Consider the following 70804-nt stretch of genomic DNA (forward strand, 5'->3'; position numbering starts at 1 on the left):
AATCAAATACTTCTCCTTTGTGAGACTTGGATGAGATGCTATATGTAAATTAAAAAAAAAAAACATAGTTCACTTTCTATATCTCTTAACACATGTGGTTCTCAAATTTTATTTGGGGGGGCATCAGAATTCCCTGGGGATTGCTCCCCATCACTCCTCCTTTGATGCCACCGTATCTTTGCTTCTGGAGCAGTGGTGGAGGCTGGCAGTCTGCATTTCGATGGCCTCCTGGGTGGTTGTCCCTGCTAAGAGCACTGCCCTGATCTTTGTGCATCTCCTACCACATCAAACACAGAGCCTTGCACTTTGGAAGTCTTCAAAAGAAAACAGAGGGACTGGACAGGTAATGGCAAGGAAAACAAACAACCTGTGCTTCTGCAGGTCAAGCCATCCCCTGGGAGGCTGCACGCTGAGCAGCCTGCCTGTGTGTCCCGCTAGTCCCTCCCCAGCCCAGCCCATCCCAGCCCAGCCCTGCTGGAAAGCACTGCGTGGTCAGACCGTGTTTGTCAGTTCCCTGCTCGCCTCTCCTGCGGCTCTGTTTTGACAGGTGTGTCCAAGGCTGGCAAGCACACATAGCCAGCTCAGCCCTGGCCAGGGAAGAGGAGCCAGGGGAAGTTCTGGAGGCTCTGCTCAGGGCCATGTCCTACCCCAGCTGGAGAGGCCATGAGGCAGCCCTTGCTGAGGAATGGTAGGCAGGCCTGGGAGGGTTTAGACATAGCCCAGTCCTGTGGCCTCCAGAAAGCCCCTTTGCTCTCCTTAGAAGGAAGCCCAGAAGTTCCTTCAAGGCTTTGCAAATCTGGTGGGGATTAAAACAACCTGACGGCAAAGGCCATGATTCTAATCCAGTGACTGAGATCTCGCAGGCTGTCACCTCTCCGTCTGGGTTCAGACTTTAATGCCTTAGCCCTGGCAAGTTCCAGGAAGGCAACTAAGCAGGGCAGGAGGAAGAACACTTGGTTAGAATTGCAGGATAGAGGAATCCGGCACATTCCAGGTGACTCCCTGAAGGAATGTCAAGACTGGACCACTGTTTCCTAGCAGAGAAACCAAAGTCAGAGAGGGGCTTTGTCAGCCTGCAGTCTCACCATGAATGGAGGGCCCAGCGGGGCAGAAGCATGACCTGCTCCAGTTCCATGTCCGTGAAGGAACTCCACCATGGAGTCCACCCAATCATCCCACTATGAAGTGGGTGGATCCATCTCCCACAGTGTTTGCACAGAACAGTGTACCGGTTCAGAGTGTTTGCTACACGCTTGATGGTTCCAGCTCCCCCCCGCCCCACCCCACTCCACTGACACCTGGGCCCAGCTCTTGGGCTTCCCAGCGGCACCTAAAATGGTCTGGATACTATGAAGGGTCACATTAGTAGTAGGGGCCATTTGATGAGAGAAAGGGACTAGGAGGTACTTTCTGGGGAATGTGCATCAGGAGGTGCTCAATGGTTGTGACCAACAGCAAAGGGGCCCAAGAAGTAGAGTTGCAGCACAACCAGAGATGTGAGAAGTTGCGGGGACCAGGACCCGAGAGGCCTGAGTTCTAGTCCTAGATGGTGACAAACTCTTCACCTCTAGCAGTCTTTGCTTTCTGTCTTGGCAAGTAGAGAGGCTGAGCCTGGTGATGCACCAGCTCACTCTTGGATCTAAGAATGCAGAGAATGTGGGAGTGGGAGTTGCAGGGGCTGGAGTTCTGGCTGGTCATCTGCAGAGGACAGTGGTGGGTGCCACGGCCATTCGGGAAGCTCTGGATCTGTATAATGACCCTCGTGACAATGGCTGCTAGTAGCATAATCACCACCGCCACGTATTCTACGGACTGGATTGTGTCTACACAAAGTCCACATGCTGAAGTCCTAACCCCCCATGTGACTGTATCTGGAGATAGGATACTAGGAGGTAACTGGGGTTAAATGAGATCATAAGAGTGGGGTCCTAATCTGTTAGGACCGTGGCCTTATAAGAAAAGGAAAAGCGTGCTCTCTCTCACTCCTTTTCTCTCCTCCCAGACACTTCTCTCCCCACCCCCGACCCTGGAACCAGATGACACAGCAAGCCAGGAAGATCTGGCATCTTGCCCTTGGACTTCCTAGCCTCCAGAACCCTGAGAAAATTCATTTGTATTGGTTGAGCCACCCAGCCTGTGGTACTTTGTTATGGCAGCCTGAGCTGACTAATGTACCAGGCAATTGGCCAAGTGCATTGTTAAAAAGAAAATCACGGGCCCCAAATGGCGGTACTTGGGCCAGGCCAGGTCATCAAACCTGGGCTTCATACCTAACCTAACTGCAGTTTCAATCTCCCCTGCAAATGTAGGTCTCAACCTGTCAATCAGGAATTTTCTGATAAGCGCCAATGAGATCATCTGTGGACATGGGTCTTCTCCCTTCCCCAAAGGAAGATGAGGTAATCTGCATCATAAAACCCCCTGCTATTCCCACCATGGGAAGGTGATTGTGCCTGCAATGATCCTTTCTTTTCTTTTGCTTATAATTTTTTGCCCCCCCATAAAAACTCTCCATTTTGTACAATTCCTCCAAGTGCCCCTCTATTTGCCAGACGGGGTGCTGCCTGATTCATGAATCATTTAATGAAGCCCATTGGATCTTCCGATTTAGTCAGCTGGATGTTGTTGTTGTTGTTGTTGTTTTACAGTATCCTCTTACTTAATCCCCTCAATGACTTCAAGAGGTAGGTACAATTATAACAGCCATTTTACAGGAAGGGAACAGAAGCTCGGAGAGGGTAACTCGCCTAAGGCTGAGTTTCAATAGAGGTACATCTAAAAACTCATTATCTGTGTGACTTTGGGAAGTTAATCTCTCCAAACCTCAGTTTTCCCATGTGTAAAGTGGGAATAATAATAGTACATATAGACAGAAGAGCTACACTATAAATTGTAGTGAGGATTAGATGTGTAAAGTCTTTAAAGATTTTTTTTTTTAATTTATTTGAGAGAGAGAGAATGAGAGATAGAGAGCACGAGAGGGAAGAGGGTCAGAGGGAGAAGCAGAGTCCCCGCCGAGCAGGGAGCCCGATGTGGGACTCGATCCCGGGACTCCAGGATCATGACCCGAGCCGAAGGCAGTCGCTTAACCAACTGAGCCACCCAGGAGCCCTGTAAAGTCTTTAGAATGGTCTTCTGTTGCATAGTAAATCCTCCACTGGTGTGTGTTATTATTAATGTCGTTATGATTCTCTTATTCCTTTATTGCCAACCACAGAGTTCATGGCCAGCTTTGCTCAGCGTCAGTCTTGCTCTCGTGTCTCTAATTTTACCATGTGACCCCCTCTCTGTGTACCCCCCTCCAAACCACACGGCCAGGGAGGCTGGGGACAGTTGTCCAGGACACATGAGTTTTTCTTACCTGTTTGCGGCTATGCTCTCAAATCGCTCGGTTTTTGATCCTTGGAGCCTTGTCTCTCATTCTGTGGGTCCCAACTCATCCCTTGGAATGGATCGCAGATCTACCTTGTCCAGACTTTGACTCCAGGACATTGGCTTGCCCTCAGGCTAGGGCTCCCCCAGCTCCCGGGACCCCTGGCTCATGCTGGGGAGCATGGCCCCCGCCAGCCATGCCGTCAACCCCACCCTGGACAGTGATTGTCTGGAATTTCCTGGAGGTGTTCTTGGGGACCCAGGCTGTAAAATGACACCACTGGATGGTCCCCACTGCCTCCTTCAAGGCCCACAAACTCTGCTACAACCTGGGTGACGCCTTCCCCGGCCTCCTCGGCCTCACCTGTCACTCTTGTCCCCAGGGCCCCCTTCTTCTCCCACCCCTTGGCCTGCCTCATGTGCGGCTTGAGGTGGAGACCTATCGTTCACTCTGTGCCACCCTCCCCTCCTAGAGGTGACCCCCACGGCACAAGGCCTCTGTGCTAAACATTATTTCTAGGTGTGTCTGTGAGGATGTTTCCAGAAGAGATTCGCAATTGAATGGGTAGATTGAGCAAAGAAGATCAGCTTCGCTACAGCGGGTAGGTATCAATCATCCCATCTGCAGAGGGCGAGAGAGTAAAACAAAAAGGTGAAGAAAGGGAGAATTCTCTCTCTGCCTGGCTGTGTGAGCTAGGACATGGGTCTTCTCCTGCCTTGGACTGGAATTTACACTAGGAACTCTCCTGGTTCCCTGGTCTTTGGACTCAGACTAGAACTACACCATTGGTGCTCCCGGATCGACAGCCTGCACACAGAAGATCATGGGACTTCTCAGTCTCTGTATCTCCCTCTGTCCCCCCGCTCCCGACCCCGATATACACACACACACACATATGTATACAGTAGTCTGCCCTTATCCGCAGTTTTGCTTTCCAAGTTTATAGTTACCACTGTCAACCACAGTCCGGAAGCTGATGATCCTCCTTCCGACCCATGGGCAGAAGGTCAACAGTAGCCCAACATGTAGGTCCTAATGCCTACGTCCGTCACCTCACTTCATCCTATCACATGGGCATTTTATCATCTCACATCCCTACAAGAAGGGTGAGTACAGTACAATAAGATATTTTGAGAGTGAGAAAAAGAGACCACATTCACAGAACTTTTATTACAGTGTATTGTTATAATTGTTCTATTTATTATTGTTGTTGTTAACCTCTTCACTGTGCCTAATTTATAAATTAAACTTTATCATAGGTATGTATATTTGGGGAAAAAAGTATAATATATATATAGGGTCTAGTACTATCTGTGGTTTCAGGCATCCACTGGGGGTCTTGGAACATATCCTTCACAGATAACGGGGGACTACTGTTTAGTCTATTGGTTTTGTTTCTCTGGTGAAAATACAAAAATACAAAAGTACAAAATACAAAAGCAAAACAGGGCCTAGGACTTCGTCTAGGCCATGTTTTACCAGCAAATGAATACACTATCTTACCATACTGAATATTTGTGTCTCCCCCAAATTTATATGTTGAAACCCTAACCCCCCGTGGGATGGTATTAGGACGTGGAATTTTTGGAAGGTGTTTAGGTCTTGAGGGTGGAGCCCTCACGAATGGGATTAGGGCCTTTATAAAAGGGGCCCCAGAGAGCTTCCTCCCCCTTCCTGCCATTTGAGGGCAGGGTGAGAATATGGCCAGCTGTGAGCCAGGAAGCAGGGCCTCACCAGACCCTAAAATCTGCCAGCACCTTGAGCGTGGACTTTTGGCGTCCAGAACCTCGAGAAAGAAATGTCTGCTGTTTATAAGTCAGGCTGTGGTGTTCTGTGATAGCGACCCAAATGGACTGAGATGTTAGCCTGGTCCATCAACCTGGCTGATTCACAGGGGACCCAGCTGTGGATCCTGGAGAGCCAGGCCTTCGGGGGGAAGGTCTAGCCTGGTCTCTTCCTCCTTTTCTCTTTTATCTGCCAGTCTTAGAAGCAGCAGAGGGAAGCCTCGGGAAGGTATCACTCACATGTCCAGGACCCATTTTAGCCTGCTGCAAGAATAAAAAAGCTCACCTTGTTTCTCACTGGGCTCCTGCTCGTTGTGGGTAATTCCCCCACATTGCTCTTGGTGCCTGGCCCCAACAGGACCACCGTGAATTCCTGGCAGAGCTCAGTGTTTCTAGATGGAGAGTAAGGGGGTGAGACCCATACTCCACAGTGAGTATCTAGGAGACCCCTTGTCCACTGGTTTCCCTTCAAGGGCCGGTGAGGCATTATGACCCTGGTTGGGCCGAAAGGACCAGAAGACACCTCCCTCCTGGAAAGAGCTCTTTACTGAGTCAGTAATACTACGTCGCATGATATCATATGTAGACAGGATTACACGGCAGTGGGGGCGGGCGGGAGTGCAAACCAGTTGCACACCTATTACGAGAGGGGAGGTGGCATGAAGGCTTTCGGAAGGCGGAAAGGGGCTGGTGTCTGAGTCGGGCCGGGGAGGAGACAGCTCCATGCCCCGGCCCAGGAGTGGTCGGAGTCTGTTGTACACAAAGGAGGGCAGCTCTACAACCAGTTTAGCCTGTGGGCTGCCTTCACCTTGCCAGGGGAGCTTCCCAGGGCTCCTGTGTGCCCGTGTGCGCAGGAAGCTGGAGGTGGTGAGGGGTGATGTCAAAGTGAGCCTCTTGTACACGTTCAGGCCCTTCTGTCTTCACGTCCAGTCTTGCTGCCCATGAAGAGAGGCCTCGGGCCATTCTGAGTCATGGTAGGGTGAGGTCAGCGGGCACCTGTGGGCAGGAGAGCTGGGTGCAGGAGGGGAGAGCTGTTGTTACCCGGCTTGGCCTCCATCAGCCGCCACAGAGGGGCCCCGTCCCAGGAGTGGGGCAGGCTGGCCTGGTGCAGAGCAAGGGAGCCAACTCCACAGACGGCCCGCTGACCCCGGCCTCTTCACACGTGCTTCTGCCCCCCCACCCCACCTTCCTCCAGTGTCCCAGCTGCGGGGCACCACTCTGGGAGAATGTTCCAGGGCCTAGATAGCCTTCCCATGCAGATGAGACTCCTCCTTGGATTTCTTCTGGGATGCTCCTGGGAGAAGGAGGCAAGGATGACGTGAGGAATTTTCTGGAGACATGAAAAAATTGCTGAACTCATGGGAGCATGGTGCGCAGAGCCCGGGGACAGCGGCGCAGGTGGAGTCCCTCTGGCCCAGGTGAGGCAGGGGCAGCTGCCGGGACTCCATTCCCACAGTTAGGAGGAGAATGTTTTTGGTCGCCAAATCCCCCTTGTCCCTAGAGTTTGAACCACATCCCCTGCAAAGGTTTTCCTGGGTCTTTTCAAGCGCTGGGAGCCACAGGGAACTGCTGGCCAGGTTGGTTCTGAAGACGCTGGAAAGCTGAGTTGGTCAAGAATTCAGAAATAGATTCAAGACCTTCCCCCCCAAGGTAGCCACCTCCTTGGCAGGCTCCGTCACAGGAGAGGGGCCATCTCCCCCTGCCCTCTCCTCTTGCCCAGCCAGGGAAGCCCGGTTGCCCACCCCCCCACCCACCCCCCGGCCAGCAGAGAAACGTGTGTGCGTGTCCGCGTGCGCGCGCGCGCGTGGGTGAGGGGCTGCTGTCTGTGGTACAGTCAGTACTGTGGAGCCCGGAGGTGCAGGGACAGGCCAGGGGGAGGCCCCTTTGGGATCAAAGGACCACAGCTGTCTGTAGGTGTGGCTTTCTGGGGGGCTCGCTCTGCCCTGAGGCCTTTCCCGCCATCCTGTGTAGCAGTGTCTGGGACTGGGGCCCTTAGTAGCGGCTCTGGCTTCCTGGTGGGCCTGGGGGCCCTGGGGGTCCAGGGGGCCCCTGGATCCCTGGCTCACCCTTAAGCCCCATGGGCCCCCGCTGGCCCGGGGACCCTGTCTTCCCAGCAATCCCTGGTTTTCCCTGAGGCCCTGAGGGTCCCGGAGACCCTGGGGGCCCCTCTGGCCCTGGGGGCCCCACGTCCCCCTTGGGGCCTGGCTGTCCTCTTGGGCCTCCACTTCCAAAGCTTCCCTTTGCGCCTTTGAGGCCTGGGAAACCTCGAAGGCCAACCGGCCCCCTTTCTCCCACAGGTCCTGGGTCTCCAGGCTGCCCCTGAGGCCCCTGGGGTCCCGGGGGGCCGAAGCTACCAGGGTCTCCTTTTGGTCCTCTGCTGCCAATGGGCCCCTTCGTGCCCATGTCTCCTTTGGGTCCTCTTGGTCCTGGAGGGCCGGGAGCACCTAGGGCCAGAGAAAAGGGGGGAGAAGTCAGTGCACGAGGGGCAGGTCCCCTGAGGCTTTCCCATGAAGCAGGTGTGGTGCCCAGGCCACAGGGACGAGCCCGAGGGTTAGCCAGACACCAGGGCCAGGTCTGCCAACTGACAGAGCACGGGCCGATCCCGTGACTTCTCTAGGTCAGCCAGACCACCTGTGCAGTGGGGGCGAGAAGCCTCACCTACAGGCTAGCGGGGATTCGGAGACAAGGCGTGTAAACGTGCTTGAGGCCTGGTGCACAGTGAGAATTCATTGTTCCGACTTCAGGGCTCAGTTTGGGAACTGAGAGAGCTGGGCAGCTCTGGGAAATGGCCAAGACTGTCCAGGTCTGGAGGCCGGCCTGGCCTTCTATACCTTCTCGTGGTCTTTGATAACCCCCCTTCCCCACGGACCTCACACCTTGGGCTCTGCGCATGACTCTCAGGGGACTAGACAGAGATGGAGTCAGGTAACATGGGGCAGAAAACCAAAAAAGTGAGGCACGAGAGACAGACCCTTCCCAGGATGAGTGCATGGGCACAACAGCCCAGAGAAAGGACAGCTCTTCCAGGAGGCCCACCCTGACTACCCCAGCCTATTCTCGGAGCTCCTGAGGCTACTACTTGCTGAATCGTGCAGGTGACGCGTAGAAAAAGTCACAGTATAGCGAAAGCAAACCCAAGGGTTTGCCTATCTGGTAGACCCTGATAGACTATGGAACCCCAGGAAAAGAGTGAGGGTCATGGCTCACATCCCCCACCCTGGGCATGGCGCCTGGCATGTGGCAGAGAACTCCCCCACAGCTGTGGCCCCCTGCTCCCACCCGGCTCTGGCCTAGCACCTGGGGGAGATGCCCAGATAAAGATGTGGTTTGTCCTTAAAGGGCCCAGGTTAGCTCCCAAGCCAGGGGTCAGTTGACCGTAATATCCTTCTGACTATGTGGATCTGAGAGTCACCACCTCCCAGAGTTGTACCAACCCTGAGGACACAAAGCAGAGTGTGGCCATCACTCTGTCCAAGGCATTTCTCAATGCCCAGAGCATGGAGGAAAGAGGACCCTCTGGCTTCATGAGGATCATGCAGCAAAGGCCCAGCAAAGACCTGGCTTTCTTCAGTGGTCTCTGCAAAGGATGCTGGGTAGGGTTGGTGGGAGCAGTGCGCCCCAGGGCTGGCCTGGGGAATGAATTCTCATGCCCAGACTCAGCTCTCCCTGAGAATTCTGCTGCTACATCATTCCTCTTGCAAAAGACTTCCAGCATTTTCGAGCAAGGTGGGAGCCAGTCCAGTTCCTGCATTTCACAGAGGAGGCAGCGAAAGCCCAGAGAGGTAAAGCAGTATCCTCAGGGGCCCTTGAGCAGAAACTAGAACCCAGGTGGGCCTCTTGGGGAGGAGGGATTCTGCAGCTGGGAGCTGGGAGCTGGGAGGCCTGCCAATGGCCGTGACCCAGGTCTGCGATGCCAGGGCCTCCTCCCCAGCTAATGAAAAAGCAACTGCTGTGAATCCTGGCTGATGCTACCCACTGCCCACCCTCACTACCCACCCCACCCCCCATGCTCCCCACCCCTGCTGCTCCCTGCGTGTCTGCTTCCCAGAGTGTTTCTGTGGAACACAGAGTGTCAGTGACACCATCCTCTTTAAGATCTAAATTGGGATCTAAACTGGAAACTGGAGCCCAGACAGAGTCAGCCCCACGAGGGCCAATAAAAACCTTCCAGCCATTCCCTGCCCCCGCCTGCCCATGCCCACTTCCCCCCACACAGGGGGATGTGGCCCTGTGTGGACTCAGCTCACGTGGCCGGCCAACTGCACAGGAGGGGATTCCGTCACCCGGCTGGCGGGGGCAGGGGTGGGGCTGGAGGGCTCTGGAGGGGACCTGGCCTGGGAGCAGCCAGAAGGCAGGACCTGCTTTTCAGTCTGCAGAGGGCCTCCCCCAGCCCCTCACCCCGCCCTGCCGCCTGCAGTGAGGCAGCCCAAACAACCTGGGACAAGGAGGGGCCCATGCGGGGACCTCTCCCCCCCCCCCCCCCCCCCCCCCCCCGCCGCAGCCTGGCAGGACATGCTAGGAGCTGGCAAAGTCATGGCACCGGTCGGTCTTCACCCCAGCTCTGGCCTCGGCACCTGGGCCAGCAGAGCCATCAGAGGTGGAGAGGCCCCTGGAGGCTGGGTGGGCAGATGGGACTCAGAGGGCCCTGGAGCAATGCTGGGTGCCTTCCCGCCCACTCTGGAGCTCGGCTCTCGTCTATAAAATTGAGAGTCGCACTTGACAGTTCCGAAGGGCCCCTGAGCTGCGCCACCACCCCTCCTCCTGCTTCTGTCCCTGCTCCCTGGCCTGCTTCCCTGGGCTCAGCCTCTGCCTGCTCCAGGAACACAGCTCCCTGGTTCTTCACCCTCTCTCCTTACAACCACGGCTGTGCCTTCCATCCTCGTTCCCTGGATGGAGCGGTCCACACTCCCCATTTCCAGCAGAATCTCAGGAAAAGCGCGAGAAGTCTCCTCTCAACGAGGGCGCCCTGTCTGAGCAGCCTCCTGGTCCGGCAGGAGCCCCCTCACTCTCTCCCCGGGACCCCATCCTTCCCTCGCCACTGTCTTCATCAGGTGCCCGCTCCTCTCTTGCTCAAGGGGCACAGCAGCTGGCTGCCAGGACTTCTCAGGGTCTCTACACCAGTAGTGAGGGAAAAAAGGCAGAGGGTAAAGGCCCCCTCTTCTGCCCGTCCCCCCAGCCCTCGAAGCCTCCTCTTCCTGGGGGAGCTCCTGGCGGCTTCCCTGGATGGGGAAGGCTGGGCGCCCATGTGCCCAGGGAGAAGGTGTGTGCCCACCTCGTTGCCCCAGGAGGTGGCAGCCCCCAGCCTGAGGGGGAAGGAGGACGTCAGGGAAAAGAGCCACCTCCCTTCTCCACACCCCCAGTCGTGGCTGCCCCCACGGACCCCATCTCTGAGGACACAGAAGGGCGTCCTAGACAGTTCCCTTGAAGACATCAGGTGGGGTGGCCACGTCTGGGGCTACTTACCAGGCCTCCCTCGCTGTCCACGTCCGGGACCAGTAGATGGAGCCTGGCCCGTGTCGGTGTGCCTGTGCCTGCGACACCCCCCCACCCCCCGCTCACTCTCTAACTTCTCTGTGACCTGCCTTCTCTTGGAGAAGGGAAGGACAATGAGAGCAGCGAACATGTGTCTACCGAGTCTCTCCTGTGTCGGCGCTGCACACAGAGCTTGCTGTCCCGTTCTACAGATGAGGAGTGGGGGTGCGGGGGCTGGCAGCTTGCCCAACGTCATCAACAGGAAGGGGTAGAGACAGGACTCAAAGCCAGGCCTGCAGCTCTGAAACCCATGCTCCTTCCCCCGACGCTGCTGCCTCTGGTCCTCGTCACGCTGTGGCTGGGGCTCCTGGCCCTTTCCCCAGCCCCTCCCTGCCTCCCCCTGCCAGGGCCTCCTGCCTGGTGCTGCCCAGAGGAGACAGACGGTCCACACGGAGCAGGGAAGGGGAACCTGAAGGTGAGCCGAGCCTCAACCGGTCCCTGCTGGGCCGGCCGTGAATCATGCAGTCAGAGGGGAGGGCCGGCGGGACCTGGGTCTAGCCTGGGAGGAAGTAAACAACCGTAGTTTTGTGGTTAGCTTAGGAGCCAGGAATGTGGACAGAGGCTGACCGAGGCACTCTGCAGGACAGGGTGCCCTTGATGCAGCCCATAATCAGATCCTGGTATCAGTAGGGCTAAGGGCAAAGGAGGGGAGGGCTGGATCCTGCTCTGGGCAGCGGGGGGACATTTAAGGCAAAGGAGGAAACTGAGCGGCAGAGGCGGAGGTGCAGAGTTGGGGGAGAGGCACGGAGCACCCTGGAGTTCTGGGGAGGCCCATAATTACTCAGGAAGCCAGAGACTGTAATTAGGCCATCCCGGCCCATTAGGGTAGAGCCACAACTGACTGCATGTCTGGGACAAGTAGGTGGTCTGCTCCTGGTCCGCACTGGGAACCCGGAGGGGTGTGTGTGTGTGTGTGTGTGTGTGTGTGTGTGTGTGTGTGTGTGTGCAGAAGCACCAAGTCTGTCAGCACCCAACACGGCCCACCCATGGGTGGGGTAGCACGTGGGCAGGAGGAGCTCACAGTCCTTCTCATGGTCCAAAGCAGCAGGCCAGCTTACAAGGACAGAAAGAAGTAGAAACAGAAGGGGCCCCTGTTGGAAGACTGGTGCCATGGAAGGCACACTGGCCTGGCCTTTGGGGGACCCAGGTTTGGGCCCCAGCTCTGGTATTAACAAAGCAGATAGCTGGGTAAGTGTCTGTCCCTCCTTGCACTTCAGGCTTCCCTCTATTCACTGAAAATGTTGACCTGAGTCAGGGACTGTCAGTACAGGTGGCTGTTACCCAAGGAACACAGGAAAAATGACGATGCACTTGTATTCTGTGGCACACGAGACTGCAGCTGACCAAAGTTCCCACGGAGAACAATCCGAATCATCAGATCAGATCAAGTAGCAAGACATCCTTCTGATGGCTTGGGAGAGAGACCAAAGGCCAAAATCACAGGGAGAAGGGAGAGCCCTTAAAGCCTGGCTTTCTTTGCCACGTTTCTTCTCGAGGCATTTGTCAATTAGTGATTAGTGTGGACCGAGTGGCTGAGAAGCCACACAGAAGGCTGCAGCTGTCAGACTGAGAAGCTGAGCAAGGCTTTCAGCAGCTTCCCTGGGGCTGGAGTTCAGGGCTGCCAAGATGCAGGAGGATACGAGGCTGTGAGTACATTTGCTATAAGGACCACAGGGCAGAGAAGTCGAACAGAACAGTCAGCTTCATTCAGCAGTGCTGGGGAGACAATAATTGGAGTTCAAGACCGACAAGTCTAGTAAACAGTCCTCCAGGACCATGCATTGTAAGTACGAGTGTGTCGGAAACAGGCCAAGTGTCGGGCCGCCGGGGTGGTTCAGTTGGTTAGATGTCCGACTTTTGATTTCAGCTCAGGTCGTGATCTCTGGGTGGTGACACTGAGCCCCGAGTTGGGCTCTTCGCTGGGCGTGGAGCCTGCTTAAGATTCTCTCTCTCCCTCTGCCCCTCCCCACTTGAGCACACACACTCTCCCTCTCTCTTAAAAAAAAAAAAAAAAAAAGGCCAAGTGTCACCTTCCTTGCCCACCCTCAGCTTCTAGCCTTGTTTATGCTTTCATTATGCACTCACTGAGCAAATGTTTCCTGAGTGCCTTCCAAGGCCAGGCACTCTGCTGGGTTTTTGGTGAGTGAGACAAGGAGCCCATCACCAACCGAATTAGATTTGGAATCATCCCTGAAATTAGGACACCATTTTATAGTTTACAAAAACCTGTTCATACCCATTGTTGACAATGATATTCATGGGATATATGTAAGGCAGGTATTAATGTTCTTATTTGTGGATGAGGGAAACTGAATTGAAAGTAGCCAAGAGCCTTGTCCAAGGTCACCTGGCTAATAAGCAATGATGGTTTCCTGTCTCCAGTTCCCAAGTAACAGTCCTAGCCCAGACACTGTCTATCACAGACACAGAAATCATCCTACAGAGTAGGAAGAGAGAACTATCCTATGGGAGGCACAAAGACTATGGAAGCAGCACAGCCTTTCTGTTGAGCAAATGGAGCTAGAAGAGGTCTCAAGGATCAGCTGGTCTTATCCTTTCACTTACAGATGAAGAACAAAAACAAAAAACAGAGGCTTAGGAAGATTAAGTGATTCTGTCTACAGACTCAGAGCAAATTAGAAGTCAGACTTCTCTCCCATGTCATTTAAGAGTCCAGCCCTTCAGTCAGCACTTGGCACCTTCCACACTGGCTGTGGTCCCTGCTGTCCCACCCCTGGTATTCTAGAGAGCAGCTCAGCTCCAGGCAGAGGGAGACCTCATGGCCAGCTCCAACATGTGAGGCTGGTGGCCCCTGTCTGTGCAGGGAAGAATGAGAAACAAGTGCCTGTAGGAAAGGATGTACATTTGGCACCTGAAATTTTCTCTCCGATGAGAAAGCCTTTACCCGTGCCGCTTTACCAACCAAGATGAATGTAGACAGACGTGCAGGGGTTGAGCCAAGAGTCGGGCATGGCTGAAACAAATGTCCCACCTTGCTCACCAGCTAAGATGAGGTCCTTTGATGACAACTCTGCCATCATTAGCACAAGAGCAAATATAAATTCCCATGACTCTTGTTGGGTGGTACTTAGAATGAGGTTCCTCTCCAACACTTTGAGTATCATCTTTCCCTTTTTCACTCTCTGCGCCGCACCCCTACACCTAGGCAGGACCTGAGTGGAAAGTCGTTTCTGGTGCCTGCAAGCTCATGCTCTCAGTGTCTCCTCTTCAGGCTGGACCCTGGACACGTGCATCTCAGAGCCGCGGAAAAGGGTCAGGACATAAAATCATAGTGTGACCTTGAGTTAATGCCTTGACCTTCCCCAGTCTCAGGTCACCTTTCTGTAAAATAAAGACACCAACTCCTTGGTGTTGCCTCGTCTACTATACAAAGGTGGTTGTGAGGCCAAAATGAAACAAAGCATGTGAAGGGACTTTGTCATTGGGAAAGCTTTATATTTCACTTGTTCTCGGGCTCAGTGCAACAAAAATACAAAATTACCAGAGAATGAACCATAAGAACTATCTAGTAATGCCTTTACTGGAAAAATGAATCCTAGAGATATGTATGCTAGACGAAATACTGAGGGAAGGTTTCAGTTACCCAAGAAACACTCAGTACCTAGGTTTGCTGCAAAAATGTGACAACAGGCAAACAAGACCTACCCCCACCCAACACCACCAATTTAGATTAAATAAAAAATTAACCCTAGTGACAGTAGAAATGCTCCCTGATATAAAATAAAGGCAATACAGGTTTGAGACTAGGTTAAAGCAAAATAGAGAATCAGAGAGGTTCGTTCCAAGTCTGTGCTCTGCGGAGAGAACAGAGCTGTTTGGGATCGTGGGGCCCTCCCTCCTTCCTCCTTGGAGCTCCCCAGGTTATCAGGCCCAGATGTCTGGCCCCCCAAATGTAAACCATAAATTCTGGAACTGCCAGGTCTCAGTGGCTACCTAATTCTATTATTTAGAGCCAAGACTGGTTATATTTTCAGGTCGAACATTCTTTCCACAAAGACACACGCTTTCTCGGGGAGGGTCCAGGGAATCTGGGTATAGCCATCCAGATTCCTAGGATAAAAGAATCCCAATTAGGAGTCTTTTGGACTATTTTCCAAGAGAAAAACTGTTGGGAATACTGCTGTGAAAGGGTAGAATGAAAAAGTAATAGTATTTGTTTGGGATTGAGTTGTGTCCCCTCAAAATTCGTATTCTGACGTCCTAACTCCCAGTACCTTGGAATATGACCTTCCTTGGAGACAGAGTCCTCATAGAATCAATTTTAAATGTGGCCACTAGGTAACGCCGAATCCAGTATGACTGGTGTCTTTATGAAAAGGGGAAACTGGATACAGAGACAGACCCGCACAGAGAGAAAATGACAAGACCCAGGGAGAAGCCGGCCACATACAATTCAAGGCCCGGAACAGAGTCTCACGGCCCTCAGGAGGAACCAATCCTGCCGACACCCCGGTCTCAGACTTCTGGCCTCCAGAGTTGTGAGACAATACATTTCTGTTCTTTAAGCCTCCTGGTCTGTAGTACTTTGCACCAGCAACCTGAGCAGATGAATACGGTGTTTATTTCACAATGAAGTTCTCATAAGCAGAAGCCATAGAGCATTTCAAGTGAACTGAAGGAGTGGTCCAGGGAACCCCCATTCGATATGGAATCTAGGGGTAAGCTGGGGATGGAGGTAACCCGAGGGGAAGAGGAGGCCAGCCCCTGGTTAGGGAAATTGATGGGGAGTAGACAGCAACGCCGCCGAATGGCCTGCACTGTCACCAAGGAGCACATTGCATTTGCTCAGGCGCTTTTAGAGGGACAAGGTTTTATGTGACTTTGGAGAAGGCCATTCGAGGCAGCTTGCAACTTTGGACCTGAACTGCCTTGAATTTGAATCCTGTGTCCATTCCTTGATAGCTGTGTGAGCTTGGCTAGACCTCATGTGGTACCCAGTTCTTCACTGCAGGCTTTTTGGGTTTCCAGGACCCTGGGAATGAAAGGAGGTAATGTGTATGCCATACGCTTTCTGCAGGGTCTTTGTATGTATTGCTCCCTCCACCTGGAACTCTTCTGCTCATCCATGTTGACCCTGTTATGCTTGACTTATTCCTCCTTCTTTCTCAGGTCTGATAGTTAATTTCATGAGTCAACTTGACTGGGCCATGGGGTGCCCAGATATTTGGTCAAACATTATTCCAGGTATGCCTGTGAGGGTGTTTTTGGATGAGATTAATATTTGAATCAGTAGACTGAGTCAATCCACAATGCGGGTGGGCCTCGTTCAATCAGTTGAAGGCCTTATTAGAACAAAAAGGCTAAGAAGGAACTCCTCCTGCCTGACTGCTTCAAACTGGGACATCAGCTCTTTCTTGCCTTTGGGTTTGAACTGAAACATTGGCTCTTCCTGGGTCTTGAGCCTGCCAGCCTTCAGACTGCAACTACACCATCAGCTTTCCTGGGTCTCACACTTTTGGACTCAGATTGTAATTAAACCATTGGCTCTCCCAGGTCTCCTGCTTGCTGACTCACCCTGAAGATCTTCGGCTTTCCTGGCTTCTATACCATGTGAGCCAACTCCTTCAATCCCTTATAGTAAATCAATCTCTCTTTTCGGAGATCCTAATGGACACAGGATATATATATATCCTGTTGGTTGGTTCTGTTTCTCTGGAGAACCCTGACTAATACAGACTTGGGTACCAAGAGTCATTCTAAAGGAACGGAATTTTAAAGATGAGTTTTCTAAATTGATCTGGGGTTTCTGGAATTGACTCTCTAAGATTTAAAGATGCTAATGACCTTATTTCTAGGTAGTAAAGACAGCCTAAGAGTCTGTCTATTATCACGTGATAATAGAGGTATGAAAAGTACTGGAGACTCCTCATCAACCACTTATGAGAGGCAAGGATCTGGGTGACCACGTGTATGATACTTTCAAATACTTTTTGTCAAAATAATGAATATAATGAGGATTGGTTGCTCCTAATGTTACTGGACAAAGTCGGGAAAGAAAAGGTTGAGCTTAGGATTCAAATTTCCAGTTCAAGTGTCACATAAATGACCTGCAAGCTTCTATGTCTGCCCTTATCCCCTGTAGATATGGGGATGAGATTGCTGAAAATCTAACATACCTCATCCTGGGACTGGCTGAATTGCAATGCCGATTGAATTCCCAGCTTCCCGGGGTGTCTGCTGTTAAAGTAAAGGCATTGACTGGGAAGGAATGGGATCCTGAAAGTTGGAATGGGGATATGTGGGAAGACCCTGATGGAGCTGGGGACACGGGACCCCTAAATTATGATGAGTCATCTTAGACAGCGGAAACAGTTTCTCCACCCCCAGTAAAAGTGACTTCTCAGAGCACCCGGGTGGCTCAGTCAGTTAAGCATCTGACTCTTGATTTTAGCTCAGGTCATGATCTCAGGGTTGCGGGATTGAGCCCCACAGTGGGCTGCATACTCAGCGGGAGTCTGCTTGAGATTCTCCCTCTCCCTCTGCCTCTCCCCCCTGCACTCTCTCTTTCTCTAAAATAATAAAAAAAATAAATCTTTTTTTAAAAAATGACCTCTCAACCCCTGTCTGAAGCCTGCACTGCCTGAGGAGAGGGCGGTGGCCTCCCCCACTGCCAAGCAAGACAATGCTGATGCTCCTGAGGACCCAACTCCACCGCCCCTCTTTGCTTCTAGACCTATAACTAGACTCAGTTCTCAGCAGGACCCTAAAGGTGAGGTACAGAGTATGACCCATGAGGTGGTGTGCTATACTCCAAAAGAACTACTTGAGTTTTCTAATTCATGCAGATAGAAATTGGGGAGTATTTGTGGAAATGGATACTAGAGGGGTGGGATAATGGTGGCAGAAACATAATGTTGGATCGGGCAGAATTTATTGATAGGGGCTGACTAAGCAGAGATTTTCTATGTAATGGTGCATCTTGAGGAGTTAGAAAGGGTCTAACAGTGTGTTTGGTTGGCTGGCTGAAGCATGGGCCAAAAGGTGACCCACAGTGAGTGAGAGAGAAGTGCTGGATCTGCCTTGATTTCATGTGAAGAAAGGGATTCAAAGACAGGGAAGGTGGGATGTTGGAGTGGGTTTGTCATCCGAGACCCACTCACCGGCCTGGGAAGGTCCAGAAGACATGCCTTTCACCATGACTGTGAGAAATAAATCTGTGAGGAGAGTCTTAGAATCCTTGAAGAGCTCTGTGATCACTGTAGGCCAGACCTTGCAGGGAGAGCTGCAGTCACTCAACTGGGAAACCTAACCACAATGAGAATAATTGGGTCCTGGGGTGGCAGATACCTAATGGTGGCACTCAACTGCCTAAGGCAAGGAGAGCATGGATACCATAATAGCAGAGTCAATGCAGTGACGGGGATAAGCTGACACGCACAGACCCGTGGCGTTGGCTAGTTGGTCATAGTGTGCCTAGAAGTGAAATAGATAAGAAGCCTACAAAATTCTTACTTGTTCTGAACAAGCAGAGAAGTTCTAGGTCAAGTGAACAAAAATCTAATCTGAATTATAAAAACAGTCATGGCTTCTCCTCGGACTTGAGCCTGTTTACAAACCCAGAATGACTTAAATGAAAGGGAAGCTGGGCACCCTTGAGAACGGACCCCGGTATACACCAAATATTTATACTGTTAATCTTCCCAGCCTTCCCCAAAAGGACCTACAGCTTTTTACCAGGATAACTGTACACTGGGGAAAAGTAATCATCCCTTTCGGGGACTGCTAGACACTGGCTCTGAGCGGACACTGATTCCAGGAGACCCAAACACCACTGCGGTCCTCCAGTCGAAGTAGGGGCTTATGGAGGTCAGGTGATCAATGGGGTTTTAACTGAGGTCCATCTCACAGGAGGCCCAGTGGGTCCCTGAATCCACCCTGTGGTTGTTTTCCCAGCTCTGGAATGCATAACTGGAACAGACATACTAAGAAGCTGGCAGAATCTCCTCACATTGGTTCCCTGATCTGTTGAGTAAGGGGTATTATGGTGGAAAAGGCCAAGAGGCACTGACCCTATCTAGGAAAATAGTTAACTGAATGCAATCCTGCATTCCTGGAGGGACTGCAGAGATTAGTGCCCCCACCAAGAACTTGAAATTTGCCAATTTGGCCAGTGCAGAGGACAGGTGGACCTTGGCGAATGACAGTGGATTTTCCGAAGCTGAACCAGGTTGGGATTCCAACTGTAGCTGCTGTACCAGAGGCAGCTTCATTGCGTGAGAAAATTAACACATCCCCCGGATGCAGCTATTTATTTGGGAAATGCTTTTTTGTCCATACCTGTTCATAAGGCCCACCACAAGCAGTTTGCTTCCAGCTGGCAAGACCAGCAATACACCGTCACTGTCCTGCCTCAGGGGATCTCAGTGCTCCAGCTCTATGTCATACTTCAGTTCATAGGGAACTTGTTCTCCTTTGCACTACATTGATGATATTATACTGATTGAACCTAGCGAGCGAGTAAGTAGTAGCTCGCTCTTTGTGAGACATTTATGTGTCAGAGCAGGGGACAGAAATACGACAAAAATTCAAGGGTCTTTGGGGCGCCTGGGTGGCTCAGTCGTTAAGCGTCTGCCTTCAGCTCAGGTCATGATCTCAGGTTCCTGGGATGGAGCCCTGCATTGGGCTCCCTGCAGGGAGCCCCCTTCTCCCTCTCTCCACTCAAGCTCTCTCTCTCTCTCTGTCTCTCTCAAATAAATTTAAAAAAAAAAATTCAAGGGTCTTTTACCTCAGTGAAAGTTTTAGTGGTCCAGTGATGTGGGCATGTTGAGATATCCCTTCTAAGGTGAAGAATAACCTGTTCCATTTGGGCCCCTCCTACAATTAAAAAAGAGGCACATCTAGTGGGCCTCTTTCGATTTTGGAGGCAACATACACATTCCTCACTTGGGTGTGCTACTCCAGCCCATTTACTGAGTGATCTCAAAGCATGCTGGTTTTGAGTGGGACCCAGGACAAGAGAAGGCTCTGAAACAGGTCCAGACTGCTGGTTAAGCTGCTTTGCCACTTGGGCCATATGATCCAGCAGACCCAATGGTGCTTAAAGTGGCGGTGGTAGATAGGGATGTTTAGGGCATTTGGCAGATCCCTATAAGTGAACTGCACTATAGACCCTTAGGATTTTGAAGCAAAGCCATGCCATCCTCTGTGGATCACTACCCTCCTTTTGAGAAACAGCTCTTGGGCTATTAGAGGGCTTGGGTAGAGACTAGATGCTAGCCAAGGACCATCTAGTTACCATGAGACCGGAGCTGCCCATCTTGAACTGGGTACTTTCTGACCCACCAAGTTATAAAGCTGGGCATACAGAGCCACATTCCATAATCCAATGGAAGTGGTATATATGTAATCAGGCCTGAGTAGGCCCTGAATGCACAAGTAAGTTACAGGATAAAGTGGCCCAAATACCCATGGTCCCCACTCCTACTATACTACCTCCTCTCCCAGCCTGCACCTACGGTATTATGGGGAGTTACCAATGACCAGCTGACAGAGGAAGAGAAGATTCTGACCTAGTTTACAATTGGTTCTGCATGATATGCAGGCATCACTTGAAAGTGGACAGGTGCTACATTACAACTTGAAGGGACTTCCCTGAAGGACAGTGGTGACTGAACACCTTCCCAATGGGCAGAACTTCTGGCAGTGTACCTGGCCATCGTGCTTGCTCGGAAGAAGAAATTATCAGGTGTGTGATTATAACCTGCTTCATGGGCTGTGGCCAATGGTTTGGCTGGATGGTCAGGGACTTAGAAGAAACACAATTGGAAAACTGGTCACAAGAAATTTTGGGGAAGAGGTATGTGGCGAGTCCTCTCTGTAGGGGCAAAAAAAATGTGAAGACATTTGTGTCCTCTGTGAATGTTCTCCAAAGGGTGAGCTCAGCAGAGGAGGATTCTAATAGTCAAGTAGATATAGCACGACTTATTCTGTGGGATACCAGTCAGCCTTCTGTCACCCCTGTCACAGCCCAGTGGGCTCATGAACAAAGTGGCCACGATGACAGGGATGGATTTTGTGCATGGGGTCAGCGACATGGACTTCCAGTCACCAAGGCCAACCTGGCTATGGCTACTGCCAAGTGCCTAATCTTCAACTGCAGAGACCACGAACAAATCCCCAGTATATGGCACCATTCCACAGGGTGATCAGCCAGCTACCTGGTGGCAGGTTAATTACACTGGACCACTTCCATCATGGAAGGGGCAATGTTTTGTTCCTGATGGATTAGAAACTTACTCTGGATATGCATTTGCCTTCCCTGCATGAAGTGCTTGTGCCAAAAAATACCATGCAGAATGCATTATCCACCATCGTGGTATTCCATGGTATTCCAGTGTAGCATTGCTTCTGATCAAGGAAATCACTTCACAGCAAATGAAGTTCAACAATGGGCCCATGATCATGGAATTCCCTGGTGTTACCATGGTCCCCACAATCTTGAAACAGCTGGCTTGACAGAAGATTGAAATGGCCTTTGAAGACCCAGTTCCAGGGCTATAGCTAGGTGGCCATATCTTGCAGGGCTGTATATGGTCTGAATCAGTATCCAGTATATATGGTGCTGTTCCTCTGATAGCCAGGATTCACTGGAACTGGGATCAAGGGGTGGAGATGGGAAAGACACCACCCACTATCACCCCTAGTGACCCACTAGCAAAATGTTTGCTTCTTATTCCCACAATCTCATGCTCTGCTGGCTTAGAGATCTTTGTTCCAAAGGAAGGAATGTTTCTGCCAGGAGATACAACAATGACTCCATTGAACTGGAAGTTAAGACTGCTGCCTAGTCACTTTGGGCTTCTCACGCCTCTGAATTAATAGGCAAAGAAGAAGTTATTGTGCTGACTGAGGTGACTGATCCTGACTACCAAGGAGAAACTGGACCACTACTCTAAAACGGAGGTAAGGGAGAGCATGTTTGGAATTCAGAAGATCCCAAAGAGTGTCTCTCGGTGCTACCATGCCCTGAAATAAATTCAGTGGAAAACTACAACGGCCCGGTCCAATCTAAGAAGGACCCTAGATTGGGAATGAAGGTTTGGATCACCCTACCAGGTAAAGAATAACAACCAGCTGAGGTGCTTGCCAAGGGAAAAGAAAATACAGATGGGTAGTGGAAGGAGGAAGTTATAGATACCAGCTATGACCATGTACTCCTTGTCAAGAGTATTTCTTCCTTGTTGTGTTATAAATAAATAAATATATATATATATATATATATACACATACACACATATGTATAGTATTTTTGCTTTCTTCCCTCTCTTATCCCCTTGTCATGTAACATAAAACATAAAATATATTGACTTTATATCACAGTATTGTTAACTTTATGTCATAGTATATAAATTATGAGATATCAAAGGGAAAGGTAAATATCCCTCCAGGATTTTACCTTCTCTTCTGGGGAAGGGGTTAGTGTGGTTTTGGTTGTACACAGGATACTCGCATCATGAGCATTAGGCAGAACTGTAACCTTGTTAGTATCTCCTTTTGGGGATTAAGTATTATTTAAGGAGATGTGTATGGGTGCCAAGTTGACTTGTGATGGTTAATTTTATGTGTCAACTTGACTGGACCACCGAGTCGCCAGACATTTGGCCAAACATTATTCTGGGTGTGTCTGTAGGAGTGTTTATGGATGAGACTAACATTTAAACTGGTACTGAGTAAAGCAGATTGTTCTCCTCAATGTGGCGGGCCTCATCTAATCAGTTGAAGACCTGAATAGCACCAAAGACTGACCCTCCCATAAGTAAAAGAGAATTCTCCTGCCTGATGGCCTTCAAACTCCCCATCATCTCTTCCTGTTCTACAGCAGCATCTGGCCTTCCGACTCAAACTGGAACAACAGTTGAGCAGATTTTGGACTTGCCAGCCTCCCTAATTACATGAGAAAATTTTTAAAATAATTTCTCTCTCTCTCTCTTATTGGTTCTGTTTTTCTGGAGAAGCTGACTAATGCAGGGGTGAGATGAGAGAAGAAGAGAACATCAGAGTAATGAACATCCCAAGCGGCAGGTGGCTGAGCACCCCAGTGATGGGGTGGAAGGGAGAAAATGAGAAAACAGAGTTTCCAAGATGAGGTCTCTCTATTTCTCTGTGTGGACCCAATCAAACAAATCCACGTACGAAAATCCAGTTTTGTATGGCAGGCAAAGTTATGAGTCATAGCACCTTTACAAAAGAGGTTTGTAGGTACAGTAGACCTCCCTTATCCGTGATGGATATGTTCCAAGACCCCCCTATATAGCTTGCTTTTTCCTATATATACTTACCTATGATAAAGTTTAATACATAAATTAGGCATTTCGTGAATGTTGTCTTGCTCTCTCTCAAAATATCTATGGTACTGCATTTGCCCTTCTTGTGATGACCTAAGATGATAAAAGGCCTAAGCAATGAGATGAAGTGAGGTGAAGGATGCAGCCGTTGTGACATAGCATTAGGCTACTATTGACCTTCTGCGGATACCTCATTAGGAGAAAATTGAAACCACAGATAAAGGGGAGCAACTGTGTTTTAAAGCTTCCAGTTGCCCTAGGCATCAGCTACAGGATTGCATGAGCCTACCAAGACTTTTGCCTGAAACCAGGTACTTCTGCGTCGGGCAAGATCAGCACAGCCCTCTGAGAGCTCCATAGCAGGTGTGGCCCAAGTCTGGCTCTTACCTCTTAGGATGGTGACGTTTTGAAGGATTTCTCCATGCTGCGTGTCCACAGCCTTCATCTCCTCCACGATCATGGAGAGGTTGCGGACATTGAAGTCCAGCCGCGCACTGAGCAGGCTGAAGTGCTCCCGGAGCAGGTCTGTGGTGCCCAGCATGAGGGAGACAGACTTATTCAGGTAGTAGAGCTCCTCGGCATGGGTGTGGAAGCCCAGCGTGCAGGAGAGCCGCACATCGTCCAGGTACTTGAGCATGCTGTGCACGTGGTTGTCGGTGGCATTGATGTTGGTGAAGATGGTGCTGATCTCGATCTCATGCGAAGTCATGCGTCCTTCTAGTGTCTCGAACCTCTCCACCGTGCGGTTCTGGGCATAGCGGGTGTGGTATTGCAGATCGTGCATGTTCTCTTCGTGGTCGTCCAGGAAGGACGAGATGTTATCCAGCTGCAGCTGCAGGCCCATGACCTGCAGCACCAAGTCGTGCATGCTCTCGGCATTCTGGCTGATGCGCTGGGAGGAGACCCCCAGGGTGGCCTGGATGTTCTTGACCGCTTCTCCGGTCTTGGCTGAGGTGGTGCGCAGGGTGCTGAAGAGCCGGGTGTAGTTTTGCCAGTCGGTGACAATCTTCTGGAGGGTCAGGGTCTCCTCGTCAGTCTTCCGCCGGATCCCGTGGATCCACTCCGAAGTCTGCCCCACGGTGAAGTTGATCTGGTGGACTGTAGCCTTGACATCATAGCAGTCCTGGGTGAGGTCCTTCAGAGAGAGGTCCAGGCCGGCTGTGGTGGCCTGCCAGCCTCTCACCTGGGCAAGAAAGAGCCCCAGAGACTGGTTGACTTGGTGGATGGAGAATGAACAACTGCCCATCTCCTGGGAGATCTGACTGCTGGTGGTGGAGAGCAACTCGTGGGTCTGAGAGGTCTGGTCCAGTTGCACCTCCTGGGCCAGAAGCATCTTCTGAATTCCCTCCAGCTCCTCCTGCAGTTTTCTGATCTCTTGCTCCAGCTGCCCAGCCTCGTGGCAGAAGGAACAGTTGTTTGGGGCTTTCAGATCTTCAGGGGAAAGAGACAACATTTTGAGTTGCAGAAGGATCATAGGACAAAACTTACTCCTTTACCTATTTCAGAGCATAATGGATTGTCAAGTGGCTTCCCAATCCCTCTTCCTATCCTAGGCCTGCTAGGAAATCCTTTTTGGGAAAGCCTTACCATCTCTATGAAATATTATTTTACCAAATGTCTTTACTCTGACCTGAAATGTAGAAGTGGGGACATTTTTTTCCATCTCGCCACCAAATTCTCGAGAATATATCTTCACAACTTTCTAAGGTTGCCAAGAACCACCCATTTACACTTTATCTAAGTATTTCTCCAAGTATTTTTACATTTGTTATCGATAAACTTATGGAGAAAAGATGGTGTGGGGATTATTTCTCCCTGTGACAGTCAAGAAATGAGGCACAGAGAAGAGGCTTGCCAAATATCACTCAGCTAGTAGTTTCTCTTTCTGTCAGGGCAGGCCACCTCTACACTTTCTATTGTGGCTCCTTCTGTCTCAGTCTCAGAACGAGAAGGTCCCTGGTTAAAGCAGGAGATAAAGAGGATTATGAATTGGTAGGGTAGGGTAGGGTAGGGTAGGGTAGGGTAGGGTAGGGTAGGGTAGACTTACCAAGAGGCTTTGGAAGGTCTTAAAATTAATTTCTGGGTGGCTGGGTGGCTCAGTCGGTTAAGAGTCTGACTCTTGATTTTGGCTCAGGTTATGATCTCAGGGTCCTGGGATCAAGCCCTGGGTTGGGCTCCCTGCTCAGCGGGGAGCCTGCTTGTCTCTCTCTCTCTCTGCCCCTCCCCCTGATTGCGCTTGCGCTTTCTCAAATAAATACATAAATCTTTAAAAAATAATAATAATCTCAGATACATAAGAATGACTGAGGACTGGAGTGTCTTTGGGTTCCTTCTCTACCTGTAGGCTCCGGCTAGATCCGTACCACTCACAGAAGCCCTGACCCCAGTGCTGGGTGAATCCCAGGGCAGCAGCCCTCTCTGAGTGGACAGGGAGGAAGGGAGCCATAGCTGCCTTTCCCTTGTGCCTGGAAGGTTGGTGAAGGCTGCCCTACTCCAGGGCACCATGGCCTGAGGGGGGACACTTACCCCTCCCCCATTAATACTGGTCTTCCTTCATACTCATGAGCACACCTGGATGCTGGACACTTACCCAGTCCTTGGAGATTTTCCTGCATAGACATAAGCTTCTTGTCATAAATGGCCTGGGCCAGGGAGATGTCTTCTGAGAGAGAGTCCACTTTCCTGAAAACTGTATGGGAAAACAGATGAGAAACTGGGGCAGGGTCTTAGTTCAGAGAAACGGCAATCATTTACTAAGAAGTTATTTTTACCAACCTCTCTGCCATCAAAACCGTTCACCCTTCTATGGGGCTTTTCAGTGGTGGTAAGGGAAGATGCTTCTTATGGCCAGAGTTCGTCATGCATTCCTTAAAAATATATATCTACATCTATCTATAGATCTAGGTAGATCTATATCTCTTTATATATCTCCCTTAAGTGTTTACATGTATGTATACATACACTTGTGTGTATATGTGTGTGTGTGTGTGTGTATGTGTGTGTGTGTGTGTGTGTATATGTGTGTGTGTGTGTGTGTGTGTGTGTGTGTGTGTGTACATATATATCCCCCTCCAGATTTTAAAACTAGGACCTGACCACAGGCTAGACTAGAATAGGGAAAATTAAGGGAAAAAAAAAAGCACAAAAAGAATATAAAAATTATTCTTAATCCTACCACTGAGAGATAATAGCCATCAATATCTTCGTGTATCTCTTAGACTCTTACTTATCTCCATAACCACTCTGTAGTTACATGGATATATGTATATTTTTTTAGAAAACAATAACAGAAACCTGGAATGTTTGGAATATCTCATTTATTTTCTTTCATTTTGCTTCACTGGTATCATGTCATGGATGTTTTCCTATTGAGGTTTAAATCACTTTTAAGATCATTAATTTTAATGTCTGTATCATACTCTATATAAACGACTCAGCAATTATATAAAAATCCCCTGTGGTGGGGGGGGCCCTTCTGAGCCTACAAATAAAACTTGATACGTAAATATGAGTAACACTTGTTCCTAGAAATAATCCTTATATTTGATGGGTGTGTGTATATGGTTATTCTCTTAGGATAAATTGCTTGAAGTAGAATTAATGGGTCGAAGGGTATTAATATTTTTGAAGTTGGACACAGGGTTCCAAAGTGACCCCTAGGAAAGATTTTACCAGCTTATACCAGCTTCTCAGGGGTCAGTGCCGGCCAGGGGTTAGAGCACATCTGGGCAGCAGCAGGATCCCTGGCTTTCTCTAGCAAACGCCTGGCTGGATGGGGAAGTGAGAGTAGAGGACGGGGTAGACAAGATGCTCCCCACAGAGCCTATGAAGGCAAGTCCCGGGGGATGGAAACAGCCCCAACAGGAGAGTTGGGGAATGCAACTTCTGGTCCACACTTGCCCCAGATTTGTTGGGTATCTTCAGGCAAGTCAGTTAGTCTTTCTGCAGCTTGACTGAATCATCTGTAGAAGGAAAGTATGAAGCTAGATGACTTCTAATGTTCTTCTCAGCTCCAAAATTCCATTTTTTTTTGGAATCTCTGGCCTTTAATTAACATTGTACATCTCAGAGCTGTTGAGACTTAAATACTAGCAGTGACATGTTGAGAGATCCTAGGAACAGTTCCCTAGAGTTTATAGTATTTATTATTCCATTTGAGCCTTCCCCAAGTTAAAATTGCTTATATAGATGGGGGGAACAGAGGTGTAGAGAGACTGAGTGACTTGGATTCCTATCCTAACGCTTTATAAAGTCTTACGTCCAAGCCAATAGCCAAGGGCTCATTCATGTAATTCACCCTGTTCATTTCTTCACTGTGCATTTCAAGATTTGTAATCACATATTAATTTGTTTACTGTTTTCCTTACTTTTTAGATCTTATTTTTTTCTCATCCTTTCACAATTATGTCTTTTAATGTATACTAAAAAAGTACACATATATAATTTGTAAATAAATAGGTATATTTTACAGGCGTGAGATTATCATTTTTTTCTTTCCTATTATGTAAGTATAAAAATTTTCAAACACAGTAATCAAGGCTTGGACAGTGACTATCCTACTTGTAGGTAGGTAGTAGGTAGTAGTGTATCTGCTGTCTACATTCTATAGTCCACATTTTACTGTATTTACTTTCTTGTACATCTGTCCAGTTTACCTTTTTATCCATTCATCAACCCATCTAGTTTTTTGATGTATTTTATTTTATTTTTTCTTAAAGATTTTATTTATTTATTTGACAGAGAGAGACAGTGAGAGAGGGAACACAAGCAGGGGGAGGAGCAGAAGGAGAAGCAGGCTTCCCGCTGAGCCAGGGAGCCCCATGCGGGGTCGATCCCAGCACCCCGGGAGCATGACCCGAGCCGAAGGCAGACGCTTAACAACTGAGCCACCCAGGCGCCCCTGATGCATTTTAAATCAAACTTTTTACTGATGGGGTACACGGTCAAAAAAAGTTCATAGGTTATTGCTCTAGACCTAGGGTTGGCAAAGCAGGATCTGCATGCCGAATCTAACCCAGGGTCACTTTGTTGGAACAAAGCCATCTCCATTCATTTACGTATTGGCTCTGGCTTTACGATGGCAGAGTGGTTTTGACAAAGACCATGTGTGGCCCGTAAATCCTAAAATATTTACTACCTAGCCCTTTACAGGAAGTTTGCCAAACCTTGCTCTAGATTATAAGCCCCATAAAGACAAGGCTTATGTTTTATTAAGCAGTATATGCCCAGTGCCTAACACGGTTCTTGGCTTATAGTATGCATGCAACAGATACCCAATTAAATAAGTAAGTGGATTTTCCAAGTCCCTATGAGGAAGACTGATTTTGCTCAAGACTCTGGACTTTATCCACAGTCCTGACCATAATACCTTGACTAGGACTGTCCACATATATACTCACAAATCTCTACTCATTCATTTGACGAATATTATTGAGCACCTACCAACCAGGTCAGGATGGTGTCGGCTCTGCTCTAGGGACTGGGGATACCCAGGCTGGAGGCAAAAACAAAAAGGAAGCCTAAAGTTCTCCCTGGATGCCCCGAATGCACTCCTCACTCCCAAATTATTATGATCTTCTGCTCATTCACTCTGGATCTTAGGGCAAATCATTTCACCTTCCCAGATATGTGGAATGAGGTTGGCCTCCCGTTTCGGGGCTCGTTGAGATGATTTGTGGATATCATGTATGCGATAGGACCTGGCACCTGGTGGGCACCCCATCACTGTCCACACCCTCTGAAGCGGGTCGGCGCCTGAGTTCCACTCTGGGCTCAAGCCTGTGGCTCCCGGAGCTTTATTCATGGTCCTGCAGATGTGGAGAGCTGAGGCCCTGTAAGGCCCGGCCAGCAACAGACTTGGGAAGTTCCCTGACGTCCAGTTTGCTACCTCATAATGGTGGACAGCCGCTCCCCCCTCCTCCCCTGGCAGGATCTGGGCCCCTTTCTGAGAAGCCAAACCCCGTGAAGTGATTTAGTAGAAAGAAGTAGGGCTGGATGGGGTGAGGCGCTTGGAAAGTTCTTGAATCAATGGTCCTCAAACCTGGCTGCACACTGGAATCGCCCGAGGGACTTCTATAGACTAGCAAGGCCAGGGTCCTACCCAGAGATTATGGTCTCACTCATCTGGAGGGAGGAGCTCTGGCGTCAGTATTTTCAATGCTCTTTGAAGGGTTAGAATCCCCCAGACAAAATGGAGAACCGCTCTCTCTGATGGTGAAATGGGAGGGACCTTGATGTTCCTATCACCTGGTACAAAGTAGGTGCTTGGCTTCTGTTGGAGTAGTTAAAACCTTCAGCACTGCTGGGACAGGACTAGAGTGTCTATTCTAGTGTCTAGTGTCATTAGCATGCCGGCCTCTTGTCCTCAAGCCAAGAAAGACAGTTGCTGAATATCTCTAGCCAGGCCCGGGACCAGGTGCCTCCTAGACTAAGGCACCCCCACCGCCGCCCCCATTCCTCACTTGTCTCACCCGTGTCCCGGCCTTGTCCCCAGTGTCTAGTCCATCGGAACAAACAAACTATTGGCCTCCCTTAGTAAAGACATCTGGATTTTTTCAATCTGAAGCTGACTGGCTTGGGACTGCAGCAAGAAGCCGTCAAATTCATTTCCCTCTGTTTAGCATGATCTATTAGCATTCAGAAGGCAGAGGTTGCCCGAACCTGGCTGTGTGCCATCATCTGGGTTGTCTACCATAGCCCTACAAGCTGTGTTGTGTATGACAGCCACCACACTCCAGGTCCCTAGCCTTCACCTGCAGGGCTCCGCTCTAACAAGTGAGGTCCAAGTGAGACTCAGGAATTTGCATTTTAACAAATACTCCGGGTGACCTTGATGCAAGCAGGCATCCAATCCCACTTTGAGAAACACTCACAAAGACCATTGGAAGGACCTTCGAAATTGCCCGATCCAGGGATCTCAGCCCTGGATGTACATTACCTGGGGTGGGGCCCACACACCAGTATTTTTTCAAAGCTCCCAGGTGATTCTAACGTGGAGCTGAAACGGGGAAACACGGGGCTGGTCCTGTCCTCTCATCTTACCAGTAGCAAAACAGAGGTCCCGAGAGGGGAAGGGCCTTGCTCAAAGCGAAACAACTACTTACGGACTGGAAATCAGAGGCCCGTCTTTGAAGTCTGAATCAAGTATGAAGATTCCCCAGCCAGAAAGATGCTGGCCTACCCCGAGGCTGCGGGGCACCTGCACTCACCAAGGGAGGCCAGCACGGCCACGGCCACTAGGAGCAGGGCCAGGAAGAGGTAAAGAATCCGCACCGATGTGTGCAAAGACAGGTTCTTCTGGCAGCGGCTGCAGCGGGGCCCCGGCCGGTCTGTTGGGGGACAAAGGAGACCAGTGGCTGAGGCTGCAGGTGAAGGGCCAGGTTCATGTTCCCGCTCCAACCTATCTCATCACCTCTCAAACCAGCCTCAGAAAGGGAGTTGTTCTCATTCTCATGTCTGCCCATCTCACCATGTTCTCGCTAGGTCCTCGAGCTTTTAGCAGTAGAAGAGACCAGAGTTGGGGTTTTCAAAGAGCACCCCCATCAGTGCCATCCTCTCTCTTAGGGCAACATCAGTGGGCCCAAGGTGTAGGGAAACACCTCTTCCTGACACATTGGCCTTATGATGGTCCACAACATGGGGCAACCGGCCTGTGTCACCATTGGGTGTATAATGTGTCCCACTGTGCCTAGGATATTCTGGGCTTTAGCCTCGAAAGATCTCCTCTTGTGGAATTCCTCAGTATGGGGCCAACCAGTCACACACCCTGGGAAACCCCTCAGCCCCCAAACGTCTCAGGTGACAAGGAGTTCTCCTGGAAACGGAACAAACGGTTCCAGCCCACCGGCTGGGTCCCTGGTATGGAAGAAGAAGGAAGCCCGGTGGCCAAGGTCCAGTGGGAATGCAACTGTGAAACTGTTGTGACATTTCTAAGGCAGATTTGACTTTAGCTGCACCTTATGTGTACTGGGAACATTTAAAACTCTTGATGCCCCTTTCATACTCCAGACCAAAAGGAATCAGAATTTCTGAGGGCTGGTCACAGGCTTCCTGGGGTGATTACAATATACAGCATGGGTTGAGAATAGCTATGCTAGTCTATCCTGAAACCCACCCAGAAACCCTCCTCTAAGGAACAGTTCAGGTGGCATTGGTTTCTGAGATGATCCATTATCCATCACGTGGGTCCTGAAGGTCAAGGGCATGAGCCACTTGGGTGGCATGGGGTATGGTGAAGGGGACAGTTCTGGGCCAGTTAGAGGACAGGCCCTGGGGGAGATGGCAGAGGTCCCTGACTGGTCTCAGGAGGAGCCCTGGAGACAGATGTCACTTGTGTCAAACTCTGACATCATCTACACGGCATAACCCAGGATGATGCAAATCTGCCCTTCTACCCTCCAGGGAGTAGTGAAGAAAGGACAGCCAGGATTTTGAAGCCATGTGGAGCGATAAGTCACCAGCCTGGGGATAGGGACAAGGAGATCAGAGGGCAGCCCCCAGGGCCCTTACCCTCTGGTGTGCATGGGAAGGTCGGCATGTCCTCGTCGTCACCAGCCAGCTCCTCTTCTGTAACACACAACGCATCTCCATCGCCGGTGGCCGACCTCACTGTGATGGAGCCAGTGCGGTCAGACCCGGGGTGGGAACCTGGATCCACACCCACCCCTCTCCAGCTGCCCCAATCCCCACACCCCAGGCCCACTCCTGCCCTTGAAGCCAAGTCAGCCTGCTGGAGCTCCGGGTGGCCAGACAGTAAGCAGAGGAAATGGGAAAGGAGGTAAGAATCAAGTGACTGAGGAATTGAGATATCCCAACAGGTGTGAGTAAGGAGATGTTACGATCTCCCACAAACCAGTAAAGATACACAGGCCAGCTCAACTGCCTGTTCTCTTCCACACCTTGCTCAAACCCTTGGGGTGGAATAAGAGCCGGTTGTTTGATCCAGCTCAGCATCCTTCCATTTCCCGGCAAGTGGTAACACAAGCCGAATTCCCTTGCTCCAAGGTCAAGGGTGAATCTGCAAGACTCTGCATCCAGCCCAGCTGGGGGCCTGCAGAGAGGAGGAAGTGGGAGCCAAGAGGATAGGAGATGGTCACAGACCTCTGCCTCACACACTGCCTCATCCAGGATCTGACAGGGTGTGGAAGGGACCATGGGAGGAGTAGGTCTCATGTGGGAAGGCTGATCTGGTACTGGTTCCCTGGGATCATGTGTTCCTTAAATAAGACCTAGGTGATGGATTCCCTCATTCAGAAGAGTGTTCTTGTTACCCGGACACCTCATACCTCCTTCTCTTTACAAGACCTGGTCTTTTGTAAATGAGGAGGAGAAAGATGCCCAAAATAGGCAGAGTGAGCCAAATTTCCAAGTGGCTGTTTAAGAATTAAGGTAACCAGTACTTTTGCCCTGGGAAGTGTGTGGGGGGCAGGGAGATGTGCAAACTGATCATGACAACCAAAGTCCTGGGAGATGTCTGTTGAGGGGATTTTTTACAACTATGCCTCAGGGCACCTGGGTGGCTCAGTGGGTTAACCGTCTGCCTTCGGCTCAGGTCATGATCTTGGGGTCCTGGGATTGAGCCCCACACTGGGCTCCCTGATCAGAGGGGAACCTGCTTCTCCCTTTCCCTCAGCCTCTTCCCCCACTTGTGCTCTCTCTCTCTCTTTCTCAAATAAATAAATTTTTAAAAAACAAACAAACAAAAAAACTATGCCTCAAAATCCAGAGGCAATAAAAGAAAAAAACTGATATATTTGACTATATGATAATAAAATGCTTTTGCATGACCAAAAAACTGGGAGAAAATATTAACAGTACATATTACAGATAAAGAGCTAATATACCAAGTTTATAAAGAGCTTTAAAAAATTCAGGAAGTGGAATGAATTCAGTAGTCACAGGATGCAAAATCAATGTATAGAAATCTGCATTTTTTTTAAATGTAAGTGCCACACTGGGTGTGGAGCTCAATGCAGAGCTTGAACTCACGACCCTGAGACTGAGACCTCAGCTGAGATCAAGAGCCACCCAAGCACCCCTGTTGCATTTCTATACATTAATAACGAAGCAGCAAAAAGAGAATTAAGGAATCTATCTCATTTACAATTGTGCCAAAACCAGTAAGATACCTGGGAATGAACCTAACCAAAGAGGTGAAAAACCTATACTCTGAAAACCATAAAACACTGATGAAAGAAATTGAAGATGACCCCAAAAAATGGAAAGACCTTCCATATTCATGGATTGGAAGAACAAATATTGTTAAAATGTCTATACTATCCAAAGAAATCTACACATTTAATGCAATCCCTATCAAAATACCAACAGCATTTTTTACAGAACTAGAATTAACAATCCTAAAATTTGTATGGAACCATGAAAGATCCTGAATAGTCAAAGCAATCTTGAAAAACAAAACTGGGAATATCGCAAAGCTAAAGTAATCAAAATGGTATGATACTGGCACAAAAATAGACACATAGATCAATGGAACAGAACAGAAAACCCAGAAATAAACCCATAATTATATGGCCAATTAATTTTTGACAAAGGAGGAAAGAATATGCAATGGGAAAAGGAGAGTCTCTTCAACAAATGGTGTTGGGAAAACTGGACAGCTCCTTGTAAAACAATGAAACTGGACCTCTTTCTTACACCATACACAAAAATAAACTCAAAATGGATTAAAGACCTAAATGTGAGACCCGAAACCATAAAAATCCTAGAAGAGAGCACAGGCAATAATTTCTCTGACATCAGCTATTATGATCTTTTTATAGATTTGTCTCCTGAGGTAACGGAAACAAAAACAAAAATAAACTATTAGGACTACATCAAAATAAAAAGCTTCTGCATGGTGAAGGAAACAATCAACAAAACTAAAAGGCAACTTACAGAATGGGAGAAGATATTTGTAAATGACATACAGAAAAAGGGTTAGTATCCGAAATATATAAAGAATGTATAAAACTCAACACCCAAAATATGAATAATCCAATTAAAATGGGCAGAAGACATGAACAGACATTTCTCCAGAAGAGACAACCAGATGGCTAACAGACACATGAAGATGCTCAGTATCACTCATCATCAGGGAAATGCAAATCAAAACCACAATGAAATATCACTTCATTCCTGTCAGATGGCTAAAATCAACAATACAAGAATCGTAAGTGATGGTGAGGATGTGGAGAAAAAGGAACACTCATGCACTGCTGGTGGGAATGCAAATTGGTGCAGCCACTGTGGAAAACAGTATGGAGGTTCCTCAAAAAGTTAAAAATAGAGCTACCCTATAACCTTATGATTCAGTAATCACCTTACTGGGTATTTACCCCAAAAATACAAAAACACTAACTCAAAGGGATATATGCACCCTGATGTTTATTGCAGCGTTATTTATAACGGAAGCAGCCCAAGCATCCATTGATAGATGAATGGATAAAGAAGATGTGAGATATATATATAGATATATATATATATATCTATATATATATCACATGGAATGGAAACTCATTCAGCCATAAAAAGAATGAAATCTTGCCATTTGCAAAAACATGGATGGAGGTAGACAGTATAATGCTAAGAGAAATAAGTCAGTCAGAGAAAGACAAACACCACATGATTTTATTTGTATATGGAATTTAAGAAATAAAACAAATGAGGGGTGCCTGGATGGCTCAGTTGGTTAGGCGTCTGACTTTGGCTCAGGTCATGCTATCAGGGTCCCGGGATTCAGCCCCGAGTCGGGCTCCCTGATCGGTGGGGAGTCTGCTTCTCCCTCTGCCCCTCCCCCTGCTCATGTTCTCTCTCAAATAAATAAATAAAATCTTGAAAAAAGAGAAAAACATCCCCTAAACAAATGAAAAGATGTTCAACTTTATTCATAAGATAAATGCAATTTTTAATTTTTTAAAAAAGTTTATTTATTTATTTTTTTAGAGGTGGGGGAGGGACAGAGGGCAAGGGAGAGAGAGAATCTTAAGCAGCTCCACGCTGAGTGTGGAGCATGATGTGGGGCTCAATCTCACAACCCTGAGATCATGACCTGAGTGTAAATCAAGGGTCAGATGCTTAACCAACTGAGCTACCCAGGTGCTCCAAGGTAAATGCAATTTAAAACTACAGTGTGAAAACATTTCTCACCCATCAGATCGCCAAAAATGCAGAGGCTGACGATACACTCCATTAGTCACACTATGGGGAGTTGGGGTGGGAATGCAAATGGCCCAGGTCTGGTGGAGGGGAATTTAACAATATACACTTGCCCTTTGACCCCACAATCACACTTCTATGAATTTATCCATAATATACACCTCCAACAATCTGAAAACATATATGACAAGGTTATTCACTGCAGGATTATTTGTAATTGCAAAAACTGAGAACTATCTAAATGTTCAACTATGGGAAATTGGTTAATATACTATGGTTATATACACACAGTGGGACTCTATGCAGCTATACAAACAAATAAGGAGATCTCTATTCACTGATATGGAGTCATTTCCAGGGGATATTAAGTAAAAACAGCAAAGTGCAAAAGAGTATATATAGTATGCTACCTTTTTTGTGAGAAAGAAGGGAAAATAAGAAAACATGCATATATCTGTTCATCAGTAAAAGAAGAAACACAGGAAGGAAAAAAACAAAAAACAAAAAGTTGTTTCCTACGAAGGATGGGGTAGGGGAAATGGGGTGGTAGGGGCACAGAAGGAATGGCATTTCTCTGAGTGAAACGTTTGGCATAGTTTTGACTTTTGAAAACATATTAACGTTTTACATATTCAAAAAATTAAATTTTATTGACGAAAAAAATACCCCACCTGGAACCAAATGAACTTTACTTACATTCTGAAGGAATACAGTAAGCATACTGGAGCGGGTTGGGTGGGAAGGAAAGAAGAACTAATCTAATAAATGGGCTAAGATTATTTAATCTAAGTAAACTAAATTAGTTTTGACTATGCAGTCTCTGGGATATGGCAGGATATAATTGGGGAAGAAGTGCAAACAAATCTTAAATTTCTAAGGTAATTTCATTTATTATTGTAGCATGGGTAAAGCAATTCTGAAATTATTTTAGATTAGTTCAAGACTGAGCAAATGAGGGACGCCTGGGTGGCTCAGTCGGTCAAGTGTCTGCCTTCGGTTCAGGTCATGATCCCAGGGTCCTGGGATCGAGTTCCTCGCTCAGCGGGGAGCCTGATTCTCCCTCTGCTGCCATTCCTCTGGCTTGTGCGTGCTTGCTCTCTCTGACAAATAAATAAATAAACTCTTAAAAAAAAAAAAAAGACTGAGCAAATGAGTAAATGCTTTGATGTGGTGTGGACACAGGGTTTTTCATTATGGAAAAGGGGACCCAGAATTACACTTCCAGAAATTACACTTCCAGAAATATGAAACGGGGAGACAAGAAAGAACCCTTGGGGATGGATTGAAATCGAAGGTATCAACATAAACTCATAAGTTCTAATATGTATGGGTATGTATATATTCACGCTTATGTGCATATACAACATGTATATGTATCTGTATATATAAGTTTACATATACATAAACTTCGCTGAAAGGTCTAGGAAGCAAAGACACTGAAATTGCAATGAACACTGAGCAACCCAGATCTTTTTTGTGAGAAAGATCTTGGTGGCTAATACCATTTCCCACTTGAAAAAAGCCAGAGATCCTTGGAGAAATGGCTCATTCTAGGGTTGGGGTAGAAGGTAGGTAAAAGATGAATCTGGAACATCTTATTTCAGAAATTAAAAGAATGCTAAAAAAATGATAAGGGCATGTCATAAGGAAACAGAAACCATCCTGAAGATGTCCTCACTGGCCAACTCTGGAATAATTTGAGCCCTAAAATAATTAAGTATAATAATTCCATTATAAGTCATTGAAAAAATAGGAATTCATGAATCCATACCACTGATAGATAGATGATAGAAAGAAGGGCTCTTCCTTTTTTTTTTTTAAGTTCCTAGATTATTAATCCTCTCTTGAAAAATCTGCACCATCACCACAGATAAAGTCACCGCGGAATCTTTACTCCTTCTGTTGTCCAATTCCCAGCTCACTGTTTGCCAGCACCAACCCTGGCTTTGCAGTCTCTCTGACTTTCTCCATTCTGTTCTTGGACTCCGCTCCTTCCCATTTTCTTGGGGTCTTTTTCTTCTCATACAGGCTGTATCTTGCAAGTCTATGTTTGGGTTCATTTTTCTTTGCATAATCCACGGACTCACAAGTCATGTCAAAACCAGGTGTCTTACCACCACCAAAATGTGTTCTGAATCCAAATATAAAGAGGCTATCTGGTGTGGTGTTATATATTTTGGCGAGATTTTCCCCCAATTTCTGTCTTAGGTACTGTTGCCTTTCCTAGGCGAAGAATATCAATTGCCATTTGTTTGGGCTGAAATAGTCAGTGGGTCAAAAACTTCCTAGTCTGGATAGTTAAGTGTGTCGTTCATGATGGCAGCCACGTTTTAAGCAGCCAGGGAAGAAAAGGGAAAGGCTCTTTTCTTACAGTAGTGCTGGAGCTGGGAAATCAGCACTTTGCAGCCATTATAGTAAAGACCGAATCAGGCAAGAACCATTGACAGATCCTACGTTTAGGGAAAATTCTGATGAAGAGCAGTATATATGCATGGTCTTAAAGTGTCTTCTTACAGACGATTTATTAGTTATGGGGGGGAACCCCAGTAATTATTTCATGGGGAAATCAGGCAACACTCTGACCAGGTGATCAAAATGAACATCAGCTATGAGGGACAGACAGATACTGTGTGCCTCCAGATGTGACAGCTGGAGCAACACACACCGTCGTGCATGCAGTTTATTGGCCAAAAATGCATAATCCCCAATCCAATCAGGAGCAAACATGAGAAAAACACTAAGCGAGGATCATCACATTAAAAGAAAGTATGTGGGAGGGGGGCTGTCTTTGGCAAAAAATGTCAGTCATAAAAGACAATAAAGGTGAAAGAGACAAGATGACGGAATGCAATCCTTAACATTAGACTGGATCCTGTGCTGGACAGAAAAGGAAATCTGCAGAGGAGAGTGTTGGCCAACAATAACACTGGAACGCACACTGTAGGTTAGATAAAGTATTAAAGCAAGTTCATGACATTTACAACTGTACTCTGACATATTCTTATTCTTAGGGAATCCACACTGAATGTTTAGGAGGGCCATGAGGTATGTGCTTCAGAAAAAATTACGGGTGTGTATATGTCTGCGCATACGCGGATGCGCGTGTGTGTGGACACTTCATTGAAAATCCTTGTGCATAAAATGTTACGCATGTGTAGGATTTTCTCAAGATAACTTCCTAAAAATAAATTGACTGGATCAGACTGAAAGGACATTTTAATGTTCTGGAAACAAACTGCCATCTGGAAAGGACATGTGAATTACACTCCTGCCCACACAGCATATGATAGACACTGATGTTCTGGTCCCTCCTCAGTGGTTCTTATCATAAAAATAAGTGTTTTTACAAGTTTGACTCAAAGCCTCTCTGTATTTTATTTTGCGCATTTAAAAGCGATTAAGAGGCTGACCATTATCAAGTGCTTACAAGCCATTCTTTTCCATGCATTGTCTATATGTAGCCTTTGCCCATTTTTCTGTTGAACTGTGGATTTTGTGTGTGTGTGCGTGTGTGTGTGTGTGTGAGGCTTTCATAAGAACGTAACTTTTTTATCACGTGTCTTGCAAATGTTTCAATATATTTATTTCTAAAAGTGTTAAAGCTTGTGTGTGCACAGCTCCCTGGCCACAGTGCCTTCCCGGGGCGGAGCGGTGGGGGGGGGGAGTGGGGAAGTGTGGAAGGGCATTCACATTGTACCCCCTGATTAAATGGCAGAATCCTGAGGAGTCTGTCTGGATTCAGGACTCTTTCTTCCAGCGGGAATTTCCTTGATTTTTGCCAGGTACCAGGGGAACTACCAGTCTGGGACCACTGTGGTTTGAGTGATTAAACTGGGTTGCCCAAGTATGCATACTGAATATAAACTGGACCCCCCGCCCATGTGAGGGCAAGCCTGTATTTACCTGGCACAGCCCTTTCCACCCTCTGGACTCTCTGGAGATATCCAGTTTCCTAGTCAGCTCTCTGGCAGATGCATCCCCACCTCCTCCAACCTCCTGCCCCTCCCCTCCCCTTTTTTCCAAGGAGCAGACTGGGTTGGAGGGAGCTTCAAAATCTTTAACCAGAGGTATGGGCTTTGAAATCAGAAAAGACTGGGACAAGAAAACAGAATAAAACAGGTAGAATGGCTATCCCAGGGCTTCACAGGGTGACACAGTGTGACAGGCTTTCTGGTGGGGGTCTTCGGTCCGGCTGCCCCCCTCCTTGTGCCATTTGCAACCTTGTTCCTCCTGCACCCAAGACTCTAGGTTCCTGACATACAGCTTCTGTATTTGTTGACCTGTGGGTTTCAGCTCCTAATTGGAATTTTTTTTCTTGGTTTTCAGAAACTTCCTCAGTTTTCTTTCAACTTTAGCTATGCATTTAGCAGTCCACTTGTCGTTTGCTACATAAACTTCATAATCCAAGAATATTTTAAGCTGGGAATGCTAGAAGTAGAAGCTTGAAGTTTTGTTTTTCTTTCTTCCCTTTTTTTATAAAGGGATAAAAATTTGGGTCCTGCCCTGTGGCAATCTTCACAACAACCCTATAAACTTTACAGTCTAAAGTGTCACTTCTATGGACAAAAAGATTGAGGTTCAGAAAAGTTGAGAATGTTGCTTAACAGCACACAGACTACGCGGTGCAGCTGAGGTCTGAACTCGGAAATATTTCCTGCCATACCAACTGCCTCCTCAGAGAAATGAGCAAAGGTCCCACAGGTGCCAAGAAACCTGGCTTCTGCAACAAGGTGAGCGGGTAGAATTGAAGGGGGCTGGTGCCGCCCGAGCATGTGATGGGGACTCAGGGGCTCCGGCCATGACCTGGAAGCAGCCTGAGTGGCCCTGAGACCTCATTTCCCAAATGCTGTGCAGCTGTGACCACTGATCAGGATGGGAGCCAAGAGGCAGAGGGGCAAGGACACTAGGTCAGTGAAGGCAGCCCTAAATGGGCTCAGGAGGGGAGGGATGGAGGGTGACCCCAAGTTAAAGATGCCACCATCATGCCTTCTGCTTCTCCTCCAGGTCACAGTTTATGCATCACTTCCTCAGTGGCCTTCCTTGAGCTCCCAAACTGGACCCATCCCTTGTTATAGATTCCTGGGCATGCTCTGTGTCCTCCCATTGTAGACGGCAATATACCTTTTATTATTTATCCAAGAGCTCTCTTCCCCAGTGGTTAAGATCTGAGGGCAGGGGATGTGTCTGTCTTGTTCTCTGCTTTATCCAAAGACCCGAGTGCAGTGGATGGCACTGCCAAATGCTCAACAAACACAATTTTAAAGGAATCTATGAATGATTTTACATGACATGTCTAGTCATAAGTGGGTCTAGGCTTGCATGTGGAATCAGCGGGGAGCTTGGTCAAGAGACCAAGGTTAGTGTCCCCCTCTCAAAGACTGAGCTAATTCGGCAGGGGGAGGGTGGAGAGCTGGGCTCATATCCAGTATTGCATTTGGTCCTTACGACTAGCCTGAGAGATAAACAGGGTGGGAAGTCATTCTCCCCATTTTACAGGTGAGGAAACTGAGTTGGGGGCAGGGGGTTACCTTTTAACGCCTGGCTACAGTCACAGAGCCAGTCGTTGGCAAAACCTCCTGAATCCTGGCTGTTTTCCTTTCCACAGTAACAGCCTCCAGGTAGTGTCTCTCCACTAGAGCGAGTGTGTTCTCATGAGTGTGTGCATGAGCGTGTGTGCGTGCACGTCTGGGGGGGTTCCACTTGCAGAAGGAAGGCTGACATGGCAGCTACCACTGACCCCCTCATCAATAACCTGGGAAATCAACCTTGACAGCCCTGTGTTGTCTCAGGCTGCCATCCTGTCGTCAATCTACCAACAGTTTACAAGGGTAACTATGCCTGGAGGGTGGTTACCAGGATTGCCATCCCTTTCTCATAAGTGTGTGCCTCAGACGAGGCAAGCTCGGATCCCTTGGTACCTTCTGCGCTCCGTCTGACCAAAACCTCACCCTAACTACCCTCTCAGCCCCAGATGATCTCAGCCAGAACCACGCTGCGCGCTGTCAGATTTACCACCGCCTTGGTCCCCAGGGGAGGTATTCCTTCCATCCATTGGAGCAGAAAGGCCTTCCTGCCCGTTTCTCATTTCTCCCCACCCCTTGATGGTGCTTCTCTGCCCTCCCTTGGGACTCGGCCTCCTCCCTGTTCTGGCTCCAGGGCCAATTTCACCACTTCGCTGTTTACAGCCTTTGCAAGAGAGCTGGGAGGACTTAAATCAAGCGGGGCTGACACCGACCTTCAGCAAACGCCCTCACGAAAGCATACAGTTTTGTCATCACTTTGCTCTCCCATTGAGGGCCCCCAAAATTGGCAATCGTTAGCGAGTGGGGATTAAGAAAGACCCTGTTCTGGGACTTGGCGGCCCACGGGCAGGGAAATGACAGTTGCCAGCCCGGAACTTGGCTCTCTGTAGATGAGGGGCTCACAAGTGTTTGGCGCTGTTCCCTCTGTTGACATCTCAGCTCCGTAGCTCACGCCCTCCCTGATCTCTGAAGGGGTCTCCTCCTTTTTCTAATCCTTTGGACTTCCTGTTCACCAGCCCTGTGCTGCAGGCCTTGGGGACCCCTAATTTATCTATGTCTGGAATGCTCTAGCAACTCTCCACTTCAGCCTTGTTCATGTAAATGGGAACATAATCCAAAGCATTTGCGAGGCTTTTATAAGCCAAGCCCTTTGCAAGCCCAGGCTCATTATATTCACATTACACCAAGATTGTTCCGTTCGGGGACAGAGGAAGAAACAGACGGGGAGCACTGGGGAAAGCTTGGCTTGAGGATACAGACGCTATGATTGATCAGAGGATGATTGATTAGACAGGAGTCTGTACTCCCTCCTCTCGCTGGGCCAAGGGTTGGGGGGGTGGGCTGGATAGAGACAGGAAACGAATTTGCCTTCTGCTGCGATCTGACTTAGTGTTGAGTACACCGGCTTTCCAAAGGGTTTTCAGAGACAGGGAGGTGGGAAGGAGCTGACAATCACAGAGCCCATCTGTCATGGTACAGAGGCTTGGAGAGGTGAAGTGACCCGCCAGCTAGTTTGTGGTTCCTGGATGTCCAGCGATCAGAAGAGAGATCCAAACCCATGTACAGAGTGCTCACAGGACTGCACACAGCTATAGCTCAGCCAGGCTGCAGAGCTGGGATAAGCCCTTTCCATCCAGGCCTGACGTCTCTTTACATCTCCTTGAGGTCTGAAATCTTCCTCAAGACTCAGTCAGCCCCAGGCTGATCGCAGAGTGGGTGTTTAAGAAAGATGGGTTTGCTGACCCTTCGAGAAGGCCTGCATCCCTAGTTAACTCTTAACTTCCCCTGTCTCAATTAAGAGCTCATTTTTATTAAAAAAAAAAAAAAAGAAAGATTAATGACTTCAAATATGGTTTAAATTTGGTTTAAGGTTCTCCATGACTAGGGGACGCTGGGGAGTGCTAACGCATTGAGGATGCAAAGGCTTAAAGCAGCAGACTGAGAGGCTTGGCTTAGCATTAACATCCGGGGGGCCTAGTGTTTGAATTGAAAAGGAGCAAAGCGGGAGGGCACAGGAGAATGTAGGGTCTACTTCCCCTGCCTTTCTCAGAACTAGAACAAGGGATAGGATATTCCTTTCCTAAAGCTAAAAGGCCTCTTGGGGGCAGGGTATTTTTTTCCAGTGGTGTCCCAACTAATTACCTTAGAATACCAGCAGCATCTTACAGCCCTCTAAAATAAGGCTGTGGCTCTTCCCTGTGCCATACATAAGTTATCAGTGAAATCGAGGACTTCTGGCAATGCCGAAAACTGAGGGGACCTGAGTGTCGACATCGCGGACTGCCAGGTGTCTGCAATGGCTGAAGGAGAGGCCATGTTGCAGTGATGGGTAGCTAAAGGGAAGCTATGTCTCCGGAAAGGGAACTAGTCTCCATTGCCTTCTTCTTCTTCTTCTTCTTCTTCTTCTTCTTCTTCTTCTTCTTCTTCTTCTTCTTCTTCTTCTTCTTTTTTTTTAAGATCTATTTATTTATTTGACAGAGAGAGACACAGCGAGAGAGGGAACACAGGCAGGGGGAGTGGGAGAGGGAGAAGCAGGTTTCCCGCCGAGCAGGGAGACCGATGCGGGGCTCGATCCCAGGACCCTGGGATCATGACCTGAGCTGAAGGCAGCCCAACGACTGAGCCACCCAGGCGCCCTAGTTCCGTTGCCTTCTATCTTTTTTTCCTTCCTTTTCCCATTTTGCTGACTCCAGGATAAATTGTGACAAGAGGGGGTGGGCTTGGGAAAGGACACTGGAGAAGAGATGATGCCTGGACTGTAAGTCTCTGGGAAGGCCCCGCTCTCACGGCAAACTTGGGACATCAAGCTGTTCCAGTTAGCAAACATCTAAGCCAGTTTCTGCCTCCCCTGTTCCAGAGGCCCCAAGGGATTATAGCTGTCACGAGGGAATATCCCAGTCGCTGTGATAAAGAAGCCAGGTCTGTGAATGACCTACCAAAGGCACAGCCAGGCTCTCTACTCTTCATCTAGTGCTCTCTACACAAATTGCAGGCAGTGTGCTTTAAACAAACAAACAATCCAAGAGCCTTCGAAGGCCGAAGGCCGGTGCTGCAAGCTCAGACTCCTAAAGCAGTGGCAACCACTGAAGATTTGAAAGAGCCTCTGTTCCTCTCATTCCTACGGTCATAATAGCTGACTCAAATATCAGAAGGACAGCCACAAGGGAAACCACTTTTTTTCTTAAGCCTCTGCTCCCACAGAGCTATGTAGAAAGTGTGATCGAAGGTGCATGTCTTGGCACATTGTTAGGCGTGACTGCTGACTCTGTTGGGGTTGAGCTCTGTTCCCTTCTCCCGGGAGGTGGAAAACAGCCCGGACCTGTGAACAAACTGCTAACCCGCCTGTGGTGGCCGACTCCGGCTTTCTTTCGGTTGACCAAAAATATGGAGTTAATTCACTCCTCAGCCTTTCTGGGACTGCAATCTTCCGTCAGAGTCAGCAAGGGGGAGAGATTCGAGGAACTGAATAAAAGGTCTTTCTTTGGGAACTTCAAGGAACATATTTTGATGATTATCTTCTACGGACTTCACAGAGTGAGTTTTCAAAACAGCCAATTGAGTCGGTAAAAATAAAGATTTCAGAGTCTTCTCAGGAGCCAATGCTATATTTAAAGTTGCAAAATAGCTGTAGTTTAAGGTCAGAGAATGCTATAATTAGGGTTGCAAAATTGTTTTCATTAGAACCCTCCCACCATTGCCCCCTCCCCACAGGCTTCCTGTGTGGATACATCTATAGTCCAGTGGGAATTGGTCTGCCCCTCTCTGCTCTAATGAATCTGGTCCTTCCCTTTCAGATTCTCCTGCTCATCAAGTCGTCGTGATCTGCTTCCCTATAACAATCACCTCCTTTCTGCTCCTTCATTCCTAAAATCCCATTAGATGCTCTGGGACAGGTTTTCTCTCTCCTGCCACCTCTGTCTGAATCCTCTGAGCCAGCCCACAGCCTGCCTTCCACTGTTCTCCTGGTCACCACACAGGCTGAGAGGAAACTCGCCCTTTCTCCTAAGCCCTCTCTGTCCCCAGGAACTTTCCTCCCCTTTCTCACCCTGTGTTTCCAACGGGAACACTCAGCCTCTGGGTGGCGCAATTCTTCATTAGACAGGATTTACCCATGCTGTGCAGACTTTTGGCATGCTAGATGTGGGCAGTGGTCCCTGGTCATTGTGATAACTCCAAATGTCCACCCCATTTCTAGATACCGCTTCAAGGGGTGGTGTAGCCTCCAGTAGAGAAGACAACCCTGGTTATTCACTCCATGCAACAGACCCAACCCTCCCCCATCACATACACATTGGTCCTCCTTTGTGTAGACAGCGGCTCCTCTGGTCCCCCTGAACCCCCAAATCCCATGGGAATGGGGGGGTGGGGTGGGAATCACCAGTTGTTTGATCTCTGTTGTCATTTCTGGATCTTTAAGCCTCTCCCTCTCCTTGTGTTTCACCACTTGAGGTCCCTGCTCTCGCTCTCGGAGACTCTCTTCCCTTCTCTCAGCTTCATGTGCAAACCAGAGAGCCCACCATCTACTCACAGAGCTGCTGTGGAAACCCAACAAGGTGACAAATGACAAGTACCTGGCCCACAGTAAATACTTGATAAATGGTCGTAGCTGTCATTTTTATTGGGATTTTTTTTTTCAATCCTACTGGAATTGCTACTGTCATTTATCGTCCTTTCTCGGTGCCCCTTATGCTCAGGACCGATTTCCAACTTCCACGAAATCCATTTTTCAGGGCATCTAGGTGGGTCAGTCGGTTAAGCATCCGACGGTTAAACATCTGACTCTTGATTTCGGCTTAGGTCATGAGATCGAGCCCCTTGTTGGGCTCTCTGCTGGGTGTGGAGCCAGCTTGGGATTCTCTCTCTATCTCTCTCCCCCTCTGCCCCTCCCCCCCAAAAAAGAAAGAAAGAAACCCATTTTTCAAACTATGTCCTGTGACCCACTCTGGAATTCCAAATTATTCTTTGTGAAAAAAAAGTTCTTTGATCAAGTAAGTCTAGAAAATGCTGCATACTCTATTACCATCTTAGAAACTCCCATTAACATAGTGAAGATTTTGACAAGTCCCACGGAAAAAGAGCCCACTTCAATTTGTGTTTATTTTTATGTTTCTCAAACATTTGATGGTAGAACTTCCTGCCATTCTTGAAAAAAAAAAAAAAAGATGCATTAAATCCCATGGAACGGGTATTCAGAGGTACACCAGCTTCAGGGAACACTGTTCTGGATAAGCACATCACCTGGACTGGATTATTTTTTTTATCCTGTCTCCTGCCATCAATTTTAATGGAAGCAACATTTGTTGAAAGTCCACTGGTTCTCTGGACCTCAGGGCTCCTAGGCCTGGGATCTATCTATGGGTCTCTTCGCCTCAAGCACAGCTCAGCTGCTGCGCCCTCAGGAACAGAAAGTTCCCTACGGTTCCATCTGTAGGATCTCAAGGACCTCTCCCACTGCTCTTCCCACTCCCTGCTGCACTAAGCCTTTTCATTCCTCACTCCATTCTGCCATCAGTCCAGCCCCCCAGGATAAGCTTCAGCTCGCTGGAGCCGTTAGCTTTATCTTCTGGCCCTTGTGCCCTTCACCCTTTCAGCCTGTCTTCTCTGCACTGCTCGGGGTGCGGGGGGGAAACCAGCCCGGGGGGGCGCACGTCGGAGAGCAGTGTGGGTTTGTCTTCAGTCAAGTCCTGCCGCCTGGATCCTTGCTCGCTACTCCTCCTCTTCTCAGCCCGCTATTCCCCAAAGACGAACCTACTTGCTCCTTCTCTGAAAAGATCAAAATTCTCCACCTTCCTCAAACTCGCTGCGGGTGTTACACCTCAAGCCCAGTGGGAAGGAAGGGCCTGCTTGTGCCTTTGGAGCAAACTTCAGATGAGCATGCCTTTTGACTTCCCAAACCCCCTTCTAGGAGTTTTTTCCTCAAGGATACTTACACAATGAGGCAAAGATGGTTGTGTAAAAAGTATCACTGCATGCTATGATAAACCCAAGGAAAAATGTAAATAACTCAAATGCCCATCAATAAGGGGTTGGTTAAATAAGTGATCATAAAAGTCGTATGTGGAATATTATGCAACCATTTAAAAAATAGTGCAGCTCTTTATTTTTTGCCCAGGGAAGATATCTCTGTTTTATTGTTGAATTTTAAAAGTACATATACAGAATAACATGGAAAGTATAATCTTATCCATATGAAAAAAAAATCTGTGTGCAAATAGACCCAAAAAGATTTCTGGAAGAATGCTCATTCAAATCTTGTCAATTATCTCGGAGGGGTAGGAGTTCCCGTAAGTACTTTTGTCCCCCCTTTACTGAGTTTTCCAAAAATTTTCATAAGGCATATGTATTATAAAAAGATTAAATGCAACAAGCCTATGTCTGTATATGTCATTTCTCCCTTCCCTCAGGTCCCCAAAAAGAGAGGCTTTCTTCTCTCCGAGGCAAGGCTTTCCTGCTGCTACCTCCTTCCTCACCACGTGACCCTTTCCCTTGTCTTCTCTCCCTCTTCCTTCCAATGAGCACAGGCCAGGCCAGCCCCACCTCAAAAACCCCTTCTTGCCTGGCCCTTTTTCTTACAGTCACCGCTCAGTTCCCTCTTCCTGAAACTTCTCTAATGCGAGGTCTCCCTGCACCTTTGCTTCACACCTACCCATCGCCCTCAGCCTGGGCAGCCTGGCTTTCTCGAATCAATTGACCCTGTTGACGAACGGTCAACGTTGTTGGCCATTTCCTCCTTCTTGGAACTCTCTCCTCTCAGCTTCTGTGACATGACCTGCACAGTTTTCTCTGCCTGTGTCCCTTACCACTCCTGGCTCCTTCCTTCACTCATTTTCTTCCTCCCATTCTCTGGAAGTAGAGATTTTCCAATGTGCGCTAAAGTCCTTAGAGCACGTCCCCAGGGAGAAGCAGCAACAGGGTTGTCTCCTGACAAACCTTCTAGGGCCGCTCCAAAATCAAAAGGACACAACAGGAAGTCCTTGGCATGGCACTCAAGGCCTTCTGGTCTTGTAGCTCCCCGAGTCTCTGAACTGACTCTCAACTCCAGGCAAATCTCCCTACCTATCACTAAACAGTTACGGATGAGAGAAACCCAGCTTTTCCCAACACTATTTCCTCTCTCTCCTGACAATCCCCTGAATGACCTCATCCAAGTCTTGCCCGCCCTTCAACTCCTCCTGAAAGCCCCTCCAAGCGGCCCCAACTTGTAATGCTCTTTCACCCCAGGATTCCTACCGAATCCACTGTATATGCCATTCATCTGTTCTGTTACTTCTTCTCCCTTTGTTATCTGGTTTTCCTCTTAAGTGTGTCTGTCTCGTCTGCCTGAGGGCAGAAACCATCAGAGTGTTGGGGCAACATCCCAGAATAACTGATAGCTTAGCTTTAGGTTCAGGGGGACGTGAAGGTATCTCATCCGAGCCTTGAAGGAGGTGTCTGCAGGTCTCTATCAAGAGGTGTTCAGGACCCCGTCAGAAATACGCGTCCGGAGCCCAGTGTTTTAAACCTGGTATCACCAGCCTTTCCCCACGTGTCAAATCCACACGGCTGGGTAAGACTGTTCAAGAATGGGTGCCCCCTAAGAACCAGAGGCCCCACAGCTGATACCAGACTCATCCAGAAGAGAAGCAGCAAAGGAGAGAGACAGGAAAAGAACCAATCCTGGCAAAGCGTAAGCTCTTTGAGACAAAGGATGTTGAGCTCTTTGCATCTTTCTTGGCCCTTAGGCATAAATAGACATACAAGCTCTGACATTTGGCAGATGGTCAGTAAACGTGAAATAGAAGCACGAGTCTTTATTGGAGGCCTACGTTAGGTTCTGGGGATCCCACCCATGGTGTTCCTTTTGCCTTTCAGGATTTCAGCCCAGTGGGGGACTCAGATTTACCCGCTGGCAGATGTAGTGGGTACCTCCTAAGTGCCAGGCACTGGGAGAGAGTGAGGCAAGAAAAAGGCAGCCTGGGTCACCATATTCATGCACCTCACATTCTAACACTACCTTGTGGGCACCACAGTCTTATTCTGAGAAAAAAATAGATACAGATTAATAGATGGATATGTATACACACACACACACACTCACACACACACACACACACACCCTGTGTATACAGTGGAATATTACACGACCGTGAAAAAGGATGAGACCCTGCCACTTGCAACAACATGGATGGACCTAGAGGGTATTATGCTAAGTGAAGTAAGTCAGACTGAGAAAGACAAATACCATATGATTTTACTTACATGTGGAAACCGGAAAAAAAAAACCCAAATGAATAAACAAAGAACAGAATCAAATCTACAAATACAGAGAACAAACAGATGGTTGCCAGAAGGGAGGTAGGTGAGGGGGGTGGGCAAAATGGGCGAAGGGGTGTAGGAGATACAGGCTTTCAGTTATGGAATGAATAAGTCATGAGCATAAAAGGCACAGCATAAGGAACAGAGTCAATGACATTGTAACAGTGTTGTGTAGTGACAGATGGGGGCGACACGTGGTGAGCCCAGCTCTGTTGTACCCCTGAAACTAAGGTAACATTGTGTGTCAACGCTACTCAAATTAAATAAATAAATAAACACACGCTCTCAGAAGGAGAAACAATAGAGTAGAATGTTAGAGCTGGAAAGAACATTAAAGATGATCCAGTCTACTTGCAGATGAGGAGGGCCAGAGAGTACCAATGACTTCATCATAGCTACTAGCTTATAAAGCTGGTGGGTGAGCGGGCTAGCTCTAACCTTGGGCTCCAGTGCTCACAGCACACACACACACGCGCGCGTGCACACACACTAACAGAAACACAATCAAACACAGGCAGCGTATATATGAGTGATGAGGGGCACGGTCTGTCCTGCGGCTGTACTCGCAAGCCTCACACCCAGTGCAGCTGCCTGTCCTTCACGAAGACTGCTAAGCTGTTCCAGCAAACATCTACTAAGAAGCAGAATTCTTTTTTCTCTCAAACTAGCTTTGGGATGTGAGTCTTCCGTTATCAAAATTACCCCAGCTGGATGGCAAGGGGAGCTGTGTGTCTGTGTGTGTGTGTGTGTGTGTGTGTGTGTGTGTGTCTAAAGGTTTGGAGCTAAACTCCATCATCTGAGCCCTCGGGTCCCCCCGAATTGAGCTGTTTAGTGGCTCTTTACCCCCTGCTCTTTACACATTAGCTCCTTTTCTTCCACACTCAGGCTCTTTCCAGCGCCCGCGGTCTGGGGATGGGCATCAGGCTTTCAAGGGGGACCCAGTCTACCCACTCATGAGCGGATAAAATCTCCTCTGCCTAGCTGTGGGTGACAGCTTCTCCTAGGATCAATCACATTGCTGTGCTCTGCAGCCCTGGCCACCCTTTGTCCATGGAGAGTGGGCACTGGTCTCTGATTCTGTAGGGAGGGGCATGCTTGGGGAACAGCGGGGTGTGCCTCTGCCCTGTATATAGCGGCTGAGGACAAGTCTCCCAGGGGCACAGAGTCGCCCTGCGGTGGGACTGCTTCCAGCCACCTCTCCACCGAGTCACTTCTGCTCCCCGAGTGGCACTCGGGCTCAGAGTTCCTGGGCTGAGTCACATTGCGTCAGGGCAGGATGGGCCTCAGGGACCACCCAGGAGGAGAACAAGGGAAACACTTTGACCAGAGCCTCACGTGGGGCCAGGAATAGAGCCCATGTCTTTGACACTCAAATCACAGTGGACCAGGCTGCTTCTAAAGGCGGCGGGGCGGGGGGGGGGGGGGGGCTCTTAGAGCTGGAAGGGCCCCGCCCATAGGACCCTCTCACCACAGGTGTGTAAACCATCCCACAGGTGGCTGTTAATGGCTCAGACAAGCCAGTGGGAAGCTCCAAGATGGGCCTGTCACCAAGGGCCTGGTGGCTGCTCTATGCCCCTCGGGTGTGAGAAGGGCTACACCTGGGGCCAGGTACTAGCTGGTATCGAAAGATGTGGCTGCCTGGGAGGCCTGGCCAGAGGCAGGCAGGCAGGCAGGCAGGAGGGGCCCCAGGGTGGAAACAGCTTGGCTGGCAGAGTAGGCCCTGGCGCCTGGCCACCCGTGGCCTTGCTCCTCAGCAAATGCATTTTCTTGTTTAAGTACCGTCCCCACCAATGCCCCTCTCCCCCCAAAAGCATAACATCACCGTGTTTTGCTTTGAAGGGGGAGGTGACTCTTTGCCAACAGATGTAATTCTCAGATTGGTGGGGCCTTTGGAGGAGGGTTGGGAGCCAGTTCCCCTTGGGGAAGGGCCAGTCTGGAAGGGCCGTCCTGCTTTGCTGGGCACTTTCCTTTTTCCATGTGGGTGAAAAAAAGTCCTGATTTTTCATACTCCACAGATCCAAAGGCCAAATATTTGCTGTCTGCCCTGCTTTTTCCATCTCAGGTAGAGGCGGCAGCTCTTCCTGGCTCCTGGGGAGGATGAGGGAAGACCCTGGAGGGAGGTGTTCTGGAAATCAACCCTTGTCTTCCCCTGCAGCCCTGCAGCCCGTGCCCCTGGGATGTTATGGGAGATCATGGAAGGTTTCCCAGAGACTGGACGAAAAACACATGGGAGCTGTCCCCAAAGGCCTCAGTGAACAGGAATTTGGCCCCACGTGGTTGGTGAGGTTGTTGGTTGAGAACGGGGAAAGGGAGGTGAGAGGCGCGGACCTTGGGGACCCAAGGAGGGAGCCCACAGACTTCCAGCCAGCACGCCAGGAGGACCCGGAGACCTGCTAACATGGTACAGCCCGTCCTCCTCCCAGCACTCATCCACATCAGCTTGTTTCTCTTCCACTCAGAGGAGTGGAATTGCCTCACTGAGTTTCAGGAAGGCAGGTCATGTGCTCCTAACTCCCTCCTCTATGGGAGCAGGATGTCTCCTCCATTTCAGAGGACTTCTGTCCTGTCTTGCCCTCACCAGATTTTCTCTTACAGTGTTTGTCGGGGATGCTGGTGGAGCCAAACCCTCCGAGTATGTGTAGCATCTTACCATCGTCATTAAGGTCCAGAGCAGTGTGGGCCCCAAGTCTGTGGTGAGATGTGGTCTAAGACCCTTCCAGAGGCTTCTGGGTACTGACCTACCCCAGGCCGGCTAACGGGGGTGGGTACAGCTCCCTAGATGTGGTAGCTGAGAGCAGGAACTTCATGGGTGAGGCTCCTCTCTGCAGCCAAGGGAACTCCCTGGGGTTGATTATAACTTGCTTGCCTCATCCCAGACAGCCCAGGACAACGGTGAGGCCATCGGGAAGCACAGACAGAGGGGCCAGAGGGAAGGAAGCGACAGACAGGCAGGAGCATGTTAGCCAGTCCTCTGGCCTGGAAGTCAGGCCCCTGGGCTCTGGTCCCCTGAATAGCCGTGGCTCGTAAGCAAGTTCCTTCTCCTATCCGCAGGATCAGCAACATAATTTGTAGAGCCCAGTGCAAAATGAAAGCGTGAGGGGCCCCTGTTTAAGAGTTATTAAGAATTTCAAGACGTTAAACCTAGCATGTATGAGGGCTTCCGAGTGCGGGGACCTGTGGGGAGGCACAGGTTTGCACACCCAGGAAGCCGCTTCTACCTGTTTGGGCCTCAGTTTCTTCAACTATACAACATGGCGGCTGTATTCAGTCAGAGGTTCGTCTGTGAGCCCTTTCTTCACAGGAACCCTCAGCCCCTCCTATGTGAAAGACACAAACGGAGCTCCTTCTTCAACAACACCCGAGAGTAGAGTTTAAAGCCCTTTAGATGACCACGAAGGTCTTTTTCAGTCCCCACATTCAGGAAGTCAAAGGAGTGGGGAAGTTCTCACTGCCAGGAGCCCAGCACCTGCCCGAGGTGCTAGGGAAGGATTACTGACAAGCAGGGACGACTGCATTCAAAACTGCAAAGGCTCCCTGTCCCATAGGATGATTCCAATGTCTGCTGCTCCCCCAGCCTGAAAATGAGTGTTAAGACAAAGTGTGCTCTTTCCCAGGCCTGAAGAAAGCCAGGCCCAGGTATGAGCACCTGGGACCAAGTCTCATTCTTGTGTCCATCCCAGGACCTGGCTGCAAGGGCTACGGTGGGGATGATGACCCAGTGCCCTGGGGAGAGCTCAGGCCTGGACCACACGCCTTCCCCAGCCGCTGTGTCCCTGGGAGGTCAGAGGGTGGGTCAGCCAGGGTTCAGAGGCAGGAAGGGCAGGGTCTGGGCTGAGGGACTTGGACCCAACAGGTCTCTCCTGAGGAAGGGGTTGAAGTTCCTGGAGGAGAATCCTAGGCCTGGCGCCCAGCAGAAGGCTAGGTAGGGGCTGCAGGAGCCTCTGAGATGGGTCCCCTGGATGGGGATTTAACGCGGCCGGAAGGTTGGGCTGGTGGCATCTTTTTGCGATGACCCGTTAAAGGGGTCAGGAACTTCTCTGGAATTTACAACTGTTTTTAGGGATAGAGCAACGCAGAGTGAGAAGAGGACTGTGAAGGGGACTGTGTGTAAACTCTCCCCCCGCCCCTTCTCCTCTCCCCCTCCTCTAGACTTCAGGGCTCCCTCGGTCCTCCCGACCAATGTCTTCCGCAGGACGATCAGAGGGGCCCGGAGAGCCCGGAGCTCGCTCCCGGGGAGACGTCCCCTCCGCAGCCCCGCCGGCAGGAGAGGCGCCCGCCGCGCCCCGGGCGGGGTCGGGGGTGCGCGCGGGGAGCCCGTGGGGGGTCGCCTCGGGCCTCGCGCGCGCGGGGCTTACCTTTCATGGTCCCTCCTGCGGGGCCTCGGGAGCGCCCCGGGGCGGCGGCTCGAGCTGCCGAGTGGCCGGAGTTGGGGGGGTGTCGGGGGGAACCGGCGGCTCCTCGGCGGGAGCCCGCTCGCCGCCCTACGCGCCGCCCGCTCTAGCGCCCGGCTGAGGAGGCGGCGCGCCGAGGGGAGGGTCCGCGGGGTCGCAGCCGGGGGGCGCCGGGCCGCCCATCCCGCCGCCGCCGCCGCCGCCGCCACCGCCACCCGCGCGCTTCCCGCTGGAGGCCGGCGAGGTCTGCGGCCAGCCCGGCGCCCCGCGCTTCCCCTCCTCCCGCCTCCCCCTCGCTCGCTGGCGCGCGCTCCCTCCCTCCTCGTCACTCCCTGGGCCCCGGCCCAGATCCACTAGCTCGGTAGTTTCAAAAAACTGCCGCGGCCGGGCCTCTTTGTGCCGCCGCGGGTCCCCGACCCCGGGCCCGCCGGCTCCCCCTGCCCGCCCTGCGGCCGCGGCGCCCCCGGAGGAAGCGCGCGGGGGACCCCCCCCCACCCCGAGCCGCCGCCCGCACGGGGGGCCGCCTCGTGGCTGGGCTGGGCCGGCGGGGCAGCGGGTCTCCGCCCGGGTCGGACTCCTCACCCGTCTGAGGAGTAGAGGGGACTGGGGGGGAAGGCAGGATCCCCGACTTCCAGCCCCGGGCTGCCGGGGACTGGCCCCGCCTCAGCCCTGAAATTCCGCGTCCCCGCCAGCCCCTCAGTCTCGGGAAGGCCAGCGAGGTTGGTCACCCTAGCTCTGCCGCGCCGGGTGGGTGACTTGGGGCGGCCGCCTCATGTCTCCAAACCTCGGTTTCCTGCAGGAGGGCGTTGGGCCCCAGGCGCTCCCAAATTCTGTGATTTTGTACAATGACATCGGAGGGAAACTGACCTCAAGCCAAGAGTTGTGAGTCTTGTCAGAGGCCCTCCTCCGGGGTCCTCACATGTCATTCTTCATTAATGGAACATTTCCTGCCCACCTTCCATGTACCAGCAGCCTCTGTGCCCAGCTCTGGGAGGGTGAGGAATACTCCACGAGGTTGCACCTGGTGAGGAAAGCCAACAATGAAACTAGTAATGGCGCGGAGGTGTGATGAACACTATACTAGGGTAGTGTAGGGAGCCAGGGGACTGCACCCAGGGGGCAACCCAGCCTGGCCTTTCCCCACACCCCCACACTTCCATGCCCACCCCAGTTTGGTCCTAAGAGTAAAGCAGGTAGGGCCAAAGCAGAGACACTTTCTTCTAAGCCAGGAGCCGAGAAGAGGGCCACGAAGGGGGGGGGAGTTGGGGGGGTGGCAAGTTTCAGTTTGTAAAGCACATTCTCTCCGTTCTCTCACCACAGCCTCTAGAGCAGGAGCCAGGAACCATGGTGCCCATTTTACAGAGGTGGAGCCTGAGGTTCAGAGAGGCTGTGGCCCACCTAGTAGTAGGTCACGAAGTACTCTTTGAATCTGGATTCCGAGTCCACCTCAGCCTCCTGGGATTGCGGCATGGACCAGGAGAGCTGCTTGCTAAATACCAGGGGGATAGTCACATCAAAGGAATCCTTACCTAGGTTTCCTGTGTGTTCATGTATTTCATCTTCCCAGCAGCCTTAGGAGACAAACACTACTATTGTCTTCATTTTTTAATCGAGGAAACGGGGGCGGGGGGGAGGAGAGATTAATCATGTGCTTACTGTCACGTAGCTAGGAAGTAGAGATCTTGGGACTTGAACCCTGCAGGCTAAATCTGGCGCCTATGTGCATAGCTCCGTTATACCACACTGCCTCTCATAGTAGACACTCGAATACTTATTGACAGAAAGAACAGGCAAATGACCTTTAGTTTTCTCCATGCTTTCTTTACCTGCCTTGATCCAAGATGTTTAGTGACAAAAAGGGCCTAACCCTGATGTGAGGGAGGGCCCCCACCCCTCTCCCTGACCCTTTGCATTTGGAGGATGTATATAGCCTCTGGTATTGCTATGATATGCAAATGCATCAGCAAAGAAATGAAATAGGCCTGTGTCTGGCTGCACATGGGCCCTGAGTGAGCAGGGCTGGACCCCAGCCCTGAAGAGGTTCAGAGGATGAGCTCCAGTTCCGAAAGCATGCAGTTGGAGAGGGGACCCAGCAGTGTGGAGTGGCAAGAAAGAGCTGGAGATGAGTTGGCAGGCAGGAGGGGTCAAAGCACTGAGATAGTTCAGAGGGAAGGCAGAGAGATGCGGATAAAGGATGATCACAGATCACAGATCACAGATCAAGGGAGGAGACAGGGATTTCCTAGAGATTACAACCAGCCCTTGGGTGAAAGTCTTCAGGTTCAGTTTCAGGCATCTTCTACCAACAGCTGGAGGGTCGGAGCCAGGGTCAACCGAAACAACCTCCTAGCTCTCCCACCCCGGCCCCGCGCCAAGAGACCAGATGATGGGGGGCTATCAGAATGGGGCTCAGGCTGGGACTTGGGCCCAGAGGCACAGACGACACAGGCAGGGTGCGGTGGGGTGGGATAGAGAGAAATGCTTAATATTCTTTATAACTTGGGCTGGGGGTTGGGTGCATTTGACTGTGACACATGAACCATACTTCTGTTGGAAGCCAGAGGAAATTGCTACAGGGCGGAGGTCATTTAGAGGGGAAAAAAACCAGAATCACTAATGGTGGAACCCTCTGTGTATTAATGAAGGTAGAGAGTCTCATGTCAGTTCTTGAGCAGTGCTGTGGTTTGCTCAGAACAGAACCCTCCAGGGAGCTCCCCCAGACTTGCTTTTGTCTTTTCTACTTCAGACACAAAACATCTCCTTCTCCTAAAGCTCAGTTCCTCCCTCTGTGCCTTTGATCCTCTCCTCTCCCATCCTGTTCTTCACCAGCATTAGGACATTGCTTCCACTTTTCCTTCTTCAGATGTAACTTCAACCCCCAATGTTTGCTAAAATTGCTTCCTTCCTCTTAGTTGCCAGAATAATAGCCTTTTTGAAACTTGTATCCTCTTCAACCATTTTGTGGACTTAACACTGTATTAGTCAGGGTTCTCCAAAGAAACAGAACAAATAGCCAGGAAGCAGGAGACCCAGGGAAGAATTAATATTGCAGCTCAAGTCCAAAGGCAGTCTACTGACAGAATTCCCTCTTTCCCTGGGGAGGTCAGTCATTTTTAAGGTCTTCAACTGATTAGACAAGGCCCACCACAGGATGGAGGGTAATCTGCTTGACTTAAAGTCTACTGACTTGAATGTTAACCTCAACTGAAAAAACACCTTCCCAGAAGCATCTACAATACTATTTGACTAAACACCTGAGTACCGCGGCCTAGCCAAGTGGACACGTAGAGTTAACCATCGCAAACACCGTTTGCAGTTCCTTCTTAAAGCTCTCTTCTCCCCTGGTTTCTCTGATCCTACATACTTCTGTTTCTTCTAAGCTTCTTTGACTTCTCTTTCTCTAATAGCTTCTCCTATTCAGTATATTTTCTAAATATAGGCATTCCCTAGCCTGACACTAGTCAGTATAAGTAACACTCACTGTTGTGACCACAAACCCTACATCCCACTATCTTAATACAACAAAAGTTTATTTCTCACTCACATCACAATCCCGGGTGGGCTGGGCAGTTCTCTTCCAGATGGTGACCCAGGGACCCAGGGACCTTCCATCTTGGGAAGAGAGGATGGAGGGCCACGCATAGGAGGATTTTAGGGGTTGGGCTGGTGTACAGCACTTGGATCCATATTCCACTGGCCAGATCCTACCTAACAGTGAGAGGGCTTGAAAACAGAGTGAGCTGTGGGCCCCGGATGGAGAAGAGAAGCACCGATCAGTAGGTGCTGGCATTCTCTGCACAGTCCATCCTCCCGGCCACTAAATGTCTGTTTGCTTCTTTGTCTTCACACATAAAGCACATTTACTCCCCACCCCCTGCCCCGGGGTGGGGGTATTCAACTCCACGTCTTGCCTGGACATTGCATCGAGCTCACAGTCCAGGCTCTCCCTGGGATTCTGTCTTTTCTGTCAGCTCAAGTAGCTCCAATCTCAAATGGAGGAGCATGGATCAGATGGCCACAATTAAAATGCCCATTTGGAAAAGGGAAGAGAGAGAGAGACAGAGTAGCTTTAGGTCTGTGGATATTTTGAGACCCCCTCAGTTGCTGTAAAGACCCCTAACCCCGGGATGGGGGAAGGTCTTTGCTTAGGCCCTCGTTCAACCCTCTGGAGGAGCTCTCTTGTTTATTATACCCTAGGCTATGCTCTCTAGAAGAACCTTCCTGGCCTGCCACCCTCTTTGTATACATCTGAAGTGGGTGCTGGAGGCTGAGTCTTCCCTGGAGTTGCTCAGTTCTCCACAGTTCACTTCCTTCTGGAGCAGGGTTATTTTACAGCTCCAATAGTTGAGATAAAAGGTAAAAGTCTGGGCATGTGGGGTTTTTTATGTGTTTGGTGGGTTTTGGGGTTTTGGGGGTGTGTTTGTGTATGATCAAGTCCCTAAAAATTTTAGCAAAGCCTCATCTATTTGCTTCTAGTCGATTCCATGGGCTAGTGACCATACCTAGAGTTTTTTCTAGACATCGTTTCCAAACCTGCTTTATTTCCTTGTTTCTGTCCCCTGTGCCTCTTTCTGTCTCTCAAGGGGCAGGTTGCTACTTTGAGGCTACAAGACTTGACTAGGACGGTCATATCCTTAATCTGATCTTTTCAGCAGGGCTGGGTCTTAATGGGCCTTTTCTGCTGTTTGGGATCTAGAAGCTGTTGGTGTTTTCCTCCCTATCAGGCTTAAATTTTCTGAACTCTCTCTGTTCCCTTCTATTTCTCTTTGCAAACCATCCATTTCTCCTGAGCTCATCTTTTTCTTAGATTGCTTTGCCAAATACAGCCAATAGCAGGAAACATAGGCTATCACTTTGATTCTTTCCAACAAATGCCCCTGAGCGTCAGTAGGCATGTGGTCTGCTGTCCTAGATAACACGGACACAGGTTACCAAATATGTTGCCACTGCATAATAAAGATTTTCATATTTCCAGCCTCTACTTGCAGGTTCTTCACACTCTGCTACCCAGTTGCTAAGCTATGCCACGTATTTATGTTTTTATGACCATGGAATCCCATTTCAAGAGAGTTTCTGTGGTAGGTAGAGCAAGTAGCACTGGCTCTGATAAATAACTGCAAGACTTTAAAAGACAGCGCAGCAGTGGTTTATTTCTCATGTATTTCACAATCCATTGCAGGTGAGGTGGCTCTCTTACAAACGTTGGCTGGAGGATCCAACTCCTTCCGTCCTGAGATGCTGCCATCTTCCGCAGGTAGCCTCCCAGGCTGATGGAGAATGGAAAGCGAGATCGGAGGATTGTGGATTGGAGATGAGCATGGCACAGACCTACAAGAGGCGCACAGTCACTGTCAGCCCCATTCCACTGCCAGATCTCAGTCACATGACCTCAACCAAAGGCAAGGGGGCAGGGAAATATTCCTTAGCTGAGTTACCGCGAGGAAAGGGGGAAACATGGATGCTGGGGAGACCTCCGGTGCATTTACAAATCCCTCTCCAGCCCAGACCTTGGCAAGGTTTTCGCTCTTACTCCCCCAGTGAGCTCTCAAATGCCATGGATTAAAACTCCTCGCAGTGTTACCACCTTGTTCATGCTGCCTTGTTAATCACCCAAATAATCATTCCTGGGAAGCTAAAGAGCGAAATATTTTTGGAAGGCAGGTATGCTCACCACCATACCATCAATGCTACCCAGGAGTAGATTTTTGAAAGGACACAGAGGGCCAGTCCACGGTATTTCATAGCAGTGTTCCAATAATGTCGGCCGTCCAGGAAAGTGTAAATCCCATTTTCCTATTGGACTCCATTTAAAATAAGAGATAGAATTTCCTGGGGGGGAAAAATCCATTGATATTTTCAGTTGAAGAGATTTGCCCGGAGAAGTGTTAAATTGGCCTTCTTTGGCCCACTCTCTGAACTATGTGTTATTTTCACAATTCTTAAGTTTCCGATCTTTTATTGCTTTCCCCCAGAAATTCACTTAAGATTTCTCCCGCGTGTCTTGCCTCAATTCACATTTATCGGTATTAGAATTTTTGAGAATGTATATATAGTGGCTGAGACGCCCTGCAATACCACTCTTTACCAGTGGGTGATGCTATATAATATGAATTCTTCTAGCCTTCAAATTCTTAAAGGGGGCTTCATATTGTCAAACGGAACACCTTATTTTATGAACTCTGTAAGGTGAAGTTCTAAGAAAAGCAGTTTATTTTTTAAAAGATTTTACTTTTAAAGTAATCCCTACATCCAACACGGGGCTTGAACTTAAAACCCCGAGATCAAGAGTCACATGTTCTACCCACTGAGCCAGCCAGGCGCCCCTAAAGCAGTTTAATTACAGAGATGCATCAGAGCTCGAGCAAACCTTCCAGTTTAATATAATAAGGTATTAGCAAAGATAAAATACTTAGCTTTTTCATCTGAATCAATTATAAATTCAGGAAGAATGTGGCAGACTTCATTTGGGGCTGGATATAGATGAAAGAAGAAGGAGCCTTGATGATGTGTAGGAAGGAGAAGCCTCTTTTAGCCAAACCATCCACTGGATAATGGAAAGGGATCCCTGCAGGAATTCTGGAATTTGGATTACTGCAAAGAGGTTGGGAAAAATACCTGTCTCCAGGTAGAGAAGAATCATACATATTAAAATGGAAAAACCAGAGCTGGAGGGACATGAAAGCTTTTGAGGAAGATATTTTCCAAAGGATTTGGTATACAGCAATTTCTTGATAGCAGGCCTTCAAGAGATTGGGCTTTTAATGTGATAAGAAGGGTCCTAATGGACATTCCTAACCATACTCTGAATGGAGGAGACCCAGAAGGCATGCTTGTTTCTTTATTTCTCATTCAAAACTGGAAGAACAAAATTCAGAACAATCTGGACAGGTGTCCACAGTACACTTATAAGACAAAATGCAAGGGGAAAAAAGATAAAATTCAAGAGGACTAAGTTTAAACCCTATATTTGAGATTCACCATCAGTTGCACTAACGAAGGATAAAGCTTAGTAATTCAGAGAAAAAGATGTAGTTGATATTTGGCCATGCATGGCTTTCATTCCCTTATTACACAAACACGTAGCCAGGAGGTGTTCTAGTGCTGGGGATAGGTTCCCTAACCTTGTGGCTATTACGGTTTTGATATGAATCAAAAGTAGGATAAGACTACCGGAAAAAACAGCAACAACAACAACAACAACCAACCGGGATCTCAGATCTTAATAATTGAAAAACCGACTCAGGTAATTTAACAAGTATTTATTAAGCACCTACTGCACGCTGGGCCATGTCTTAGAGAATGGAAGCACAAAGCTGAATGGAAGTGGGTGAACAGTTGAACTCTAGTCGGATACATTTCAGTATACTATGCTTCGTCAAGATTTCTCTAACTTTTCCATCTCCACAATGACAGAAGTAGCAAAAATGGCTTTGAAATCTTCCCTCTTATTTTGAAAAATGATGTAAAAGTTGCATGCCATATCACGACGCAAAGATATTTGTTGAATACAGAAGTACTGCTTTTCTGGGTTGGGGGTGGGCGTGGCGGCAGCCTGGGGGGGGAGCGAGGGTGAAGAATGTGGTGGAGGACTACTTGCATTGGTACTTTTTGTACTATTTGATCTTTGCAAATTCCACACATATCTCGCTTCGATAAAAGAAAACTTTATTTAGAAACAAAAATAATAGTTTAAATTACTTCTAGACCTATGTTATGCTTCTGAGTAGGAAGAATATAAAAATGTGAATTCTTCTAAAACCAGTATGTACATTCAGTGCAATTATAATTACAATACCATTTTTTTTTCAAACGGGACAAAATCAGACTTCATACTGAAGAATTAATGTCCAAGAAGAGCATTAATTAATTTTTGTAAAGGAAGGGTGAGGGAGATTACCTTTTCAATATTAATTATTTTTTCAGGCTATGTAATGAAAACAATATGTTACACAGGAATAAAAAAAATAAATCAGAGGAATAAACTAGAAAGTCCTAAAACAGATCCAAATTAATTTGGGAAACTTCACAGATGACAAACTGACATTTCAACTCGGCATGAATACGGTAGTTTATTTGATACATCATGTTGACATAATTGGCTGTAGGTCTGGGAAAAAAATGAAATTACATCCTTGCCTCACTTCCCGCCTCCACACACACACCACAAACACACACACACACACACACACACACACACACACACACACACACCCCTACCATGCACACACCATAAACACACACACACACACACACATACACACACATCCCACAAAAACACACACATTCCATTTGGATTAAATATATAAATATAAATATAAAAACAGAAAGCTAGAAGAAAATCAGGAGAATAACTGTCTATATTTTGGTGAGACATTCTTAAGCAGGTCAGGAGACCTAGAAACTATAAAGGGAAAACCAAATTTCACTACATAAAAATTTTAAGAGCCTCCATAATCAAAGGTAAAAGACACATAATAACTTGGTAAAAACATTTGCAACACACATTAAATTTATTTATTTCAAGTGCTCCTATAAATTGATAGGAAAAAAGATCAAAGTCCAATAAAATGAGCAAACAATGTGAATAGGCAAGTGACAGAAGAGGAAACTTCATGTAAGAATCGTTAGTTGAGGGACACCCGGCTGGCTCAGCCGGTGGAGCCTGTGACTCTTGACCTCGGGATTGTGGCTTCAAGCCCCACACTGGGTGTCGAGATTACTTAAACATAAAATCTTTAAAAAAAAAAAAAAAAGATTCGTTGAAAACAGTGAAACAGGCAAAGGGATTAAGGTGGCAAAATGTCATTTTCACAAACCAGATTGGCCAAAATTCAAAAGGCCAGCAGCACCCAGTCTGATGAGCACATGGGGAAAGGACATTGTCAAAGAGAATGGGAGTTACCACTACCTTTTGGGAAAACCATCAGGCAGTAAATATTAACGTGAAGACTACAATTCCCCTTTATCCTACACATTACCTTTTCCCCAGCAATCCCAATTTGAGAGTCTACCTTATGCCAGTAAAGGCACCGGCATATTAGGGATACCTGTGGAGGGCTGTTTACTACGGCACAGTTTATAGTGACAGAAAAAAATTGGAATAGGGGAATGGCTGAATAAAATATGTAGCTTTGGAAAAGCATGGTTTATGTCTATCTACGTATGACCTGGAGGGTTATCCACAATATCCGTGATACTGTGGAAAAGAGCAAGCAATATGTATAATACGATTTTAAATTTATTTTGAAAAAGAAAAGAAAAAGGCAAAATCCCTTATTTGTTTAGATATGTAATATAGATTATGTATATATATTACATATACAGACATAGATTCTAAATATAAATTTATGTATGAATAGACATCCATTAGTTTCCAAGCATGAGATTTAGGGAGAAATTGAATAAAGACAGAAAGGAAGGAAGACAAGGAAGGGAAATGGATTACTCTCTAAATATTAACTTTTCACCCTAAATCTGAATAAAACTGCAGTCAGTTGCTTCCGTCTTTGTGTACTCTCAGCACCCCACAGCCTGCCCCAGGGGCCAGTGTAAACCAATTTGAGAAGCACAGTGTGTTACAACATATTAGAAAAGTAAGCAGAGGGTGCCTTGAGGCCACAGGGAGCTTCGTATTAAATCACAGGTTGTGTCTTGCTGCCCTCCCACGTGGCTGCCCAAAGCTGGGTGTTGTGTTTAAACGTCCCTAAAGCCACACCAGAGGAGCAGGGACACAATGGAGCACCCTTGGGGCAGGGAGGAGCACAATGAGGTATCCGGTAACCTCACTCTATGAGAAAGGACTGAAGGACCTGTATAAAGAAATATGTCTGGGGCACCTGGGTGGCTCAGTCGGTTAAGCGTCCGACTCTTGATTTGGGTTCAGGTTGTGCTCTCAGGGTCATGAGACGGAGACCCTAACTGGGCTCTGCGCTCAGCGGGGAGTCTGCTTTAGATCCTCTCTCTCTCTCTGCCCCTCCCCCAACTCATGCTCTCTCTAAATAAATAAGTAAAATCTTAAAAAAAAAAAAAAGAAAAGAAAGAAACATATCTAAGTTGGGATAGAAGCATTGTTTTCAAATGTTTGAAGGGCTATCCTGTAGAGGAGGACTAACTTAACATATAGCAGCTTAGAAATTAGATGGGGGACAGAGAAGTTACTAAAGGGGCAGATTTCAGCTCAGGGTAAGCAAAACCGGCTAAGATTCTTTTGACCCCTAATTTTGTCTTTTACAAAATAGAAAAAGACCACATACTCTTAACAGTGACATAGAGATACGGTGAGGATCAACGGGCACAGTGTAAGCCAGTAACTTGTAAACTGGAAAACAGGGGTCCTCAACTTTGGCTGTGCATTAAAACTACCTGGAGAGGGATGCCTGGGTGGCTCAGTCGGTTAAGCGTCTTGCCTTTGGCTCAGGTCATGATCCCAGGGTCCTGGGATTAAGCCCCGCATTGGGTTCCTTGCTCAGCAGAGAGCCTGCTTCTCCCTCTCCTGCTCCCCCTGCTTGTGCTCTCCCTGTCTCTCTCTCTGATTAAATAAGTAAAATCTTAAAAAACAAAACAAAACAAAAAAAACTACCTGGAGAATATGAAAAGTCCTGATGCTTTCTCTGGCTGCACCCCAGCTTGATTCAGTCATAATCTCCGGTGGTGGGACTCAGGCACTGGTAAGTTTTAGAGCTCCCCAGGTGATTCCATTGTATAGTCCCATTGAAAACCACTGATCTAAAATAATTACTAGTTGGATTCCTGGTGGCTGTGGAAAAAGTAGGTTTGCCCTGAGACAGATCAGGGGCCAATTAAAAAAACGCCCATTGGGGCACCTGGGTGGCTCAGTCTGTGGAGCAGCTGAATCGGATCAGGTCATGATCTCCAGGTCTTGGGATGGAGTCCCATGTCAGGCTCTGCAGTCAGCGGGGAGTCTGCTCCAGCATATTCTCTCTCTCTCTCTCCCCCTTCTTCCTCTGCTCCCCCCACCTCTGAAATAAATAAATAAAGCTTTTAAAAATGCCCATCAATCAAAGAATTGGAGCTAAATGTTAGAGTTGACCAAGTCTGGAGTAAAATCTAGACCATATAGTCAGCCAATAGCAAGTGTAACAGTGAAGATATTTTAAGTAATATTTGTCTACTTCGAGGTCCATGACAAGCAACTTGGAAGAGGCTAGAGCTTCATATCTTTTCCCAAAAAAGTATTCCCTAGATGGGAGGATAGGGAAATGCAACTGATGGAGTGAAACTTTCTGTATGTTCGGGAGGCCCTGAAAAAGCGTTCAGGACACCTCTGCATCAGCTGTGGGCTGAGTGTACTGTATATAACTGTATTATGCATGATTTTTTTCATAGGTCTGTAATTGACGGAATATCCCCGTTCAACAATTCGAGCCTGGAGAGGCATTATTAATAGCAGGCCACGGGGTACTTACTGCTCTTGTCCATTTCTAGCTTGTTCCAGCTATGTCGGCGGTGGTTAACCTGTCATGCTGGTGGCACTGAGCAGGACAGTGTGGTGGTGATGGGGATGCATGACAAAGATACCGCATAGCAGGGGAGAGATGGTGGGGCAAAGCATACAGAGATAAATCTGTATCTTTTATATCTTTATCGATTTATATCGATAAACGTAAAGCTCTTTACTTTCCCCATCCCCCCTCCCCAGGGTCCCCTGTTCCAGGAAAAAAAAAAAATCAAGTTACAAACCCTAAACTGCACAAGTCCAAGATGGGTGCAAAATGATCGAACAGCCGCATCTGCCAAAAAGATGATGAATTCTATATGAATCAGCCGAGTGACTCAGCAGCTGAACAAAAGCTCGTCTAGAGCATTTGAGCAAGGGAAAAGGTGCTCAGCTCTCCCTGGTTACTGGCAGGTTCTCAGCTGGGCTCAGAGCCCCAAGAGAGGCAAGGTCCAGAAGGCCGAAGGGCTGGGGAGGAATCCACAAACAAGGACAGGGCAGGCAGCCACAAGCCTGGAGATCACTGGGAGAAGCACCTAGCAGCCTTCAAATATCTGAAGGACCAGCAAAGGGGAGATGGGTTGGGTTTCCCTCTATGGTTCCAAAGGACAAAACTGGGCTTGGGGCTGGCCCTTGCAGGAGCCTGCCTCTGAGAACCTAATGCTATCATTAGCTTTTCTAGACAGCTGTTTGCATACAGGTAGTAAGCTCCCAGTCACTGGGGGGCATTCAAACAGAGGCAGGATGATCAGCTGGGGGGAACGCTGCTGGTGGTGGTGGGGAGTCAGCGCTGAAGTACCGTGTGAGAGCTTTCAAAATTCCCACTTTCCCCCTTAAAGTTTAATCTTCTGAGCTTTGTTTGCTTAGTAGCTAGAGTAATCAAGTAATCATTCCTAGGGGACAACAGTCCTGGCTGTGAATCGTGTTATTTTCTTCCAAATCCCTTCTTCCTCTCCTCCCTTCCCCGACTTCAGCTGACTAAGGCAGATCTCCTTGCCTGTCCTCCAACGTCTGATTTTTACAAATACAATTATCACAGATTTGTGCCTCCTGTGCCGGATGCGGGGGGGTGGGGTGGGGGGAGCCACAGAACAGAAAAGTTACAAGGAATGTGCTCAAAAACAGCTCCTGTGACCTCAGCCATTGATATGCTAAGGAGGAGGCAGTTTCCATAGAAAATGTAGCTGTTACTGATAGTTAGACTTTTTTTTTTTTTTTTTTTTTGAGAAAAATAAAAGGAAGCCTCAGGAGAGAAATACTGTTCCACGTTTTCACTGGATTTCTTTTCCTTCTGGGCTGATTTTCTCAACATTTGGCATTGTCTCCGGTGAGGTTGAATGGGACCTTAGAGATGACACCTACCTTCGAGATTCTTCATTGTCCACAGGGAAGAAACTGAGGCCCAGAGGGCAAAGTGGTTGTCCAAGGTCACCCAGCACCTTAGGGCAGAGCTAAGACTGTAGTCAGAAGTCCATGCAACCAGCTCAAGTGCCCCAACTTCTTCTCAGGCCTAGAAGCTGCATCCGTGCTCCCTCCGGAAAAAGGGTGGGGTCCCAGTCATCCCCAGACCTTGGGCGACCAGGGACTGGACCTCAAGCTGTATTTCTTCAAGTTGTGAGCGGAAAAACTCAGCCCCTGACCATACCAGCCCTCTCCCCTAAAGCCTTCCGTCTCACATGGTTTTCGAAGTCGGCCCCCCAAACCAGGCTGCCTACCCATCTCCCCCCCATTGGTGTGAGAACCACCTGCAGGCAGCCTGACTTTTCACCTGGAGTGCAAATGTCCTGGGGGTCCAGAGTGGGTGGCTCTGTTTCCTTCCCAAGAAGTAGCTATACCTGAGGGGCGTCTGGGTTGGTGGCCGCCCTGCCTGGGGGTGGCGCAAAGTCTCCCATCTGTCTGTCACACCAAACCACCCTGCCAAAGGGAGTCTAGAAATGAGCTCCTCCTGTCAGCAGAGGGAACTGAGACAGACCAAGCTGAGCGAGCCCCCTTGCAAAGAGGACCTGCACATAATTTGCAAGGCCGGGAGCAAGATGAAAATTCGGGACCCCTTGTTCGACAACTATGAGGAATTTCAGGACTGCATCCAGAGCCCTCAAGCCAAGTGTGGGGCTGCCGAATCCCACACCATGAAGCCTGCCCAGCTCTGGGCCCCAAGTGGATGGGGACAGTAACTGCTTAAGGTTTAGGAATCAAGGAGCCAGGGGGACATTCTGGTTCCCCAAATGTATGCTCTGTTCACCCCTAAAGATACACTTCTGTTTCTTCCTGGCGAGCAGGTGCACCAAAGGCCCACGGGGTCTCTGTGATGGGGGAAGAAGGCGATATTTCTTTCTCCCTCTGTGCTCTTCTCTCGCAGAACACCCTCTCCGTCCCACCCTCATTATTTCTGCTTTTCTACTTAAGTGGAACAAGGCTCACGTTCAATGTGAAAGAACTGTGCCATTTTATTTTGGACTGGGAACCGGCCGGGAGCGCAGTGGACCCCTGGAACCCTGTGGAGGGGTCGCCAAGCTGCGCACGTTAGCTCGAGCTCTCCCCTCCTGGGGGCACCGTCCCCCAGCTCTGAGCCGCCGGGGAGTGGGGAGCGGTGCACCGCACGCAGCACCCAGGCGCGGCCCATCTCCGTGCAGATGCCCTGCCTCCCCCGCCCCCCCAACCCTACAAGCGCCCCCAGCCCGGTGCTGCCCGGGAGCGCCCCCCTACCCCGCCTCCGCATCCCCTCCCGCGCCAGCTTCCAGAAAGCTCCCGGTGAATTCCACAGCATTCTTTGGGCGTGAGTCATGCAGGTTTGCAGCCAGCCCCAAAGGGGGTGTAGACGAGACAGAGCGCTATAAATACGCGCGCCTCACGGTGCTCACCACGCGGTGTCGCCAGGAGCTGCGCACGGTCGCTGGGCGCCGCTGACCGGTGAGATGTCCCCACCTCTCCTACCCGGCGCAGAGCCCCACCGGGACCCAGGGCGGGCAGGGGTGGCAACCAGGAGAGGACAGGAAGATCGCTGGTACTCCCTGAGCTGTCTGAGCTGCGCTCTGGATGGAGGCGGGGAACCAGGGAAGGGAGGTGGCCCGAGCCCCATCACCCGGCCGCGGAGCTGGAAGCAGAATTGCTGGGCGGTGGCGCCCAGGCCGGGACTCCGGAGCTCCCGTGCTCGCTAGCTCCAGCCACAATTCTGTGGGGTAGGTAATTAGGACAGGTGTAATGACCCTCCTTTTGCAAAGATGGGGGACCGAGACTTGGAGAACTAATGCCTATTGCGGGAGGCCCGGACCTTCCTGTGGCATTCTTGTCCAGGTACTGAGCTCCGGTGGTGGTTGTCAGCTTGCCTGCTTGGGTCATCTTGTCTGCTCCTGAATCCCGTGGTTCTCTCCATAGGGTGTTTTTAAGTATGTTTTGATTTAAGTACATGTTGCAACCACTTAAATCCCAGTCTTTCTGCTTCCGAAGGCACCAGGATACATCAGAGAAAAGTCACAATCGCCATTAGATCGCAGACGTCTGCTCCAACTGTCTCATTTTATAGATGATAATCTGAGGCCTGGAGAGGTTTAGGATCCTCTCCCAAGATAAACGGCATGTAGGTGTCAGAATCAGGACTAGAACTGAAGCCTTGATCTTCCAGAATTTCTGGACCTAATTAAAAAAAAAAAAAAGAAGCTGCAGCAGCAGCTGCTTATTATTCTTATTTTTAAAGAGAGATTAGGAATTTAAGAATAAGGACAGATACAATGAAAGGGTGCCGGCTGGAGTCTTCATTATAATAACAGTGGGAAATTACATGCAATGTAAATGCCCAACCTTGTGGGATGGCAAAATAGACTACACCAGAAAATGCACCATTCTGCAGCCTCAGAGGTGTGCTTTTAAAGACTATTTGAAGATAGTGGGTGTAAGGGATCTGATTGCACACAAATGCATAGAAAATAGAAGGAGATCTACCACAGTGTTGCGTCTGGATGGTATGAATTACAGGTGCCTCGTTTTTCTTTTCGGTTTGGTTTCTACATTTGGGGAGGCAGTAGCATAGGAGCTTGGGCCTTGGGCTTTAAAAACCGTGCAGCACCCCAGCTGCGTGACTGCGTGGCTTAGGTCTCTGCGTGCTTCCCATCGCTCCATCTGCGTGGGTGAAGCATCCTTGGGGGAAAGAGGCTGCCTGGCGGAGGTGGGGAGTGGAGGACCTTGGTAGGGCTTGTTCCAGTCACAGCAATTGGCAGCCAGGTGCCCAGGCCTGAGCTGAGAGGAGAGGAGAGTCGGCGCACATGGAGGGCAGTTGCAGTGCTGTCCTAGGAAGAGCAGTATCAATGTCACGTTCTGAGTCGGAGTCGGCATCGTCACAAGATCCCTGCCCCCCCCCCCCCCCCCCCCCCCCCCCGCCTCGGGTGATTCCTAGGTACTCTAAAGGAGCAAAGCCCCACAGGGAGGGACCACAGGTTCCTCGGTCCCTCTCCAAACATGCCACCTCCTTCCACTTCCCGGAAGGATAGTGCCAATGCCCACAGCTGGTCCTAGGTCAGATTTCGAAATAGTCAGAATTTACTATGATTATCTAAGACCCCTGTGTTTGCAGAAGGCATTCACGTCTCGGAGGTCCATGCTGGGGCCATTTTACAGATGAAAACACTGAGGCTCAGATTTAAGTGACGTGGTGTCAGGGAAAGGACACTGGACTGGAGGTTGGGAGGGCTGGGTTGTCTTCCTGGGGTTGCCAGCCTGCTGCGGGCCTGGGGAGCCCCGTGCTGTCTCTGGATTTGACCTCCCCTTAGAGGCAGAGGGATTTGGGCCAGGAAACTGCTCTTTTTCTCAGCCTTGGGACCCAATGGCTCCCCATGGCCCAGGCTCCTGGTGGGAGACTGTACTGGCTGCTGGGTTTCCAGACTCCTCAGTCGGTGCTCTTGCCTTCGGCTCCCTTTTCTTCAGGGCCCAACGCCCTTTCTCCTGGTCCAGACCTATTTCAGAGGCTCTTGTATGAATTTCTGAGAAGTATCCAGGGGCCTCTCCCCGAGAGGTGGGTGTTCTTGCTGGCTTTCTCTCTCTGGCGTGGCCAAAGCTCTGTTTCTCTCTGAGGCATTTCAGGCCTTAGTGAGCAGCTAGGGCAGAGCCCGTTAGCCCTGGGCCTTCTATCAGGCCTGAAATAGCGCCCCAACTCAGCCACCCACCCTGTCTTGGGGGAAGGCAATGACCCACTCTCTTCTCCCACGCTGCTCCTTTGCTCTGCGTGGCTGGTTTGGGAACCGCAGCTTGGCCGCCTGACTAATGACTTTCCGGGCAAGGCTTCCTTTATTTACGTGCTACCAAATACGTCCCTATGGGCCTGCCCAGCTGAGGGCAGTTTTTAGAGGTTCACAGTTTCGGGAAGGGGGGACCCCACCTCCCTGTTCTGTTAGGGGAAATGAGAGAATTCAGATAAGCAGTGGGGGCAGGGGGAGGCGAGAAGACGGGCTGCTGGGAAGAGGGGTTCTGTTTTATGCAACAGCTCCAGCTTCTGGGAAAGGGTCCATTGTGTAAGACTGGGCTGTCCTGGGTTCCCAGCCGTCAGCTGAGTGGTGGAAGGGGCACCTTGGCAGGGCACCCTACTGTGGGCTTAAAGGGGAGAGCCACGGGAAAGGGAGCTGGCGGCAGAGGGGCCCATCCATCCAGAGGAAACTTCTCCTGGGGGGGGGCGTGGGCCCCATCGTTTAACCCTTTGACTTTGCCCTCCCCCACTCTCTACTCTCTGAAGACAACTGCCCCCTGCTCTACTGCATTTATACCCCAAATCTGTGCAGGGATATAGATCTCAGGTCTCATGCGAGGGATCGCAAATGACCTTTATTTTCCTTTGCCGGCCCTTTGGCTCTCACTGCCTCAGAGTCTTGAAAGGCCTTTGTCGGGAGTGTTGAGGCTTGGTGGAAAAAAAGGGGATTTTTCTTTTGTGATGGATTGGGAACGCCTGCTGTGGGCCGGATTAGTGATGCACACAGCACGGGGTTGGGGGGGGTCTACGCAGTCCCCACA

The 70804-nt window shown here is 49.1% G+C and overlaps 2 protein-coding genes across 11 annotated transcripts in view; one reads left to right on the forward strand and one right to left on the reverse strand.

Moving 5' to 3' along the window:
* Positions 1–1301: 1301 nt before the first annotated feature.
* On the reverse strand, positions 1302–54918 carry SCARA3 (scavenger receptor class A member 3). Of its 9 annotated transcripts, none has more exons than XM_027597999.2 (7): positions 53320–53549; positions 31503–31601; positions 30203–30322; positions 25585–25683; positions 23382–24425; positions 7512–7601; positions 1303–3994 (listed from the first exon to the last, which is right to left on the reverse strand). In XM_027597999.2, exons 1-7 carry the CDS (start codon positions 53324–53326, stop codon positions 3966–3968), a joined length of 1488 nt encoding a protein of 495 aa, XP_027453800.1. In that variant the 5' UTR covers positions 53327–53549; the 3' UTR covers positions 1303–3965. The 9 variants fall into 9 exon arrangements, 8 of the variants coding, with proteins under 8 accessions (XP_027453801.1, XP_027453800.1, XP_027453797.1 ...); XR_003520632.2 differs by having other exon boundaries at positions 2976–3994; positions 5444–7601; positions 53320–53544; XM_027597996.2 differs by lacking the exons at positions 1303–3994; positions 53320–53549 and adding exons at positions 54223–54376; positions 54885–54918 and having other exon boundaries at positions 4600–7601.
* A 12626-nt stretch (positions 54919–67544) lies between these two features.
* The window catches only part of CLU (clusterin), a 16504-nt gene continuing 13244 nt past the window's right edge, over positions 67545–70804 (forward strand). For both annotated transcript variants that reach the window (XM_027597569.2, XM_027597570.2), the window contains exon 1: positions 67545–67720. The gene's annotated coding sequence lies outside the window, so the exon portion shown is untranslated. The remainder of the gene's footprint in view (positions 67721–70804) is intronic.

This window comes from Zalophus californianus, chromosome 2 (genome assembly GCF_009762305.2).
Source record: "Zalophus californianus isolate mZalCal1 chromosome 2, mZalCal1.pri.v2, whole genome shotgun sequence".
NCBI lineage: Eukaryota > Metazoa > Chordata > Mammalia > Carnivora > Otariidae > Zalophus > Zalophus californianus.

What these genes read in the sequence shown, in the direction of transcription:
- SCARA3 (XM_027597993.2), bottom strand. An exon ending in CTTCCCATGCACACCAGAGG is followed by an intron (nt 30,323 to 31,502) that starts GTAAGGGCCCTG and finishes GTCCCCCAACAG; the next exon opens with ACCGGCCGGGGCCCCGCTGC. An exon ending in AAACGTCACCATCCTAAGAG is followed by an intron (nt 7,602 to 23,381) that starts GTAAGAGCCAGA and finishes CTCTGGCCCTAG; the next exon opens with GTGCTCCCGGCCCTCCAGGA.